Below are 69,668 nucleotides of genomic sequence, written 5' to 3'. Positions count from 1 at the left end.
TTCCAAAATACCTCTTTCCAGTTCCTTGGGGTGTATACCTAGGAATGGAATTTCTTCTGCTATTTTGGCAACTTTTTTTGTAAGGCTGACATTCTTTCCAAATGTTAGAAAAAAATAAATAATCAAAATCCAGGTAGGATTTGTGAATAAATTCACATTCGTGCAGCAAATTAGAAGGAAAGGGGAAATAAAAGAACTCTTTCTGAGACAACGTCTAATATCTGGGTACGGCGACAGATTTCCTGTACCCTCCTGTGGGTGTCATGCGCCAGAATGGGTAATGCAGTTCGAAGACCAACTGGTGAGAACCACAGGGACCCCAAGCCTTTCAGACACATGCAATCCGAAGCATCCGCCAGCGGAGTTCCAGGCAGCAGCGAAGCGAGCAAGTTGGAAGGACATAGCAGGAGAGTGCAAATGAAAAGCTGGATGAAGCGACTTACAACACAGTGTCCTTTACACCAATGATTTTGAGAGCCTCCGAGAAGCTGGAAATGTCCTACCTCTGGAAGCTAGTAGTGGTTACTTGGGTGTATACAAATGTAAAAATTCATCGAGCTGTATGCTTAAGATTTATCCATTTATGGATCTAAGTTTTAGCACCAGCACGCCTTTTCTACCACTGCAACTGTTCCCACCCCCAGCTAGCTGCTCTTCTTCAGTTTCCAAGGCTCTCTGTCCACACTTTAAATTTGCCATAATTATATATACCAAGGGTTGATGAGCCTTTTTTTTTCTTAAAGGACCAGGAAGTAAATATTTTCAGCTTTTCTGGTCAAATGGTCTCTTTCGAAAAGACTCAGCTCTGCCCTTGTAGCATGAAAGTAACCATAGACAATAGGTAAACAAATGGGTATGTCTGTGTTCCAATAAAACTTTACTTACAAACACAGGTGGAGGGCCAGATTTGGCCCTGGGGCTATAGTTTGTGAGCCTCTGATATTTGCCATGCCTGAATTGCTTCATCTCCTCTATCAAGTGTAACTACCTTGAGGCAAGGGCAAGTTTTTCCATCCCTGTAGCTTCACCATCTGGTCCAGCACCTGACACAATATAAATGATTGTCCACAAACAAATCAGTGAGTGATTTAATTAATTGTTTACTCAGCTTGCACCCAAATGAGAAGTGGGAAAAAAGCAAAGTTGAGTAATATAAGGGCATGACAAAGGATGCAGCCCACACAAGGCATAAAAAAACCTTCCAAGTAGCCCCAATACTATGGGGGTCTGGCTATTACATTCAATTCATGATTACTGAGTACAGAATTTCCTTTAGAGTGATGAAAATATTCTGGAATTAGATAGAGGTGATGGTTGCATTACCCAAAAACTGAGTTCGCCTCTTGGTGGATATTGAGCCAAAATGCACAACGAAGCCAAAGATCAGGAGAAGGAAGGATTTATTACCTGCAGCAAGTAAGGGGAACACCGGTGATATTTCCCAAAGCACTGTCTCCCCAAACAGCAATATTGGGGAAGTTTTAAGCTAAGGGTACCTGCATGTTTGTGAAGGGGCTTGAGCAGAGGAGAACTCAGCATAGAATTGGGGCAAAGGTTGACAGAGTCCAAGCTTTAGTTGACTGAGTCGCGAGGGTCAACATCATCATGCCATCCTCCACCTCGGTGGGAGCCTTAGTTCCTGCAGAACTCAAGACATGTATCAGGTTTTTGTTTTGTTTTGTTTTGTTTTGCGGTACGCGGGGCTCTCACTGTTGTGGCTTCTCCCATTGCGGAGCACAGGCTCCGGACGTGCAGGCTCAGCAGCCATGGCTCATGGGCCCAGCCGCTCCGCGGCATGTGGGATCTTCCCGGACCGGGGCACGAACCCGTGTCCCCTGCATCGGCAGGCAGACTCTCAACCACTGCGCCACCAGGCAAGCCCTCAGGTTTTTATGTATACCCTCGAGGAGGAACTAGGACTCTGTTTTATCACCGAACTGTTGTTTCTTGACTGCTTTTCCTATGTTCCTGCATTTCCTCACTTCCCTGAAGATCATTGATTACTGAGACTTGTTCAAGGGCAAGCACTGCATCCAGGTTTAGATCACAAAATGGCTTAGGCCAGAAATGGCTTCACTTATGTCAAGAAAGCCAGTCCTGGGCACTTCCCTGGTGGTCCAGTGGTTAAGACTCTGCACTCCCAATGCAGGGGGCCCAGGTTTGATCCCTGGCAAGGAACAGGATCCCACATGCCACAACTAAAGATCCCACAAGCCGCAATTAAGAACTGGCGCAGCCAAATAAATACATATTAAAAAAAAAAAAAAGCCATGACTGGGACTTTCCAGGAGGTCCAGTAGTTAAGACTCCGCATTTCCAATGCAGTGGGCACAGGTTCGATCCCTGGTTGGGGAACTAAGATCCCACATACCAGGAGGCACAACCAAGAAAGAAAAGAAAAGAAAAGAAAGCCATGTCTGGTTCTCTTTCTCTGGGGACCCCTACCTTATCTGCCTACAGTTGCACAACCCTGTGAATGTACTAAACGCCACTGAATTGTTCATATTTAAGAGGTTAACTTTATGTTTTGTGAACTTCGCTTCAATTTTTTAAAGCAAAAAAATAAGTGATATACAAATGTGAAAACTTTGTTAAAAGGAAAAACCAAGGCTCCCTCTGGCTGCTGTATGGAGAATAGACTTACTAGAAGGCAGGAGCAGAAGCTGAAGTTACCTAAGTCCTCCAGCTTCAGTCATTTTACTTTTGTTGGTTTCTGAAATATTTCTTGAGAGACACAAAATGTTTGGTCTCAGTGCTACTGGGTCTGCTTAGCTTCTTGGTCTTAGGAAATGCCAAGAAATAAAGGTGCTGCCCTGGGCAAGCTGATGGGGTCCCCAGTTTGACAGTCTCGGACAGATACTGCCCCAGAGTTGGCATCTTGTAGTAGTAGCTGACACCCTTGTTGAGCTTGCTATGTACCAAGCACCATATTAATCTATTTACTCTTGAGCAGATTCTTGGGAGCTGATGAGCTCATCCTTTCTGCAGTAGACCCTCTAGTGCTACATGTCCCTTTCTTTCAGTCCCTTCTGCTTTCAGCCTCAGGGGACAGTTCCTGCCAGCTTCACGTGACCTCTTGCTGATTGTGTCCCATCTCAAGACTATGCCACACATCTTTTCACTTAATCCAGACTTCTCCAACCCTGCAGGCTGGAGAAAAGTGTGGGGTTGAAGACCCCTGCGGTGCAGCTTGTCACGGTTATCATCAACATACCACATCTCATGTTCCCTAACAGGATATAATCAAAAGGACTGCCATAAACTTAAAGTCTGTGTCCTTCCAAATTTCATATTTTAAAAGTCTAAGTGCCCATGTAATGGTATTAAGAGGTGGGGCTTTGGGCTTCCCTGGTGGCGCAGTGGTTAAGAATCCGCCTGCCAATTCAGGACACACGGGTTCGAGCCGTGGTCTGGAAAGATCCCACGTGCCGCGAAGCAACTAAGCCCGTGTGCCACAACTACTGAGCCTGCACTCTAGAGCCTACGAGCCACAACTACTCAGCCGGCATGACACTACTGAAGCCCATGCACCTAGAGCCTGTGCTCCAGAATGAGAAGCCCACGCACCGCAACGAAGAGTAACCCCCGCTGGCTGCAACTAGAGAAAGACCACACACAACAATGAAGACCCAACGCAGCCAAAAATAAATAAATAAATAAATGTATTTTTAAAAAAAAAAGAGGTGGGGCCTTTCGGAGGTGATTAGGTCATGAGGATGGAGCCCTCATGAATGGAATTAATGCCTTTATAAAACAGACCCCAGATCATTCCCTCAACCCTTGTGATATGTGGAGACATAGCAAGAAGATGCCGTCTATGAACCAGGAAGCCCTCACCAGATGGCAAATCTGCCCGTCCCTTGTTCTTGGTCTTCCCAGCCTCCAGAACAGTAAGAAATAACTGTTGCTTAAGCCACCGCATCTATGGTGTTTTGTTATTGCAGTCCAAACGGACTTAAAACAAAGACAATACAACATCACTTCTATGAATTCCTGCCAGCAATGCATAACCTCATACCTAGAACAGTCAAATCCATAGAGACAAAAAGTAGATGATGGTTGCCAGAGGTTGTAGAAGAGGGGAATGGGCAGTTAGTATTTACTGGGGACAGAGTTTCAGTTTGTTGATGAAAAGAGCTCTGGAGATGGATGGTGATGATGCCTGCACAACAATGTGAGTGGGGTTTTTTGTTGTTGTTCTCTGAGGGTTTTTTGTTTGTTTGGTTTTTTGTTGTTTTTCAGCCGTGCTGCAGGCTTGCGGGATCTCAGTTCCCCGATCAGGGATTGAACCCGGGCCACAGCAGTGAAAGCAGCAAATCCGAACCACTAGATGACCAGGGAACTCCCAATGTGAGTGTATTTAATGCCACTAAACTGAGCCCTTAAAATGGTTAAAATGACAAATTTTATGCTATACCTATTTTACCACAGTGTTTTTTTAATTGAAGTATAGTTGATTTACATATAAATATATATAGGTATATATATTTATATATTCTTTTTCAGATTCTTTCAGATTCTTTTCCATTATAGGTTATTACAAGATATAGTTGTATATATAGATGAATATAGTTCCCTTCGCTATACAGTAGGTCCTTGTTGTTTATCTCTTTTACATATAGTAGTGTGTATATGTTAATCCAAAACTCTTAATTTATCCCTCCCTCCCCCCGCCTTCCCCCTTGGTAACTTAAGTTTGTTTTCTTTGCCTGTGAGTCTATTTCTGTTTTGTAATTAAGTTCATTTGTATCATTTTTTTAGATTCCACATATAAGTGATATTATATGACATTTGTCTTTCTCTGTCTGACTTACTTCACTTAGTATGATAATCTCTAGTTCCACCCATGTTGCTGCAAATGGCATTATTTCCTTCTTTTTTTGGCTGAGTAGTATTCCATTATGTATACATACCACATATTCTTTATCCATTCTTCTGTTGATGGACATTTAGGTTGCTTCCATGTCTTGGCTATTGTAAATAATGCTACTATGAACATTGGGGTGCATGTATCTTTTCAAATTAGAGTTTTCATCTTTTCGGGTATATGCCCAAGATTGCTGGATCATATGGTAACTCTAGGTTTAGTGGGGGGGGGTTGTTTTTTTGGTTTTTGGCTGCCCACAGGATCTTAGTTCCCAACCAAGGATTGCACTCGTGCCTCCTGCAGTGGAAGTGTGGAGTCTTAACCACTGGCCCACCACGGAAGCCCCTAGTTTTAGTTTTTTAAGGAACGTCCATACTTTTCTCCACAGTGGCTGCACCAGTTTACATCCTCACCAACAGTGCAAGAAGGTTCCCTTTTCTCCACATCCTCTCCAGCATTTATTATTGTAGATTTTTTTGGTGATGGCCATTCTTTACCATAACATTTTTAACTGATTTTCTGGGTGTAGAACTATAATCCTATTTCTACAAGCACTTGTAAAATAAAAATAAACAAAAAATGCATAACCTCATTCTGAGAAAACATCAGGAGGGAAGTTCTACAAAATACCTGGCCAGAATGCTTCAAAAATGTTAAGATCATGAAAGATAAGGAAAGACTGAGGAACTGTCACAGACTAGAAGAGACAAAGGAGATGCGACACTAAATGAAATGTGCTGTCCTGGATGGGTTCCTGGTCCAGATAAAGCTTTCACTAGTGGAAAACCTGGTGAATTCCTAAGAAAGACTATAGCTGAGTTAATAGTATTCTACTAATGTTGATTTCTTAGTTTTGATAAATCTCTGGTTATATAAGATGTTAACCTTCAGGGAAGCAGAGTTAAGTATGTAAGAACTCTCTGTACTCTCCTGGTAACTTTCCTGTAAATCCAAAATCATTTCAGGGCTTCTCTGGTGGCGTAGTGGTTAAGAATCCACCTGCCAATGCAGGGGACACGGTCTTCCTGGTCCAGGAAGATCCCACATGCCACGGAGCAACTAGGCCCGTGCGCCACAACTACTGAGCCTGCGCTCTAGAGCCCGCAAGCCGCAACTACTGAGCCCACGTGCCACAACTACTGAAACCCGCGCACCTAGAGCCTGTGCTCCGCAACAAGAGAAGCCACTGCAATGAGAAGCCCGCACACTGCAACGAAGAGTAGCCCCCATTCGCCCCAACTAGAGAAAGTCCTCACACAGTAACAAAGACCCAACGCAGCCAAAAATAAAAATAAATAAATTTTTTAAAATTTAAAAATAAAATCATTTCAAAATAATAAGTTTAAAAAGAAAGGCTTCAGGTTTTGACTTTCAACCGATGGAGAACCTGATCCAGTGGATAAATGTTCCTGCCTCCAGCTTGCAAACAGACATTGTTAGGAGGTATCTTTACCCTGTGGCCCACAGCAGTGACCGCAATAACACACCTTATCTTGGCTTTTCCTCCTTGTTGGTCATATTCTCCTCACTCATACTCCCTGGTGTCACCTCTGACAAGGGCCCCTCTCTTTGGCCAAACTTTAGTCAGGCTCCTCTGAGCTCTCTCTGGCCAGTCCTTGTCCTTCTGAGCCCAGTTGAGCAAGAATTTCCCCACACTTGACACATAACCAAGTTCCTCTTAGTAACTGTCCACCCACTGATTCCCCCACCCTACGCATTGGTTATAACCTCCCAGCTGCCCCTGCTCTATTAGGAGTTGAGGTCAGTCTCTCTCCCCTATTTCCATAGTCTTGAATGAAATCTTCCTTGCTTGTTTAACACTGTCCAGCGCAATTTTTCTTTGATGCCTCCCAAATAAACAACCTGATCCCAAGTCCTTGTCTCAAGGGGGCCCAAACTAGGACAATCCCCGTTTAACAGATGAGGAAAATGAGGCACAGAAATTAAGGTGTTCTCCCAAGTTCTAACAGTCAGGAAATGGTTGAGATAAGGCATCAACCAGACAGTCCAGCACCAGAGTCTGCCCTCTTGATGACTATACTATACTATACTCTAAGAATTAAAGTATTTTCCACTTTAAATTTCACTAAATTAAACCCAGGTTTGTATCCCCATGATTCCCTAACACAAACTCAAACACCATTCTCCTGCCAACTTATTCAAATAACATGTGTAGGGCAGAGAAAAGTGACAGCTTGAAACTACTCTAATTTTACTTACAAATAATTTGGTTGATTCATGCTGTTTTCTCCAAAACCTTCAAAAAAAAAAAAAACCTGGTAATCTGGTTGGTGTTACAGAATGCCAAGTTTGTCACATACATCTCTCACAACTTCTACAATTCTCCCTCGAAAGCAACACTCAAAAGCAGTCAGTCACAAAACTAGAGTAGTAAACAAGGGATATTCCAAGACAGGAAAAAGTTAGCTTTCTAAAACAGATGGAATGAGAAAAAAAGGAAGGAGGAGGAAAGTGAAAGAACAGCTTCTGGAAGAAAGAAACTTCAGTGTTCCATGTTGTAAAGATCATTAACAGGGTAAAAAAGAACTAAGTTGCTATAACAGACACTCAAAAATGTACCAGTATAAAGAATGCAGAAGTATGAACCTTATTCAGGTAACTGTCCTCAGGTAAGTGGTCCTGTTGTCCATGGCAGCTGCTCTCTGATCACTCGGGACCCAGGTACTTTCATTCCCTTGCTCTGCTATTGTATTAGTTTCCTAGGGCTGCTCTAACAAACTGCCACAAACTGGGTGGCTTAACACACCATTTATTCTCTCACAGTTCTGGTGGCCAAGAGTCCAAAATCAAGGTGTTGGCATGGCCATGCTTCCTTGGCCTGTGACAGCAACATTTCAATCTCTGCCTCTGTCTTCATGTGGCCTTCTTCTGTTTCTCTCTGCAGCGTTGTCTTCTTATAAGGGCACCAGTCATATTGGAATAGAGCCCCCATAATGACCTCTTCTTAACATGATTATATCTACACAGACCGCATTTCCAAATAAGGTCACTGCTGAGATGTTTTTACTTACACTTTTGACACCAAGTGTATTTTTTCCACACCAATGACCTACTTTCCAACTCTCTGGACACCAACTGGATGTCCAACAATTCAATTCAGTTCTGACACTAACTACTCAGAGTTCATGCCAGACGCCAAAAGTTAAGGGCTCAGTTCCACAAGACTGTCCCCCACCTCATATGCCAATCACAAATCCTGGGCCTCCTGTACTTACGACCAACCATCTATACATCAGGGGCTCGCATGATCCCCTCCCTGGGTTCAATAATTTGCTAGATCAGCTCACATAACTCAAGGAAAACAGTTTAGTTACTATTACTGGTTTATTATAAAGGATATTATAAAGGATACTTTATATACTTAGAATAACTGAGGCTAGGAAATGATATAGTTTGGTCAAGGTCATACAGTCAGTAAGAGACACAGGGAGGATTGGAATACCTGCTTCTCTAATATGCAATGCTGCTTATCAAATATAACAGGACCCTTCTTCATCAACCAAAACCAAAACATTTACCATATGTCTGCTTATTTATTCAAAAAATTTGATGAGCCAGTCCTTACCCTCAAGAGGTTCACAACTTAAAAAAAAAAAATCCCCAGCATCCACTCTCTCTTTATTCCGTTAAGTAATACAACCTCCTGAATTGTAGGGGTATATATGGCCCCCAGCTAGAAACTACATTCCCCAGGAACCCTTGCTGCCAGGTGTGGCCATGTGACTACGCTGAATCCCAATGGGATTCAAGCAAACATCAGAGCAATTTGGAGGTCATCTCCTTAAACACAAAACTACTCGCCTTAGACTTCCTCCTCCCCCTTCTACTGGGAACTTGGATATAGAGGCAAGCCAGCTCCTACTGTGTATCTGAGGACAGACCCTAGGAGCTGGAGAAGCAACAAGATGGAAGGAATCTGGGTTCCTGGATGACATGATGGAGCACAGAAAAGAATTAATACCCAATCCTACATGACCTTATTTGCCCCTGTTTAATTTTAATCAAAGACTTGAGTCCACACAAAGTCTGTGGCATGAATGAAATGGAATGACATACTATAAAAGCTTGTTATAAACATTCCATAAAGCTAAAAGCCATGCAACTAATTATGGTAAAATTATTATGTGCAGGAAGGTAGCTGGCGCGGATGCAAACTTCATGCAAAATTTCCATGAAAAAGGCATCCATTCTAACAGAATTAGAATAAGATGCACTGTCCTTCAACTTGGGGAACACAGCCCAGGCTGGATTTCAGCCCCCTTTCCAGCCTCTCAGCCAGGCACAACATGAACAGCCATACACAGCAGTTTATATCTATACGCAGAAAAAGGGGGGTGGGATCTTGTATTTAAATGAATTTTATATAAAGTGAATCATTTTGAGTGCACTGAGGAAGTTTTCTATTTAAAGAAATCCTGCTGCGAATTCCTTTGCAGAGAATGCTTTCCTGATGGAATTAGTCACCAATGAGTCATCTCTACAAAATTCAGATTCGTGATTTGGTCTTAGCAGGATCTGCCCGGAGAAGTCAGATGAATTATAGATATCGGTAATAAATTATAGAGTACTCAAAAGCAAAAGAGGAAAGAAAAAAATGGCACGTGGGTGTGAACCGGATGGACACAGGGAGATCTTCAAAGTGGTCCCCACCAGCACCCGATCTGGGCCGGGATCCGCCCGTCCGTGGTTGTCATTTAACGGTCATGGGGATAGAAAATCAGCTTCTGTCCAATCGGAAAGTAAATGAACGAAGGGACAACAAAGAACAACTCGGAGAAGCGTCAAGTTGAGGTAAAAGGCTGTGAACGAACAAAGGAAGCCTAGGCCTTCAAGTTCTCGGCCCGCCACGCCCCCGTTGCCCTGACAACCGAGCGGGCGTCAGAGCAGAGCCTGAGACCCGTGGCCAGCCTCCCAAAGGCCCCGGCGCACTGGCGCTCGCGCATGCGCCTGAGGACCGGTGTTGCGCTGCGGAGGCCGCACCTTCCTTGGGCTCCTCAGACCCTGGCTGGGCTCCTCAGACCCTGGCTAGGCTCCTGCTCATCTGTGAGAGCTTCGCCGAGCGGGGAAGCGGGATCACAGGGACCCAGCAGGGATAAGGAGCTCGTCTGGGCGCCCCCTTAGTGCTGAGGGCCCCCTGGGGGGACTCTGGAGAAGACACCCGCCTTCCAGGCCGGCACCTTCCTTCACAGCTGTGAGACCGCACTCCAGGTCCCTGGCTAGACTCAGTTTCCCCATCTGTAGAGTGGGGGTTCACAGTTCCTACCTCAGAGGCTGAAGAAAATTCATAAAACTGGAAACAGGGCGGGCTCCGTGGTGACCGCTCAGGGGCCTTCGTGGTGGGAGTGGTAGCGTGAAGGGGTGCCCTTCAACAACCCGAGGAGGTGGGCATATTATTCACTTTTTACAGGGAAGGAAACTGAAGCCAGAGAGTGAAGTGAGACCCACTCAAGGGGCTCAGCTAGTGCCTGGCAGAACGAGGAGGGGAAGCTGCCCACCCTGGGGTAACCCCCGTTGGAGGATCTAGGGGTGCGATGAGCCTTGTGCCTTGGCAGGAGTGAGCGGGTTGTGTTTAAATGGTGGGGGTGGGAAGAAGTAGTGAGGGCAAGAAATAGCAGCCCCAAATGCCCCGAATACCATCTGGATTATAAACGGGATGGGGAAAGTGATGGATTTAGGAGCCCAAAGATGCTTACCTTTTGAATCAATACCTTTGCTGGCAAATTCTTCAGCCCGCTTAGCATCTCCACCAGGGTCCAGATTCCAATCTGAGCTCCCATTTTGGCTCCTGTGCCTCTAGCGCAGGGTTTCTCTACATCAGCACGACTGACATTTGGGGCCGGATCATTCTTTGTGGTAGCGGGGACTGTCCTGTGCACTGTAAGATGTTTCTGTCTAGCAGCATAGCCAGCCTCTACCCGCTAGATCCCGTGAACATGACCCCCCCCAAGATGTCACAACCAAATGTCCCCTGGGGGACAACTCTCCCCAGTTGAGAACCACTGACCAGGGCTAAAAATTAAAAGACAGATAAATTTATTCCTTTTTCACTAAGTAAATTTTGAATTCATGAACCATGTTCGATGCCCCGAAGTATATATTATATTAATTCTCGCTCTCTCTGGAGACCCTAAAAATAGCCCAATTTTCTGGAAACTTGTTATCCCAATTGGATTATATGAAGTACAATGGATGATTGTAATGGACAGGTCAACTGTGGAATAAGCGTTGGGCAAAAACCAGGAGACCTGGGCTCTGTACCAAGTTCTGCCATTACAAACTCTGTGGCCTTTTCACTTAAGCTCTCTGGACTGATCTTCCCGTCTGTCAAATGAAGACAGTGAGATGATTTCTAAGGACATGGAAATGCTCAGATTCTGACAAGATACCTCCCCCAACCTTGAAGTTATTTAAGCCACCCAGCCTCCCTCCCAGTGCCTCCTTCACTCCCAAATGTCTTTTGTTACTTCTCTCAGCCTCCTGGCCTGGTCCCTTAAACACATCTTAAAGAGTCAGTTCGGGGCCTTCCCTGGTGGCGCAGTGGTTGAGAGTCTGCCTGCTGATGCAGCGGACACGGGTTCGTGCCCTGGTCCACGAAGATCCCACATGCTGCGGAGCGGCTGGGCCCGTGAGCCATGGCTGCTGAGCCTGCACGTCCGGAGCCTGTGCTCCGCAACGGGAGAGGCCACAACAGTGAGAGCCCCGCGTACCGCAAAAAAAAAAAAAGAAAGAAAGAAAGAAAAAAGGGAATTAGAAAAGAGTCAGTTCGTCCAGGCTTTTGTTACCACTCAGACAAACTCATTATTATTCCTGATTCTAACAAGTAAATTATGGTGGTGTTTAACACAGCAGTGGCAAGGGCTTGTTTGTGGGAAATTACGGTGTTTAAGCACAAGACACCCTGATGTTTGCGTGAGGAAAAATAAAATTAAATTAAAACTGGCCTTTTAAAATGCCCCATGATGTGGTGCTTAAATTATAGGAATGTCCCAAGCATCTAAATAAATTATTCTGACCTGGCTGGTCTTCATACAAAAGCCATAGATCATCCCTTTAATTAATTCTCTTCAGCATCCACCTGCCTTTCCACATACTCTGCAGTTGCCAGATTGGAGTAATGGGTCAGAAGATTCTATGACCTATCTTCAAAGAGCAGAAACTTGAAGGAATCAGGATCCTGCTCACAGAGAATGGTCTGCCCAGGATGATACAACCTGAACCCACCAGAATGTAAGCTCAAGAGGGCAAAGATTGCTGCTGAGGGCCCGGGTTCATTCCCCGGTAGGAGAACTAAGATCCTGCAAGTCGTGCGGTGCAGCCAAAAAAAAAAGAGGTGGCAAAGATTGCCCATCTTGTTTATCACTGCATCTTCAGTGCTTAGACCAAAGCTAGACACCTAGTAACACTGAATAAATGTGTCAAATGAATGACTGAACAAGGCATATTTGGGTAAGTCATAAATAAAGTCAATCTAAATATTTTGCTTGAGGTTTAAGATTATGTTTCAGCCTTCTAGGAAGTTTTGGTGTACTAGACAACATTTCCCTTTTTTCCCTCCTCCCTTTTTTCTGTAACCCTCACCAGTTCTCTCATCTGACAAAGCACCTCCTCCCTCATCTGGGTCGGCTCTGTGTAATCAGCACCCTTTTGGAGGGCGGCATTCACATGTGTTCCTGGTCGCAGGAGGTGAAGGAATTTATTACCTGGGGCTCATGGTGTGGGGGACGGGGGGCAGTTCTGTGGTCCCTAAGCCTGATTCCTGTGACCCGCCCCTGCTGTGTTGCATCCTGGTCTTATCCCAAAAGCTTGTTCCATATGCTTCTGGTTCGCTGTTTGAAAACATCACCTTAATGCAGGTGAGTCAGACGGTGGATGCCTGACTCACCTTTTTTTTTTTTTTAAGATTTTTGTTTTTATTCATTTATTTATTTTGGCTGCACCAGGTGTTAGTTGTGACACACAGGATCTTCTTTGTGGTAGGCGGGATCTTTTTGTTGTTGTTGTTGCAGCATGCGGGCTTCTTAGTTGCTGCATGCGGATTGCTGCATGCCCGCGGGATCTAGTTCCCTGACCAAGGATCGAACCCAGGCCCCCTGCATTGGCAGCACAGAGTCTTACCCACTGGACCACCAGGGAAGTCCCAAGGCTCCAAGTTCTGACTTTCTCTTAGCGTCTCCATGCTTTTATTAGATCCATCTCAGAAGCAACAAAAGGAGAGACTTCCTCTTAAAATTGTCAATAGTACTCATTTCTTTTGGACAACACACTCCTTAAGGAGGAGAACCATCTGTAGTAAAAGTCTCTATTGGGAATTCCCTGGCGGTCCAGTGGTTAGGACTCTGCTCTTCCACTGCAGGGGGCACGGGTTCGATCCCTGGCTGGGGAACTAAGATCCCGCAAGCCGCATGGCACAGCCAAATAAATAAATAAATAAATAAATAAATAAATAAATGTCTCCATTTGGCCAAGGGGGTGGTATGGGTAAAGGGGTCCATTCCATATCTTCCATATCTCAATTGTCTGTATATAGCAGTTACATCAAGCCTAACTCCCAAACATTCTTTTTTAAGATTTTAATTTGTTTTAAGGGTGATATTCTGGACACACTTCTTTTTTTTAGGACCATTTCTCCTATGGACAATGTTTATCATCATGAATTGATGTAGTGATTCAACGCAGATGTCCTAGATGCAGAAGACCAAAAGTTACAAATACTAGTTGTCTCATGTCCGTTTTGATAAACATCAATTCATTTATGCAGTGGAAAGGGGAAAACCTATTTCCTAAGCCAAAGGCTACAGAGTCAACATTGGTGGAATCTAGACTAAAGTACCAGGCATCATGCTAAGTGCCTTCTCAATGTTATCCCATGAAACCTCTTCCACAACTCTGAATTTTAAGGATCATTCTCCCGATCTTGGGGAGATGATGAAATTGAGCCATACACTAGTTAACAACTTTGCCCAGGTCACAGAATTAGGAAGTGATGGGGCCCGAATTCAAATCCCTAGATTTGAAGTTAAAATATTTGTAACAACCAGTAAGCAGATGATCATGGTCCAAACACAGGACCTCCCTGCATCCTATCCACAGCAGCTTTGCATCTGCTTTTATCAAAAAGACTTGTAGATCTGACTTTTAAATGCACTGAAGATAAAGATTTCACCTTTTTGATCCCTTGGACCATGGCTAAGCAAACCATCTGCCCTCTGACTGATTTTATTTATTTTATTTTTTTATTTTTGGCTGCGTTGGGTCTTCGTTGCTGCACGGGCTTTCTCTAGTTGTAGCAAGAGGTGGCTACTCTTCATTGTGGTGCGCGGGCTTCTCATTGTGGTGGCTCCTCTTGTTGCGGAGCACAGGCTCTAGCGCACGGGCTTCCATAGTTGCAGCATGTGGGCTCAGTAGTTGTGGCTCACGGGCTTAGTTGCTCCTCAGCATGTGGGATCTTCCCGGACCAGGGATTGAACCCATGTCCCCTGCAGTGGCAGGCGGATTCTTAACCACTGCGCCACCAGGCAAGTCCCCCCTCTGCCTGGTTTTAGGAATACAGTTGTATTGGCACACCTGTTCTTTTACATACTGTCTGTGGTTGCTTTCATTCAACACCCCCAGAGCTGAGCGGTTGCTATGGAGCTGTCTGGCCCACCAGTGTAAAATATTTACTATCTGGTTCTTTACAGAAAGTTTGCCGACGCTGCCTTAGACTCTAAGGCTTCAAGCCAGGACCAAAGCATGTGTTAGCCCAAATTCTGGCCCACCTGCCTGTGACTGATCACAGCACCCTTGTGCTTATTGCCCCCATGTCCTTCAGATTTGGTTGTCAGAAGGACATTATGAAGTAAACTGCATTTGTGGGCATTTAATGATAAATAAGGCACCACTGCAACAGGGCCACCAAGAGAACAGCAAATGCCTTCCTCATGCGCTCTGTTGGCACCGTTGATCATTCCTGGCCGCCTCCCCCCAGCGGCAAGCAAAAATGCATTGAGTTACTCCTTAGAAGACTTTTAGAAAACCAGAAATGCTATGAGTGTCTCTGCATCTCTGCTTCCTTGCTCTCTCCTTAAATTTCAAGAACAGTAGGCTCCAAGAGATTGTCAAACCCTTCCTATGGCACACCAGGTCAACTAAAATAGCAAGCAGCAGAGTCAAGAATAGAACCCACTGCTCCCGAGAATCCACTTTTCCTAAACCCATAAAGGTGCAGGCCTCCTTTAGAAGTCCTTTGAACCTGGTACGATAAAAGCAGTGCCTGAGTTAAGCATGTCATTCTTCTTGTTTGGAGGTAGTTTGCAGATGGCATTGAACTCTTCAAGGGCCAGACCTCCTCCATGTTCTCTCTTGCTGATTACAGAGCCACAGAGCGTGATGGGACCTCGTGGCTTCAAGGTGCCCTTCCACCACTGGGAAGGGAGGCTCCCTCTCTCATTTAATCCAATCCTGCCTTCTTCCTCTTTAGAGACAGCAGCCCAGTTAAGTAGCTCTCACTACCCTGCGTGGACTCAAAGCCCTTTGCATCGCCACACTCCCCTTTTCACACACAAAACGTATTTCTAATCAGATGTTCCTTTTCTTTTTTCTTATTGAAGTAAAGTTGATTGACAGTGTTGTGTTAATTTCTGCTGTACAGCAAAGTGATTCAGTTATACACATATATACATTCTTTTTTTATATTCTTTTCCATTATGGTTTATCCCACAATATTGAATATATATAGTTCCCTGTGCTATCCAGGAAGACCTTGTTTATCTGTCAGATGTTCCTTTTCAATATTTTTGTTTCCCCCAAAGAATTTAACTGCAGAATAAGCCAGGTGCAGTAGCTAACGATTGGAGGTGTGGCACTGAACTTGTTCATTTTGCAGGTCCTCTCCTGCCCCCTCCTCTGGAGTTACAGGGTCATGGCAAGGACACCAAGTTTCCCTGGGTGCCCTGTGTGCTCAGAGCCTGGCCACTGGAGGAGTGGCCCACGTAGGAGCTGTCCCTGTCCTCTCTATCTTCCAGCTGGCACCGGGAAGAGGATTTATCCGAGAAACTTGTCCTGATCTCATCAGGATCTGACAGAGGCAGATATATAGGCCTGTCATTGAGTTTTCTGTTTTGTCTGCAGTTGATTTGAAAATGTGTCAAGCTTCCTTTTGTCGAGTTCTTGATTCTACCTTTCATTTTCTCTCTGGACTCAGACCCCCTCAACCACCAAATCTGGAACTCTGATACTCCTGGGAAATGTGTTAAGTAACCTGCAAGCACAGCTTCATGTTAAGAGACCCAGATCAGTAGGATTGCACAAAGATCCATCGTCCTGGTTTTGTAGCCCCCTGAATTTCAAATCCTGTTACCTTGTTTTCCATAATCAGAGAGCTTGCATTATTGACCAGCCTCAGTGCTCACTTGTAAAAGATGATTAATTTGGTTTGGACTTCATTTTTACCATTCTATAGCGATTTCACACTTTGCAGTTCTACCTATAGAATGAATTGTTTGAGGCCCCCCAGTCTTGGTGTCAGTTTTCACAAAAAGTGAGGTGAATGATCTGGAGTTTATAAATTCCACATACCAACTCTGCACCTTAGACAGAGACATTGTTTTGTTTTTGTTTTTAAAATTTATTTATTTATATATTTTTGGCTGTTTTGGGTCTTCGTTGCTGCACGTGGGCTTTTCTCTAGTTGTAGTGAGCAGGGGCTACTCTTCGTTGCAGTGCGCGGGCTTCTCATTGCGGTGGCTTCTCTCATTGCGGAGCACAGTCTCTAGGTGCACGGCCTTCAGTAGTTGTGGCACGTGGGCTCAGTAGTTGTGGCATGCGGGCTCAGTAGTTGTGGCTCGCGGGCTCTAGAGCACAGGCTCAGTAGTTGTGGCACATGGGCTTAGTTGCTCCGCGGCATGTGGGATCTTCCTGAACCAGGGCTTGAACCCGTGTCCCCTGCATTGGCAGGCACTGCGCCACCAGGGAAGCCACCAGACATTGTTAAAGTTCTTTTGCTTGCAAGAAAGAGAACCTTGTTCAGATTAGCTTAGTCAAAGAGGAGAGTTTATTTTAGGGATACAGGGATATATCAAGCCACTTAAGAACTGAAAGGTCTCCAGGGATAAGGAGAGTTTTTCTGTCTATTTCTTTCTCTGCCTCTCTATTCCTTTCTCTTTCTCTCTCTTTCCCTCTTTATCTCTATTTCTTTATCTCTCTCTTTCTCACCACATGGTTTTCATCTCTGCTTTTCTCTGCACATGGCTAAAGATGGCTTCCCACTAAGTCCCAAAGTTCTACGTCCTCAGATTAAGCCACAAGCAGATTCCTGTGCATGTCTGGATCCCAGTTGTAAATTGCCAGGAGAAAACCCCATTGGCCCAGCTTGGGTTAAATCTATACCCCTGATCCAATCAGCTGTGGCCAAGGATGGGCCATAAATAGAAATGCTGCAGCACCCTCTGGAGGTTGGATGTTCTCACACAAAGGTAGGGATGGGGGCTGGACAGGCACCCCAAATAGTTTTGGTCACAGTCACAGATTAAATATAAAATGTCTAACCTATTGGGCCTGCTTTCTGACCTGGTTGGTGATTGGGGCATGAAGACAGAGGTAGGCTTGAACCACAGACCCTTAGAGGTGGGAGGGAGCTGGAGGGCTGGCATGTGGAAGAGGGGTCAGTCCTCTGTGGACCCCAGAGTTAGGAATAGGGCCACAGAGTGGGTGCCAATAGCAGGGAAGTGGGTTTCAGTTTTATGTAAAGAACTTCCTGGTGCTTAGAGGTCACCTCCTCCTCGGTCATTCTGCTCTTGTCCCCCAAAGACACACCATGATCTTGGAACGCCCTTCCCGGCCCACTGGCTTCTCTCTTCCTCTTCAAACTGTTTTACAAATGCATTGGTAGGCATTTACTGCATTTGTTCCCATGGGCAGGGCTGAGATATCCCACTTTACAGGTAAGCAGACAGAGGTGATGTGACTTGGTCAGGGTCCCCCAGAGCTAGAATCCAGGTCCCTTCCTATCACCCTGCCCGGCCTGGCTAATTGTCTTCCTCTCCCTGAGCCAGTTCCCTTGGTCCCACGGGAACTGCCTTGTGCTTGGCATCTTTATAGACAGCCTCTTCGTATCCCAGGCTGATGTCTGTTTCCATCACCTGAGCTGTGTGTGAGTAATAAGAGTGAGGCTCAGGACTTCCCTGGTGATGCAGTGGTTAAGAATCCACCTGCCAATGCAGGGGACACGGGTTCAAGCCCTGGTCCAGGAAGATCCCATATTCCGCGGAGCAACTAAGCTCACGAGCCACGACTACTGAGCCCACGCACCACAACTACTGAAGCCCGCGCGCCTAGAGCCCGTGCTCTGCAACAAGAGAAGCCACTGCCCTGAGAAGCCCATGCACCTCAACGAAGAGTAGCCTCCACTCGCTGCAATTAGAGAAAGCCCGTGCACAGCCACAAAGACCCAACACAGCCAAAAATAAATTAAAAATAAACAAATAAAGGATTTAAAAAAAAAAGAGTGAGGCTCTACACGTCCCTTGAAAGCCAAGGGCTCTCACACTTCTCACCAAAATATTACTCACAAGCGAGTATTTTGTGGCTTTTCAGTCACTAGCTCTTCTTTCAGGTGCAAGACAAGGACTCAACCAAAATCCAGAGGGAGAAAGCAAGATTACTGGGGTTTGAGTGCAGCTCCATCTTGTTCCTCAGGATCTGTGAGCATCCCTCTGCCCTGCCCCCCCCCTTCCTCTGCCTGGCTTCTCTTTATCCAGCTCCGGTGTCACCCATCACAGGGGTCTTGCTCACCCTCACTTCTGCCTGCTCCCGAACACCCCACCCTTGTTAAAGATTCCTCCTGGTTCCCACAGCCCTTATGTTTCATGCATACAACCCAAAGCAGTATAGCTCAGAGGTTAAAGGAACAAGGCTTAGTGTCAGCAGATGTAAGACAAATCCTCCACCTTTCACTAGCTGTGTGACCTTGGGCCAGTTGCTTAATCTCTCTGGGCCTGTCTCCTCATTTGTAAAATGAAAATGATAGAGTATCCATCTCCTGGAATCAGCATTCCCTGAGGTGATTCATGTGAATAGTGAGCACTGGTGACTGATGTCTGGTGAGTAGTGGGCACTCCATATGGAGCACTATGATTACACGAGATCTGACTTATGACAGCTTAAAACAGGGCCTGGCACCAAATAGTATAGTAATAGTAGCAATCATAGCAGTACTAGTGTCATCATTTTTCACACTGTCTTCGATAAATTGCCAGTTGACATGCCAGCCTCATCAGTGAGAAAAGGGTGTGTCCTTTGCTCCATAATCCCCATGGCCTGACATAGAGCAGGCACCTAGTAAACAGCTGTTGAGCGAACAAATGAACAAACAGATCTTGCTAAACTCTACAAGGCACAAAAGTACATTCAAAAGCCATTGCCCTGTGCAGAAGGCAAAATCAAGCTGGTCTGAAGGCTCTAAGACAAGGGCTGACCCACTTCTGTAAACGGCCAGACAGTACACTTTCAGGCTCCATGGGCCATAGGCGCTCAGTGACAACCATTCAATTCTGCCACTGTAGTGGGAAAGCAGCTACAGACAGGTAAATGAGTGGGCGCAGATGAATTCCAATAAAATTTTATACACGGACACTAAAATTTGAACTTCATTTGATTTTCACAAGTCATAAAATGTTATTCTTTTGATTCCCCCCCAACCATTTAAAACTTTAAAAACATTTGTTAACTCGCTAGCTAAACACAAGGGGCTGGTTTGATTTGGCCCAGGAGCTGGAGTTTGCCCACCATTGCTCCACCGCTTCAGCTGGCGAAATCCCGCTCTCTGGAGCGCATCATCAGAAAGGCGGCCCTCGGATTGGCTCAGGCAGAGTGGGCGGGGACGAGGGTGGGGCATCGTGTAGTGCGTGCAGTTGGGAAGGGCAGGCCCGGATTGGTCCACTCCGGCGGCTGTGAGCGAGCGGGGTGTTCGACATTCAGCCAGTCAGCGCTGCGCTGCCGCCTCGCCCCGCCTCGCGCAGGCGTCCCTGTCACGCGGGGAGTGCGCCACGCCCCCTTACGCGCCCAGCAGGGACTTCCGGGACGGGCGCGGAGTGACGTCAGGAGGAGGGCAGGTAAGTGCAGGCGGGCAGAGGGGCGGCCAGGCCCGATACGGCTGGGGGTCCGTCCACTGCTTCACCCGGCCTCGGAGCCGCCCGATGGGGACGAACGCGCCGGGGGCCGCGGGGCTCTAGGAACGTGGGCCCGATGCTCGGAGCCGCCCGCCCCCCAGCCGCGACCCCCGACCCAAAACCCCGGGCCCTGGCCGCGACCCCAGACCTGACCCTAGCCCATATTATACCTCTTCAGGTTTTCCTCATCTGGAAAATGGGACAGTAAGCCCCTATTTCTCTGGGTCTTGGTGAAGATTTTTTTTAATGACGCTTGTAAAACGGTTTGGCATGAGAAATAATCAAAACTACCAACGTTTAACTCAGCATCAGGCGCTCTTCCAGATACTTTAACTCACTGAGTCTTGACAGCAACCTCATCAGGTTGATACTTGTATAAACCCCATTTTACAAATGAAAAAACAGGCTCAGAGAGAGAAGCAGTTTGCCCAAAGTCAAGCCGCTAGCAAGCAAAGCAGAGTCGGGATCCAAGCCCGAGCATTATGCCCTGAGCCAGTGGGGTTTATCATTATTCTTGACACCAAGGACCAGAGATTTCTATACATCCACCTTGTAGCCCCACCTGTACCACTCACTGGGGTGATAAAACCACGGTAAGACCCCCAACTCCTGTAATGGAGTACTTACTCTGTGCAAGCATTACCCATGTTTGTATGTTATTTCATTTACAGCAATTCCAGAAAGTCAGTCCTCTTGCCATCATCCACTCTTTACAGGTGAGGAAATACAAGCTCAGGGAGGCTCAGACATTGGCCAAGGTTACCCAGCTAGTGAGGAATGGAGCAGGGATTCCAGCCCAGGGAACTGTGCCCCCAAAGCTTGGGTGGGCACTTAGCTGTTTTGTTGGCAAAAGCATTTTTAGTTTGGAAGTGACTTTAAGAAAATCTGGTCCAGGGACACACTTTACAGGTGGAGGATCCAAGGTGGAGAGGAGTTTGGGGGCATGGTGGAACACTTTATGTCTGGGGCTTTGCACCCTGGCTCTGCCTTCCTATCAGCTTCTGACCCCTGGCAAGTTACTTAAGCTCCCACATCCTCATTCGTCAACTGGAGATAATACTAACATAGTATAGAGTAAATGGGGCAATGATGTTGGACTCTGTGCAGCGGGTAGCACACAGTAGCTATTAGAGAACACACAGCTAAGTTTGCAGAAACAGTTAGAGACTTCCTGACTCAAGTGCAGGGAGCCAGCAGACTACAGACCACTGCCTGACTTTGTACAGCCCACCAGCAAAGAATGGATTTAACTTCTTAAATCGTCAGGAAAAAATCAAAAGGAGAATAATATTTTGTGACATGGGGCAATCATGTGAAATTGAAATTTCAGGGTCCACAAATAAAGTTTTGTTGGAATGCAGCCACACCCGTTCATTTACATATTGTCTATGGCTGCTTTCTAGCTGTGACAGCAGAGTTGAGCCGAGTTGAGCTGTTGGGACAGAAATTCTGGCCCTCAATCGAGAAAATCTGCCAATACCCATTCTGGACTACACTTTAGTCCCTTATAGTGTCTCTCTCTTTTTTTTTTAAATTTTTTTTATTGAAATACAGTTGATTTTAAATGTGTTAATTTCTGCTGTACAGCAAAGTGATTCAGTTGTACATATATATATGTTCTTTTTTTAATATTCTTTTCCATTAGTTTATCTTAGAAAATTGAATATAGTTCTCTGTGCTATACAATAGGACCTTGTTGTTTATCCATTCTCTATGTAATAGTTTGTATCTGCTAACCCCAAATTCCCGGTGTCTCCGTGTCACCCACACTGAGTCTTATGGAACCTCAGTCAGTTATCAGAGGTTCATGAAGTCAGCATTTATCCGGAGCTGTCCTGGGTGCCGGAGACGTAGCACAGTGGGACCTGGCGGAGGAGACAGACTGTAAACAAGTAAACAGACACAGGGTGATGTGGTAGAAGCTCCAGGGAAGAAGTGACTTTAGATCAGGTGATCAGATGAGGCCTCCCTCTGACAGAGGTGATGTTTGAGCTGAGACCTGTGACAAAGAACACTTGTGGTGGGTGTTACCCTGTGTATTGTGGGTGTTTGGCAGCATTCAAGCCAGTTGGCCTGCATCTGCTGAGCTTTCGAAGGCAGCCAGGAAGCCAGTGTGACTGGAACAGTGAGTGAGAGGGAGAGAGGTAAAAGGTGGGCTCGGAGAGGCAGGCAGGGGCCCCATAGGCCATGGGGAGGGGTTTGCCTTGATTCTCAAAGCGATGGGAATCGCTGGAGGGGTTTAAGCAGGAAAGCGATAGTTCAGATTTATATTTTAACAGATCCTTCTAGCCCTTACAAGGAGAACAGACTGTGAGAGTTAAGGGCAGAGCCAGGAGCCTAGGGAGGAGGTGACTGTACTCGTCCAGGCGAGCGATGATGGGGGCCGTGGAGGGATGAGAAGTGTCAGCTGGGAAATATATGTTGGATGGAGAGTGGACAGAACACTCCCTTTCCAGACAGACAAACGCCGCTCCTTGGATGCCTCCTACACCTGCGGGGAGGATCATCTGAGCCGCCACCACCACCACGCACAGCCCACCGCATCTTCACAGAGAAGCCGCGACTGTCTGCCAGGCTGTCCAGGAGGGTGGCACTGGGCAGTGAGTCGACAAAGCAGTGTCTCATCGTCTTTTCAGATTGGCTGAGTGGCGGGTGAGGACCAGTAGGCAGCTTCCAAGATGGTAAGTAGACAGGCTGAGCTCATTGGGTTTCTCTTCTGATCTTTAGGTGAAGGGACGGGGTCCCTTGAAAATCTCCTTCCTCACCCCTGACCCCAAGCTCTCAGGTATTTTCAAACTCTGGATCATGGTCTTCCGGTGCAGTGGTTTTCAAACTTTGCTGTGTACTAAAATCACCCAGGGAGCTTTTTTCTTTTTTTTTTCCTGTTTTTTTTTCTTAATGAGGTGAAATTCACATAACATAAAACTAACATTTTAAAACATATGATTCAGTGGCATTTAGTACATTCACAATATTTTGCAATGACCACCTCTATCTAGTTCCAAAACACTTCCGTCACCCCAAAAGGAAACCCTATACCCAACAGCAGTCACTCCCATTCCCCCACCCCAGCCCCTGGCAACCACCAGTCTGCTTTCTGCCTCTGTAGATTAGTCCGTTCTGGACATTTCATATCAATGGAATCATGTACCATGTGTCCCTTTGTATCTAGCTTCTTTCACTTAGCATGATTTTTTCAGGGTTTACCCACATTACAGCATATATCAGAGCTTCCTTCCTTTTTATGGCTGAATAATATCCCATTATATGGATGGACCACGTTTTGTTTATCCTTTCATCCACTGATGGACACTTGGGTTGTTTCCACCATTTGGCTATTGTGAATGGACCTGTATGTACAAGGATGTGTATACACACGTGTTTTCCAGGGTTGCTTTGGAAAAGCCCTGTGTCCAGGCACCATGCTCCAGAGCAGGTCCTCTGTCAGGAGAACCTCTGGGCGTGGGTCCCAGGCATCAGTATTTTAGAAACTCCTTGGGTAGTTGTAACATACAGCCAAGTTTGAGACCCACTGCTTCAGTGTATCATTAAGTCAATAAGTCAATTCAGCAGGTGGCTGCCAGCATTTAAAAGAGAGATTCACAGCTGGGTGAGCATTCTTTCCTGAAACCTGTGCTTGTGTATTTGGGGTTAAATATGTCTTACCTTAAGTCACGGTCCCAAAATAACTGTGAAAGCCATTGCTCTAGGAGAGTCTAACCCTTGTGGAATTTTCCACAGCGACGACAGTGGGTTTTGTTTTGTTTGCTTGTTTGTTTTTCTTTGGCTGAGCCGCTCAGCTTGCCGGATCTTAATTCCCTGACCAGGGATTGAACCCAGGCCACAGCAGTGAAAGTGCTGAGTCCTAACCAGTGGACTGCCGGGGAATTCCCAACAATGGGGCTTTTTCCCCCAAGTCACCAGTCCTCGATGGGACACGGAGCCCTGGGCCATCCTCCAGGATATCCCTGTCTTCCTTGTCCAGGTCTCGCCCCTCAAGGCTGCACAAGTAGGTCTCCTGTAGGACCCTCTCTGACTCACGTCTCTCTTCTGCTTTCCAGGGTGAAAGGAAAGGCGTAAACAAGTACTACCCTCCGGATTTCAACCCTACAAAGGTAAGGGGCAGGCTTCCTTCTCCGTGTCCACGATAGCATAGCGACCCCGCCGGGTAGGGGCCCCACACTCTTCATCCCCTCCTGGAGTCAGACCCACAGCTGCAGAAGCCTGTGCGGCCCCCAAGGTCTCCCTGCCTTGCACTTGTCACCTGAGTCTTGGGGCAGCCTTCCCTCCCAGGTGGTCAGTGTGACCCTCGTCAATGACCCATGTAAACACCAGCATGCCCAGTGTCAGGTGTGGTGTGTTTCCAGTGGAGTCCAGGATGAGGGCCCACACACGGCCTCTGGGTCAGATCCCCTCACCCTCCCAGCTCCAGCTTGTCTGGCCTCCTCATTGTTCCCTCTGCCTGGAACCTCTCCATCCCTCTGACCCCAAGACTCCTTTCCTTCCTTTAGGTCTCTCCTCACAGAGGGCCTCCCTGACCACCGTCTCATTCTCTGTCGCATGACCTAGTGCTTTATTTCTCTCTGTAGCCTTCTTAACTCCTTGGTGCACCACCCATTTATTTGCGTATTATCCATCTCCCCTTCTATTTATTTATTTTATTTATTTATTTTTGGCTGCATTGGGTCTCCGTTGCTGCACACGGGCTTTCCCTAGTTGCGGTAAGCAGGAGGTACTCTTCGTTGCAGCGTACGGGCCTCTCATTGCGGTGGCTTCTCTTGTTGCGGAGCATGGACTCTAGGCACGCAGGCCTCAGTAGTTGTGGCTCGCAGGCTCTAGAGTGCAGGCTCAGTAGTTGTGGCACACGGGCATAGTTGCTCTGTGGCATGTGGGATCTTCCCAGACCAGGGCCTGAACCCGTGTCCCCCGCATTGGCAGGTGGATTCCTAACCACTGGGCCACCAGGGAAGCCCCCCATCTCCCCCTCTAGAACGTCCGCGCCTCAAGGGCAGGGATGTTCATCTGTTTCATTTGCGTCTGTGTCCCCACACTGTGGGCGCTCAGTAAGGGGCTAGTAAATGAATCAGCATGTCCCAGCTATGTGGTCCCCTGCACATGACTCGGTCTTTCTACACCAGAGTCTCCCCATAGGTCCAAAGGGGAAACAAAACAACCTGACCTCCCAGAAACGTTGAGGGATTAAAGTGAGATGACACACATAAAGTACCCAGCAGAGGTTTGCTGGTCTTGTCATCTCACCTGATCCCACAACACCTGGAGGTAATTATGATCCTCGTCCCCAGTTGACTCATAGGGCTCAGGAAGGCAAAAGGTGAGGTCACTGCCCAGGGTCACACAGCTCTTTTAGCTCCTAAATGGGAGAGGTAAGATGCAGACTCCTGTTTTCCTGATTCCAAGCCCACTTGCTTCACCAAAGCCTAAATGCCTCCCATTTTGCTGTTAACACTCCCAGCAGGACATAAGAATGAGGCCTCGGCCTGTGGGAGAGGGCCTGAGCTCCCCCAGCTCAGCAGTGCTAATCTGCTCCCTCTTCCTTTCCACACAGCATGGCTCACTCAACAGATACCATAACAGCCATCCCCTTCGGGAGCGGGCTCGGAAGCTGTCCCAGGGCATCCTCATCATCAGGTAAGGCCCTGGCATCACCTGAGGACCCCTGCCCTTTGTGCCACCTGGTGTCAACCTCAAGGAGCGTTCAGCACCCCCTGATTTTGCCCAGTGCTGCAGGGTCTTAATTCCATAAAGCAGAAAGTTGCTGTATCAGTCAGCCATTGCTGCATAACAAAACGATAAGCACATGTTAAGCACTTGTTTTGCTCACGAGTATTCAGCTCAGCTGGATGCCTCTGCTGGCCTTGGCTGGGCTTGGCTGACCTGGGCTGGGCTGTCTCACATGTTTGGGGGTTGCCTGGGCTTGGTTGGTATGACTGGGCTGTGTTCCAAGTGTGTCTCATCCTCCAGCCAGCTAGCCTGGGCTTGTTCACACAGCAGCAGCCGGGTTCCAAAAGAGAGCCGGCAGAGGTATGCAAGGCTTCTTGAGGCAGAGACCCTGAGCGGTACCCTGTCACTTCTGTCTCATTGATTCCCCAAAGCAAGTCATGATACAGGGAAGGGGTGGGGCAACACACTCCACCTCTTGACAGGAATGGCTGCAGAGTCATCTTGCAAAGGGCACGGACATGGAGAGGATAAAGAATCACAGCCATTACTGCGGTCAAGCCAGGATGATGGCTATTCCGGGGTTCTCCTCTTATTTCTGGCCAGCACCCTGTGGGTCAGCCGTGGCAGGAAGCAGAAGCCAGCTTGTGTCACCCCAGAAGGAGCCCCTCTCTGCCTCCTTCTCTGCCTCATGAACTCTGCCCTCAGCCTCTGGGGTCCGCCCTGGGCCTGAGCAGAGCATCCAGTGACAAAACTGTCAGAGGCAGGAACATCTATGGAAAAGTAGTCAAGATGCAAATCTCAGCAGTGGCCCCAAGAGTCACAGAGCTGAAGGTCACCTCCAACTCCCGCCATGCCTCCACACTCCAGAGCCAACCACCCACCCTGCCTTCATCCAGTCTGTTTGCCAAGCCCTCATCTCATCTGTACAGTGTCTTAAATTCACCTCATTATTCATTACTTAATGGTTCTGTTTTAAAAGAGAAACTCCATTACTGCTGTTAATGGAAATGTACCAGAATTGCACGTTGCAAATAGAGCTGGGTAAAAGAAACCCAGGGACTTCCCTGGTGGCACAGTGCTTAAGAATCCACCTGACAATGCAGGGGACACGGGTTCAAGCCCTGGTCCGGGAAGATCCCACATGCCACAGAGCAGCTAAGCCCGCGAGCCATAACTACTGAGCCTGTGCTCTAGAGCCTGTGCTTGGCAACGAGAGAAGCCACCGCAATGAGAAGCCTGCGCACCACAATGAAGAGTAGCCCCCGCTCGCCGCAACTAGAGAAAGCTCATCCGCAGCAACGAAGACCCAATGCAGCTAAAAATAAATAAATAAATGTATTTAAAAAAAAAAATCCAGTGTCACTACAACAACTTAGCTAAACTGGAATCGAACACCAGTGCTCCCTGAAGCCTGCTTCCTCCTCTGCTTGGAAACTTGTGTAGCTGACGTGGTGGGATATGGAAGACAGGGCAGCACCCAGCGGAGACGCTCACCCAGACTGGGTCAGCTGGCCAGAGAGCCACGTGATGGGCCTGGCCTGGTTGCAGGAATGACCACCGTTCTTTACCCTCCCGCTTGCATGCCCTTTGCAATGTGACTGCAGCCAGAGTCGCTGACCTGGAGATCCTGGGAGAGCCCACGGGGACAGGGACAAATGAGCTGTTCTCTGTTTGTGTAGATTTGAGATGCCCTATAACATCTGGTGTGACGGCTGCAAGAACCACATCGGCATGGGTGAGCTTCCGCCCGCTCCCCTGACCCCCACCATTCAGCCCCGTGGCCAGCGAGCCCCTTAACTGCTGGGCGCCATGAGAGACCGTCTCCGCCAGGGTCCCGATCAGGAGTCGAGTAGGGGACAGTGGGCTCAAGTGCCTGGTGGGCTGTGGATGCCTCATGGCAGACCGGTTAGGAGGCTCTGGGTTCAAATCCCATCTCTGCCACTTCCTAGCTGGTGACCCTTGGCGGGCGACTGAGCCTCTGTGTGCCTTGATTTACCCATCTGTGAAATTCAGGTGGTATGAGTGCCCGCCTGTGTGGCATATAAAATGCTTAGTGCAAGGAATTCCCTGGCGGTCCAGTGGTTAGGCCTCTGCGCTTTCCACCGCAGGGGGCATGGGTTCGAACCCTGGTTGGGGAACTAAGATCCCACAAGCCATACAGCGCAACCAAAAATAAATAAAAAATAAAGTGCTTAGTGCACAGCATGTGGCATGTGCAAGGGCTCGTAAACTCAACCTGCTGCTGCCACTACCCTTACTGTTACCTTGAGCATTCAGACCCCTGATCGTGCCCACAGGTGCACAGTTGGATGGACAGACATGGGTCCGCGGCCCTGCTCAGCAGCCCTGAGGCCTGCGGCAGGTGACTCGACCCTCCTGGCTTCCGTTTCCTCCGCTATAGTACAGGGATCCTCAGCCCTTCCCACGGCGCCTGGCCCAGGGCAGCAGCTCGCTCTGTAAACAGGAGCCGGCAGCTCTCGGCAGGAGGGTCCAGTGCAAGAAAGAGGGGCCAGGCCACCCCACTGCTGAAGTGGAATGACTCCCCCCAACGCATCCCCCTGATCAGACCCAGCAAGGGGCATCTGCCCCAAAGGCCGCCAGGCGCTCAGGCGACACAGCCTGAGCACAGCCTGACACCACACATGGGTCAACCTCAGGGCCGTGAACAGAAGCAGCCCCCCAGAAAAGGAAAAGCTGGCCAGGCCACACCACCAACCGCCCCGCCAAGCTCTGTTTTTCTAGTTTAAGCTTTTTTCACTCAGTAAGCAAGATAAGAGTCAAGAATATACCATCTAATTAGTGAAAAAGGAACAAAAAACCTGGATATTCTCTAGAAAAATAATAAAAGCCAACCTTTTTTTTTTTTTTTTTTTTTGGCCGCACCGCACGGTTTGTGGGATTTTAGTTCCCTGACCAGGGATTGAACCTGGGCCCTGGCAGTGAAAGCACAGAGTCCTAACCACTGGACCGACAGGGAGGGAATTCCCAAAAGCCAACCCTTCTTGAATGCTTGCTGAGCACCTGGCCCAGTGTTAAGCGATCCGTGTGTATTACTAGCTTCTGCAGTTCTCACACCAGGCCTGTGCGGTAGGCGTCATAGCCACCCCTATCCAATCGATGGGGAACCTGAGGCCAGACGGCCAGGGCAGCTGGCCTAAGGTCACACAGCTGGTGGGGTGGAGCCAGGGTTTGAACCCGGCCCTCTGGCTCCATCCAGCCCACCCTCCTCTGTGGCCTGAGCACCCATCCCGCAGCCTAGACATGGCTCTTTTCTGCTTGAATTTCAGTGTCCTCCAGAGGTGTCTCCCCTGCAGGGGAGTAAAATACCACCCCCATCTGCTCCCCACCCCAGGAAAAGACACTGAGGGTGGCCTGAGCTCTAGCCTTGTTCTCTCCCTCTCCTCCTAGGTGTTCGTTACAATGCAGAAAAGAAGAAGGTTGGCAATTACTACACGACCCCGATCTACAGGTAGAGGCAGCCTGGTGGGCCGCAGGGTGAGGGCGCTACAAAGGAGTCTGAGTGGGAGGGAAGTTTCTACCCTCTGCCTGATGATTATTCCCTGGGGGTCTCTTGGAAACCATCATGGTCTGTCAGTCAGGGCACATCCTGCCTAGAACCCTTCATGGTTCCCACCTTCTTCAGAGTAAAAGCCTGAGTCCTCCCCATGGCCCACAAGGCCCCGCACGCTCAGCTCCGTCCCCTCAGGAGGGTTTGTTGAATGAATGAGCGAACGAACAAATGAATGGATGGATGAACAAGTGGCCATATGTGTCTCACCCACGGCCGTCCCCCGGACATGGAGCCCAGCATGTAGCAGGTGCTCCGTGAACACCAGTGGATGACACGCACGGATAGAAGGAAGCAGGCCACAGTGTCCTGACTCTAGCCCACCACCCCCGACCCTGCCAGGTTCCGGATGAAATGCCACCTCTGCGTCAACTACATCGAGATGCAGACAGACCCCGCCAACTGCGACTACGTGATCGTGAGCGGCGCCCAGCGCAAGGAGGAGCGCTGGGACATGGCGGACAACGAGCAGGTGCTGACGACAGGTGAGCGCCGAGGGTGGGCCCCGAGCCCGCTGCCAGCCCTGAGCCCAGCCCCGAGCCAGGGCCCTGAAGGCCCAGCCCCGCTCTCACCCTCGCAGAGCACGAGAAGAAGCAGAAGCTGGAGACGGATGCCATGTTCCGACTGGAGCACGGTGAGGCTGACCGGAGCACGCTCAAGAAGGCCCTGCCCACCCTGAGCCACATCCAGGAGGCCCAGAGCGCCTGGAAGGACGACTTCGCCCTCAACAGCATGCTGCGCAAAAGGTTCCGGGTGAGCAGGGCTCCGGCCCGGGATCAGGACCACAGGCAGGCGGGGGTGGCCCGGCATCACCAGCGGTGCAGCGGGGAGAACAAAAAGCAGGCTGAGACCCAGGTTCGGCCCACTCGCTACCACATCCTAGCTATAGGCAGGTCATTTCACCCGCGGTTTCCCCATTCGCCACCACATCCCTACATCACAGCACCCATGGGAGGCATCTAGCCCCGCAGCTGTTATTAAGCTTGCGGCCCCTTCCCCTGGGGACTCTGGCCCTCACAGCAGACTCTCAAAGAGAAGAAATCCTCAAGCTGGGGCACAAGTGAGTCCCGACACCCCACCCCGTGGCGGGGGCAGGCGGAGGCCCAGCAGGGCACTGATCAGCTCCTAACATATTTCATGGGCCCGCTCAGCTGTCCTGAAACAAAATCCATAGTTTGACAACCCGCCCCCACGTAATTTCCAAAATCACCCCTAGAGTCAAATCCCTACAGATAAAAAGGGAAATTACCTACAAAATGTATAATGCCTATCTCAACATGTAAATGCTTGGGCCAGACACCTGTACCTGCTTGTAGAGCCACTGAGGGCACAGGTGCAAACGCAGACTCCTGACCCCAGGGGGACAGGGTCGTAGCTGGAGGACACCCTAGGGCGTTGCTGTCAGTGACACAATGGCTACTACAATTGTGCCAAAAATACTCAGTGGAGCTAAGTCACAGGGAGTGGGGGTCTGGGGTCAGAGGAGTATAATAGAAATGGGCTTTTTACCCTCGCGGGCATCCGACAGGGCAGTGGAATGTCCTTTGGGAACACGAGAACTTTTGCCTCTTCCCTCGCTTTGTGGGGCAGCTTACACCCCTGGAGCCTGCAAACGGAGCCTGGGCAGGAGCATCCCGGGCGACCCCACAAGGCACAAGCTCCAGATTCATCATCTTGCCACTCCCGTTTTTTCACATCACCTTTTCTGATCATCCTGTGGTTTTTATTATTAGGAGTAAAATTGTGGGTTTTCTTACTAATTATTTGTTACTGAAAGTGTATCTCTCTGGCCAGGCCTGTGCCCAGAGCTGGTGTCCCCTGCCTTGTGGGCATCCCCACAAACGTAACATCCCAAGGAACCCCATCAGTCCCGAACCTGCCCTGCCTGCATCCTCCCCTTCTCAGTAATGGAAGCATCTCTGTCCTTCCGGACACTCAGCCCATAAAGCCCAGAGTCAGCCTTGGTTCCTCTTGTTATAACCACCACTCCCCTCTCCCCATCTGTCAGCAAATTCTGGCAGGCTCTGACCACTTCCTCAGCCTCCATCATCCCCTGCCTGAACCAGCACAGTCCCTCCACCCTGGTCCCCAGGGGCTCATGCCCTGTGTCCCAAGCCTGTTCCCCTCACAGCCACCAGGGGGCGCCAGTGAGCGCCTGAGTGGGATTACATCCCTGCTATGCTCAGAACCCTCCGTGGCTCCCAATGGCCAGAGTCCTCCCCATGGCCCACCAGGCCCAAATGATCTGCCCCTTCCCCTCCTTACCCCCATCTCCACCTTTCCCTTGCTCATTCTGCTCTAGCCACATTGGCCGCCTCACTGGCAAGCACACTTCTGCCTCAGGGCCTTTGCACAGGCTGTTCCCTCCACCTTGGAACACTTTTCCACCAGATACCCACATGGCTCCCTCACTCAGACACCTTTTCTCAAACATGATTTTCTCAGGAGACTGTCCCTAACCCTCCCCTCTACCATGCACGCCACATTTAAAGTTGAACCCCCTGCCTATTTCCTCCCCTCTTCCCAGCATTCTTTCTCTCCTCACCACTTTGTCTTGCTCGCCCACTAGAATGTCAGCTCCACCAGGGCAAAAGATTTTGTCTGCTCACTGCTGTGTCCCTAGTGTCTAAAACAAGGCCTAGCACCAGAAAGACGTTCTGTAAATATCTGTGGAAAGAATGAATGAGTGAAGAACCCAGTGGTACACATACTAATGATCGTGTCTCCTGCTGTTGAACAAATTATATGTCCCGAGCACTGTGTGAGGCCTTTTCCTCGCATAAGCTTGAAGAGAAGGAAACTGAGACCCTGAACACGGGAGGGATTCTCCCCTCCAGCTCAGAGGGCAAAGAGGCACGGCTTTGACACCCACCATCCCTCCCCAACCCCTTCTCCCCAACACAGGAAAAGAAAAAAGCCATGCAGGAGGAGGAAGAGAGGGACCAGGCCCTGCAGGCCAAGGCAAGCCTGGACATCCCGCTGGTGCCAGAGACGGAGGATGACCGCAGGCTGGCCGCCCTGCTCAAGTTCCACACCCTAGACTGTGCGTGGGGGGCCAGTGGGAGAGGGGTCAGGGTTGGGGGAGATGGGGGGCTGCTCGGGCAGAGGGCGGCTCTGGACCTCCTTCTCCCCCCCTCCCTCTCCTCATCCCAGCATATGAGGACAAGCAGAAACTCAAGCGGACAGAGATCATCAGCCGCTCCTGGTTCCCCTCCACCCCGGGACCTGGCGCCAGCAGCAGCAAAGCCAGCGGTGTCCTGAAGAAGCTGTCCCAGAGCCGCAGATCTGCTCCCACTGGCTCCCCCATCACCGTGGGGCACCTGGGCATTGTGCGGCGGCGGTCCCGGGAGGTCCCAGAGAGCCCTCAGCACACGGCTGAGACCCCCAAGTCTGGGGAGCCACGGGTGCCAGAGGGCACCGCCCAGGACAGGCCCACATCCCCCAGAGACTGTACTCAGGAGACAGCCAAGACCTGCAAGAACAGTAGGCCACCGGGGCAGGAGGAGAGCTGTCAGGACAGGCCCCAGCCCCTGCCGGGCTCCTCCCAGGAGGCAGCCAGTCCCCAGGACACACCCCAGCCCTGCAGCCTCAGCTCCTCCCTCGTGGCTGACTACTCTGGTTCGGAGAGTGAGTGATTCTGGGGGCCAGATTCACTCAGGAGGCCCCTCACAGGCTGCAGCCCCTTAACCCACCAGCCCTTGGAGAGCTCAGTGACCACCCTCCCCAGACCTCACCTCCTCACAGTAATGGAGTTGTTATTTATTTGGTCCTGGAGAGGGTGTCTGTGCCTTGTGGGACCCCCAACCTCCCAGCATTAAAACCCTGCTTCTTTGCCTCTGCCTCAGGTTACTAGATGGGCCCAGGAGCTATGCCTGCACCCCTCTCCGCCCTCCAACCCAACTAAGCTTGCCCAGTATCTCATCAGCCAATGCTGATGCTGTGACCACAGCCTGGGTCCCCACCCAGCTTGGTGAGGGTTGAAAGGTAGTAGCCCAGGCTGGCCTGTAATCGGGGCCAACTTCCTGGAGGAGGTGGCACAGGCTGAGTATGAAGGATGAAAATGGGACTGGACAGCAGGGGTGCTCAGGATCCAGGCCAGATGCAGGAGGGGATGGAGCACACAGGTGTGGGCTGTTCATTATCCCCCACCCATGGGGACACCCTGGAAGGGTCATGAAAGAGTCCCCAGCGTGTTGTTTCCTTTGAAGGAAACTAGTAAAGTGAGCAAAAAACAGCTGAGCATCCACCAGGTGACTCATGGCCCACCACCTCCCCCTAAATCCTGGAGAAGGATCATTTCACAAACATTAACGGAGCACTTGCAGCGCACCAGACGCTATCCTAGCCACTGGAGATACAGTGGTGAACAAACCAGACGTACGGAACTCTCGGGGCTGAGGTTCTGGCTGAATTCTGCTGAACTTGTAATGTGGCCTGTCCGGAGGTGGTGGTGGCCCCCAGCCCACAGGCCTTTACTCCCTGCGGGGATGGGAAGGTCTCAAGGCAGCAGTTAAGAGTCTGTTCGATCTCAGAACCCCCTTCTGGTGCCTTGCTCTATGTGAGGGCACAGGGAGCACTCGCACTGGCTGGAGATGTCAGGCCCCTGAGGGTACCCACCTGGCACTTAAGAGTCTTGCTATAGCCAGACGCCAAACACAGGACTTGGCATGCAATAGTTGCCCTATAAATAGTGGCACCTTTTTGGTTCCGAGGGTGCGGCTAACTGTCCAGGTTTGGCGGGGAAGGTGGAGTAGGACCCAGCGCCTGGATGGCGGGTCCTAGGAGCCAGCGAAGTTGATGTGCGCACGCTCCGCCTTCCGAGAGAGGTCCCACCCCTGGGGCCCTGGCCTCGCCCCCTGCGCCCTTTCCGGCGCCGCCTCCGGTGCGCGCGGCCAGCTGAGCCCCGGGAGCGGCGGTGATCGCGACTGCAATAGCATGACTTTGGAGGCGATCCGCTACTCGCGGGGCTCACTACAGATCCTCGACCAGCTGCTGCTGCCCCAGGAGAGCCGCTATGAAGCGGTGGGCTCGGTGCGCCAGGCCTGGGAGGCCATCCGCGCTATGAAGGTGGGGCCGCTCGGTGGGACCGGGGTGGGGGGCTTCCCGTGCCTGCAGTCCCTGACGCCCCCATTTCCCCACCAGGTGCGCGGTGCCCCAGCCATTGCGCTCGTGGGCTGCCTCAGCCTCGCCGTGGAGCTGCAGGCGGGCGCCGGGCGACCCGGACTTGCCGCGCTCGTGGCCTTCGTGCGCGACGCTCTGAACTTCCTTGTCACCGCCCGGCCCACCGCCGTCAACATGGCCCGCGCCGCCCGAGACCTGGCCGACCTCGCAGCCCAGGAAGCGGAGAGGGATGGCGCCACGGAGGAGGCGGTCCGAGAGAGGTAGAGGGGCCTTGTGCCAAGCGCTGCTCTAACTGGCGGCTGTTCATTCTTTTTTTTTTTTTTTTTTTTGCACAACGACCCATGTTACAGATGGGGAAACTGAGGCAATGTGCTCTTAGTCCAGTGCCACACAGGCAGGGCTGGGACTCACCACCGGGCAGCCTGGCCCCGAGATCCTTGAACTCAGTGCCCTGACTTTGACCTCCCTGAACGTCTGCAGCCCTATCTGCCCTTGGAGGCCCTTTTAAGTGCCACCTCATTTACCTAGTTTTTGCTTTTGAAGAATTTTGTTTCTAGCCCTGGTCCTCTCCCTGCTCTCTTCCCACTCTCTCCCTCCCCGTCTGCTGCACAGATACTTTCCATGTTCCTTAACCCCCACCAGGGTCCCTTCTGCCTCAGGGCCTTTGCACACACCATTTCTGCAAGCCAGGTATCCATCTACTTAATCTCCTCTCCTTCAAATTTCAGGTTTGTGCCTTCCCCACCCCCCATACAATACAGCTCATTCCTGTCCTCTGTCTCCTGACTCCGCTGCCTTTTCCTTCACTTTATTGTCTGTTCATCACCTGCCTCCCCCACCTCAGTGTCAGCTCCATAGGAGCAGAGATTTTTGTCTTGTTCACTGCTGTGTCCCCCAGCCCCTGACGCACAGGAGGTGCTTAGTAAATGTGTCTCCAGAGCAAATGGAGTTACAGTTAGGTGGCTGTGGCAGAAGGGTCCAGCCCCACAGCTGTGAGAGGCTTTCAGCAGGAGAGCTCCAGGAGAGCAGTGTTGGGCAGGGATGAGGGGCTGGTGTGGGCTCTGAAGCCTTGTGACCTGTGCTCAGAGTCCCTTGTCGGCCCCAGAGTGATCCGCTGGACCGAGGACATGCTGGCAAAAGACCTCCGGGACAATCGGAGCATCGGGGACCTGGGAGCCCACCACCTCCTAGAGCGGGCAGCACCCCAGGGCGGCAAGGTGATAGTGCTGACCCACTGCAACACTGGTGCACTGGCCACTGCTGGCTATGGCACAGCCCTAGGTGAGCGGGCATCCACAGAGATAGGGGAGGGCCCTTTTTGGATGCAAGAGAAAGAAACCCAAACCACTTTATATACCCCCCAAAATGTGAATTTATTAGTTTTTGTACAGAAACACTCAGGGGGTTGGCTTCAGTTATGACTGGATCCAGAGGCTCAAATAATAGCATCAGGGTCCATCTATCTGTATCCCTAAGATCTGCCCTCCTCCATGGTGGCCTCATCCTCATGCTCCACTGGTCGGCCAGGGTTCAGATCACAAGGAAAAGAGCCTAGGGTCTCTATTCCGACAGTGTTAGAAAAGCCTCTTTGTATCTCGGGGGCTCTGATGGAGTCATCTGTCCATCTAGGATCAGTCACTCGATAGGCCTGGCCTGTGCCATGTGCCTAGAAAATGGGTGGGGGGAGTTCCCTGGCAGTCCAGTGGTTAGGTCTCGACACTTTCACTGCTGTGGCCCAGGTTCATTATCTGGATGGGGAAGTGAGATCCCACAAGCCATGCGGTGCAGCCAAAAAAAAAACTTAAATATTTTTTAAATAAAAATAAAGTTAAATTAAAATTTTAAAAAAAGAAAGTGGGTGGGATGTGGACTCCAAGAGGACTGAGGGGTAGGGCGTAGGCCCCTAAAGAAAGATTAGGGTAGCTGTGACCAGGACCAGGGGGACTGGGTCCTGGGGTTCAAGGCAGCAGATTCCACTTGATCCTAAATTCTCCAGGAGGTTTCCCTACCTGCCTAGGTGCCACCCTTGTGCCTGGGGACTGAGGCTCTGATGGCAAGACATTCATTCATTCATTCACTCAACAAATATCTATGCTTAATAAATGCTTATCTGCTGTGTACCCCATCATTCATACATGCATCCATTCCTTCAGTCACTCAGCATTTATTAAGCACCTACTGTGTGCCAAGCACAGTTCTAGGAGTTAGGGACCCAGCAGTGGAGAAAGTAGATCAAATCTCTGCCATCAGGAGCAGGAAAATAAGAGGAACAGACACAGGAACAGAACAAATACGTATGATGCATTTGAAGGTGGTAAGTGCTAAAGAGAAAGAGTAGGAGTTGGCGGTGTGAGGGTTGCTATGTGAGATGGAGGAATCCCGCAAGACCTCACGGAGAAGGCATTCTCTAAACACATTTGTACCAGGCAGAGAGAACAGCCACTGCAAGGGTCTGGGAGTGGGACTGCATGGTTTGGAGAACCATGCTGCTAACCAGTGGGCTGCCCTGCCCATCTGTCCCTTTGCATCTCATCCTCCTGGTGGGCTGGGCCCCACAGGTGTGATCCGCTCGCTGCACAGCCTGGGCCGTCTGGAGTATGCCTTCTGCACGGAGACCCGGCCCTACAACCAGGGAGCCCGGCTGACGGCCTTTGAGTTCGTCTACGAGCAGATCCCCGCCACCCTCATCGCCGACAGCATGGCGGCAGCCGCCATGGCCCACTATGGAGTGTCAGGTCAGCAGGTGGGGGGTGCCCGTGGGCAGGGCTCCAGGCATCCAGGACCCGGTGGTGACTCCCGGCATCTCATTCCCCAGCTGTCGTCGTGGGAGCCGACCGCGTGGTTGCCAATGGCGACACGGCCAACAAGGTGGGCACCTACCAGCTAGCCATCGCCGCCAAGCACCATGGCATCCCCTTCTATGTGGCTGCCCCCAGCTCCTCGTGTGACCTCCACCTGAAGACGGGCCGGGAGATCATCATTGAGGAACGTCCTGGCCAGGAGCTGACCCATGTCAATGGGGTCAGGATTGCGGCACCCGGTAAGCCATCTGCTCAGAGGGGGGCACCATAGGCCTGGGCACCTCTGTTGAGGCACCCTGACCCCTTCACAGGCAGCAGGTGGTATTTGGGGTGTCATCAGCCTTCTGGGGCATAAGCTGCTCCTTCAAGCCATATTTTAGAGCAGACACGTCTTAGAGGTCAGATTCAAGGTCAGAAAATACAACTCATGAGTTGGGAAGCCTTGAGCGAATTGTCTTGCTCTTCTCCAGCTCTGTTTTCTCACCTGAATAAGAAATAAGAGTACCACCTGGCCGAGTGCTTATGAAGAGACAGATATTCCTCAGCTTCCGCACACTTCCTGGCTGTGTAGCCTGGTTGCCTAAAATTCATCCCTAAGAGCCCCATGAGCTGTTTTCATGACCTACCTCATATACCCCAGGCAGTTCAGTGTAATTAACCCATGTGAAGTGGAGAACAGTGCCTGGACCTTAGTGCTCGTTAAATAATAACAAGTATGATCGAAAACCTTTTATAAAAAGGACCAGTTAGGGATAGGGAGTTTGGGACTGACGTGTACACACTGCTATATTTAAAATGGATAACCAACAAGGAGCTACTGTATAGCACAGGGAACTGTATTCAATATCCTGTGATAAACCATAATGGAAAAGTAGATAGATAGATAGATAAATAATAAAAATAGATAAATTAATTCTGAAAAAAAAAATATTTTCTCGTTATTTGTTTGGTGCCCCTGCTTTCCTGGAGGCTTAATTATTTAACACTGATCAAAACCCATAAGACCATGGAAAGCAGAGTTGACAACCCACCGTGCCCCTCCCCCCAGGAAAGCTGGGTAACACGGGCCAGGTGCAGTCTGGGGACCCCAATACTCTGTTCTGGCCAAGGATCACAGGAATGCAGACCCCAGGAGAACATGTCTTTCTTCTGATTTTTCCAAGAGAAGCCTTACGTCTGTTATATGTTTGAAAGCTCCCATGCTTTGAAAGCTGGCAGCTAATTCAGTGGTCTTAAAAAACTGTGAACCAGAGAAAACAGAGTTTCCAGCCTCTTGTGTAAGATTGTTATTCATTCAGCAAATATTTTTGAGCACCTGGCCAGTGCCAGGTGACATGATAGGGCCGGGGAAACAGGAGTGAAAAAAGACATAAAAGTCCCTGCCCTCACAGAGCTGACAGTCCGGTGGGGAGACAGACAACAAACGAGATAAATAACAAAATTCCAGTGTATGTTAGAAGGGGGTAAAGGCTGAGGAGAAATAAATGAGGCACAGAAGGATATGGGAAGTGTCTGTGCAGGGGGTGGATTAGACAGGATTATCAGAGAAGTTCTCACTGAGAAGGTGATATTTGAGAAAAAACCTGAGGCCAGTGAAACATCAAGTCATGTGCGAATCTGAGGGAAAGCATCCAGGCAGAGGGCACAGCCCCTGCAAAGGCCCTGGGGTGGATTCTTGGAGTTTCCTAAAGAGATTCTTGGAGCAGGCACAAGTGGGTGGATGTATATAAGATTTTGAAGGCTTCTTCTTAGACAGTGACAATCCAGGAATGTAGGGGGTCTAAATTCATTACTGGTATCAAAAGCCATGCCTTCATGCACTTTTGGGGTGAGGATCTCTAGATTCTCAAGGATTGCCCAATCCCAAAAACCACTGTGCGTGAGACAGGTGACAATAGCTTGAGAACTTTCACTGAGCCTAATACCTGCCTTTCTTGCCTCCCCCCTCTCCCCTGAAGGAATTGGGGTTTGGAATCCTGCCTTTGATGTCACCCCCCACGACCTCATCACTGGCGGCATCATCACAGAGCTGGGTGTCTTTGCCCCTGAGGAGCTCCAGGCAGCCCTAGGTGCCACGGTCACCCTAGATGGACCCCAGAAGTAACCAACCTAGCTGTCCATATCCTGCCCCCATTATTTTTATAATAAACTTATTGAATGGCCTGCCCCAAAGCTGACCTTTTTCCCCCAACCACAATTCTTCCCAGAACAGAGAAAGCAGACAGGGCCTTTGCATGGCTCTTAAGATCCCAGCAGCTGAAGTCAAGCTGCCTGAGTTCATATCACAGTTCCACCGCCTTTTCTTTTTCTTCCTTTTTTTTTTTTAATTTATTTATGTATTTTGGGCTGTGTTGGGTCTTCGTTGCTGCGTACAAGCTTTCTCTAGTTGTGGCGAGCGGGGGCTCTTTGTTGCAGTGCGCAGGCTTCTTGCTGCAGTGGCTTCTCTTGTTGCGGAGCATGGGCTCTAGGCTCTCAGGCTTCAGTAGTTGTGGCATGCGGGCTCAGTAGTTGTGGCTCGTGGGCTCTAGTGCGCAGGCTCAGTAGTTGTGGCGCACGGGCTTAGTTGCTCTGCAGCATGTGGGATCTTCCCAGACCAGGGCTCGAACCCATGTCTCCTGCACTGGCAGGCAGATTCTTAACCACTGCGCCACCATGGAAGTCCTCCACTGCTTTTTCTGTTGTGTGATCTTGGCCAAATCACTTTACCTCTCCATGCTTTGTTTTCCTCATTTACAAAATGGAGACAATACTAGTACCTCCCTCTTTGGTTGCTCTCAGGGCTGGAATTAGGGTGACACCTCAGGTGCAAAATTTTAGAGGAGGCCCTGAGAACCTCAGTAGTCAAGATGAAGAATAGCTTCATGCATTATTTTTGAAAAATCAAAACTAATGCAAAAACAATCCATGGTGAACAAAATATAAAGATATTTTTAAATAGAATGAAACCCTGACCTTGCATATCCTGACCCTACTCCCTTCACTCCTGATACCAGCCCTCATTCCAACAAAACTATTTACAACATCAAGCAGCCAGTCCACAGGCTGTAGTTGGACGATTTGATTTTCTTTGTATTAAAGTATTATTTTTTGAATGTTGAATATATTTTTATCTTGATAACTGAAGTTCGGGGCACCCCTTACTTATTTATTTTATTTTGGGCTGTGTTGGGTCTTCGTTTCTGTGCGAGGGCTTTCTCTAGTTGCGGAGAGCGGGGGCCACTTTTCATCGCGGTGCACGGGCCTCTCACTGTCGCGGCCTCTCTTGTTGCGGAGCACAAGCTCCAGACGCGCAGGCTCAGTAGTTGTGGCTCACGGGCTTAGTTGCTCCGCGGCATGTGGGATCTTTCCAAACCAGGGCCCGAACCCGTGTCCCTGCGTTGTCAGGCAGATTCTCAACCACCGCGCCACCAGGGAAGCCTGGGGCACCTCTTAAATTTTGCACCAGAGTGCCTCACTTGCCTGACCGTAAGTCCTAGACTTGAAGTTTATGTATAAAGAGCATAAAACAGCATAAGTTTTACAAAGCAGATAAGCACCCAGTAAGTGTTAGCTTATCATTATAACCTTTACTTCGAAATTTTTGCGAAAGGCTGGCTATCATCGACCGTCGTGGGTAGTGGTCACTTTAACTCTTTGCCACATTGTATCCCGTGAGCCATTGCGCCCTCCGGCCCCACTGTATCCCATCGTGCCCTGCGTTTTTCGTCTGCGACCTCCCACAGCCCCGCCTCTTCCGGTGCATGACTGATCATGGCGCAGGGGCAGCGCAAGTTCCAGGCGCGGAAGCCGGCGAAGAGCAAGACAGCGGCGACAGCCTCGGAGCGGAACCGGGGCCCGAGGAAGGGCGGTGAGGAGCGGGCCGGGGACTGGGGGGCGAGGTGGACCCGAGGTTCTCCGGCCTCACGAGAGCGCATCTCTCCCCAGGTCTCGTTATCGCACCCAAGAAGGCTCGCATCGTGCAACAGCAAAAGCTCAAGAAGGTGAGTTCGAGCGTGTGAGAGGCCCGGGATGGAGAACTCCCAGTGCTGTGAGCTTCAGTTTCCTCCCTTGTGCAGTGGGTACGGAAACATTACCTCCCAATCAGTGAGCTTCCTAAAGCCACGAGTGGCGCGCAAAATGTGTTCAGCACACACTAGCTGCTTTCGCTGAAATTGTCCTCGTTAATAGACCTCGAGAGGGAAGGCAGCCTGGGAAAGGGGTTGAAAACCCCAGCTTTGCAAGAAGACGTGCTGGGAGCAAAGCGCAGTTCCATCGACAGCTAGTATATCTTCACCCTGAGCTTCTTTTTTTTTTTTTTTTGCGGTAGGCGGGCCTCTCACTGTTGTGGCCTCTCCCCTTGCGGAGCACAGGCTCCGGAGCACAGGCTCAGTGGCCATGGCTCACGGGCCCAGCCGCTCCGCGGCACGTGGGATCTTCCCAGACCGGGGCACGAACCCGTGTCCCCTGCATCGGCAGGCGGACTCTCAACCACTGCGCCACCAGGGAAGCCCTGAGCTTCTTTTTTTTTTTTAATATATTTTCTTTTTTTTTTAATTTATTTATTTATTTTTGGCTGTGTTGGGTCTTTGTTGCCGCGCATGGTCTTTGTTGCGGCGAGCGAGGGCTATTCTTTGTTGCGGTGTGCGGGCTTCTCATCGTAGTGGCTTCTCTTGTTGTGGAGCACGTCTAGGCGTGCGGGCTTCAATAGTTGCAGCACGGGGGCTCAGTAGTTGTGGCTCGCAGGCTCTACAGCGCGGGCTCAGTAGTTGTGGCACACGGGCTTAGTTGCTCCGCGGCATGTGGGATCTTCCCAGACCAGGGCTCGAACCCGTGTCCCCTGCATTGACAGGCGGATTCTTACCACTGTGCTAGCAAGGAAGTCCCACCCTGAGCTTCTTAAAGAAGAAATGGTTGTAGTGATAGCACTTTTCTCCTAGAGTTGAAAGGATTCAATGCCATAGGACACCTGTAAAGCCCTGAAAACAGCACAGGGCTGAAATAAACGTTTTTGTGGTTGTTTTTAAGTGTAGCTTTTTGGTGTGCAGGTGAATAGGGGTGATCTTATAAAGAAGTTGCAAAGAGATTTTTGTTAAGGTTGCAAAGAGAAGTTACAAAGAGATCTGGTGGAGTCAGACCTGAATTCTAATTGTACAACACACACTAACTCACCCTATGATCTTGAGAAAATTGTCCAGAGCCTCAGTTTTTTGTTTTCTGTTTTTTGTTTTGGCTGCACTACACAGCTTTCAGTAGTTCCCCGACCAAGGATTGAACCCCGTGCCCCCTGCAGTGGAAGACGGTATCTTAACCACTGGATCGCCAGAGCCTCAGTCTTTTTCGACCTGGGTACCCAGCAACCTGCTTACCTCCATGTCTCAGCCGGAGGGGGAAAGTGTCTTATGGGCATCTCAAGCTCAGTATGTCCCCCCACTGTGCTCCCTGACTCCACCATGATTCTGCCACAGTCTCTCCTTCCAGATACTCGGGATTCCCCCTTTCTCTCACATCCAGGTTGGATCTCGTCCTTTTTGCCTTCAGGATTAATCTAGAATCCACCCACTTCCCACCTCTCTGACCCCCCAACCTGGTCCCGTCCCATCATCTCCCACCTGGACCAGGGCAGTCACATCCTCCCAGATCTCCTGGCCCTGCCATTCCCCATAGCAGCCAGAGGGCACCTGTGAGCACCTGAGTCAGGGCACTTCCCTCTGCTCAGGACTTTCGGTGGCTCCCACCTCACTCAAGAAGAGCCCAGGTTCTCCCCACAGCCCACAGGACCCGGCACACTCTACTCCTGTCTTTTCCCTGCCCTCACCTCCTCCCTCTCTCCCTCCAGCCTCACTGGCCCCTTAACTGCTCCTTGCCCCACCTCAGAACTTCTGCACTAGCTGTTTCCTCCGCCTGAATTCTTCTCCCAGAAATCTACACGGCTTCCTTCCTCCAAGTCAAGTCTGGCAGCAAGCGTTGCTTCTGAGCAGCTATCCATGCTGGCAACCCCACCCCATCCCTTACTCATCATCCCTTGTATTCTTTTCTCCATAGCAGCACTTGTCATCTGTCACCCTTCAACAGTTTACCAGAGGGACTTCACTGGCGGTCCAGTGGTTAAGACTGCACTTCCACTGCAGGGGGCGCCGGGTCCGGTTTGATCCCTGGTTGGGGAACGAAGATCCCACATGCCACTAGGCGTGGCCAAAAAAAAAAAAAAAAACTGTTTGCCAGAGTTTGTCACTGACAGCTGTGTTGTCCACACACTCTGAATGTCAGCTTCATGAGGGCAGAGGTTTTTCTGTGTCTTTACTGTTGTTTCCCTTGTGCCCAGGCGTGTGGTGACGGTCATGGTTGTCATGGTCATTGGAACTCATAGGGCAAGGGAGCAGTTTAGGTAATATGATTCAACTACCAGTTTTGGACCCAAACACTTGGGTTCTGATTCCTGTGCCTTTACTTGCCTGCACCCCTATTTCTGAGAGCCCCAGTTCACCATTAGCAAAGCAGAGACAAGGGGAGGCTGCCCGCCTGGAGGCTGAGGCTGGAGACTCTTGGGCGTGCTGGCTTCCAATCTCCCATCACTCACATGATTTGGGAATCCTGGCCAAGTGCCTCCTCACTGCATGTGCCTCAGTTTCCCCAGCTGTAAAATGGAATTTGGCGGAGGTTTAGAAGCTGAGATCCAGAGATGAGAAGGGGTTTTTCGGTGTGCAGTGCTCCCAGAGTATGGGGCAGAAGCAGGCCTTAACCCCCAGCCACCAGACTCTCAGGTGTTGTTTCGGGGGGAGTTGCTGATCCAGCCCCTTGTGAGCTCACAGGAGAAAGGGCAGCAGACCAGGCCCTCCCTCCCGCCTCAGGTCCCAGTCTGATTGTGCCATGGTTGCTCCCTCAGAACCTGGAGGTCGGGATCCGGAAGAAGATCGAACATGATGTGCTGATGAAAGCCAGCACCAGTCTGCCCAAGAAGCTGGCACTGTTGAAGGCCCCCACCAAAAAGAAGGCAGCAGCCCCCTCCACCAAGACGCCTTCCTAAGGATGCACCCCAGCAGAGGCCATCACCGCAACCCTGTCTGTGCTCAGACCTGTGCAGGGAGGAGAGGCCGTGCTCCCCAGAGCCTTGAGTTGCGCCTCAAACTTTACTGGGGTCCTGGCCCGTGAGCACGTGATGAGGTCAGAAGTGCACTGGCTGGCTTCCCAGGGTGCCATGGCCAGGCCAAGCGCAGGCCAAGGCCAGGAGGATGCCTTCACCAACTTCCTATGTCCCCCTCCCCGCTCCCCACAGCCTGTCTCCACTGGTTTAACCCGGAGCAATAAACCTGACTTTGTCCTTCCTCCCACGGTCACATGCTTCTGTGAGCGGGACGTGCTGGGGCCTGGGGCCCGGTGCCCCGACCAGGTCATCCCCAGCAGTTTCCACAGGAGACTAGCCACATGCCACGGAAGGACGAATGGGCTTCTGCACCTCCAGCCTGGGAACCAGGGGAGAGTGTTCTTTCCTCCTGCCTTGGGTGACTCACCTACATACCCTCCACGGACATGCCTGTGTCACCCCCTCTGCCGGGGACCGGCCAGGCAGCCTAGGGAGTCACTTTCCCATCTGCAGGACAGGTACTGACACCACCTTGTAGAGTCAAAACGCCGATTAAACCAGAATGTGCTTATAAACTTCTCAGTGCCACCTCGATCTTTAAAAAAAGTCATAAGTCATAACAGCAAGTATGAAGCACTGCCTGTGGCCCAGGCGCTGCTCTGCTGCTTTCTACACATCACCTCAGTCCTCATGATGCCCAGGTCAGGTCACGTTAACATTCCAGAACAGGGACTTGAACCCGGCACTGGCAGAGCCCCAGTACGTGCTCTCAGCTGGCCATCTGCTGCCTCTCTTAACAGACAAAGTTTCTGTTCTGTTCCATCCTGGGCTCCCCTCCCCTAAAACATCAGCTGTGCCTGTGGGGTTGGCCAGGAGCTTTGGTCTGAGGTCCTTCCTCCCTCCCTCTGATGGGGGGTGGGGAGCAGGTTACAGCTCAGGGACCAGGCAGGCAACAGTCTGGGTGGTGCTGAGTCGCTGTCTTTGGAGGGAGGTGGGAGTGCGGTGGCTGTTCCCCCGAGGTGGGTGACTGAACTCCCAACATTTTTTAAAAAGCAAGGGACAACCACTGTGGAAAACAGTTTGGTGGCTCCTCAGTAAGTTCAGGCTGGAGTTACCACGTGACCCAGCCGTTGCCCACCAGGCACACACCCCAGGGATTGAACACAGACTCAGCATCTCGTACACATACGTTCACAGCAGCACCAGTCACGGTCACCCAAAGGTGGTAGCAACCCAAATGCTGCCAAAAGATGACTGGATAAGCAAAGTGTAGTTTATCCACAGGATGGAATATTATTCAGCCATAAAACAGAAGGACACAGTTCACCATGGGTGAACTTGGAAAACATTCTGAAAGAAGCCAGACACAAAAGGCCACATAATGTGTGATTCCATTCATGTGATGTCCGGAAGAGGCAAATCCATAGCGACGGTGGTTCTCTATGGGGTGCCAGGGACTGGGGGAAGGGGCAATGGGGAGTGACAGCAAATGGGTATGGGGTCATCTTTGGGAGGTGATGAGGTTTTGAAACTAGATAAAGTTGGTTGCAAATGTTGTGAATGTGCTAAATGCCACTGAATTATACCCTTCTAAATGGTGAATTTTCCATGTGAGTTTTAATCCCCGGAAGAGGCAGGAAGGGTAATTTCACATGCAAAAAAAAAAAAAAAAATCCTGATTTACATCTCAAAAACACAGGAATTGTGGCAGCAGAGCCCTAATTTGATGGCGAGACTTCACAGTTTGGAGTTGTCTGGGGCCCAGGGCTCAGGGTTTCTGTTAGGGGGAGGAGAGGGGTAGGGGATGGGGCCCAGACCCGGGACTGGAGGGCAGGGCTGCCGCTTGGCTCTGTGATGCCCAGAGTATACCGCTCCTTGAGCCCCACCTACGGGACCTGGACCCTCCTGCCATCTGCCCACCTCACAGCAGTCTCTCCCCTAAGCAGACAGCGAGTGACTTCTGCCCTTTGATATGGAGTCGCTTTGCACGTTGGGCATTTATTGTGCGCGTACTGCATGCCAACCTCTGGGCTAGGTCGAGCTGAGAACTGACATTCTAGTGGGGAGAACAGAAAACAAGGAAGCCCCAGGCCGCCCCCTCCAGACCCCCGCCTCCACCCAGTCCCACCCCCTGGCCTTTTGCACCTCCTGTTCCTTCCCCCTCCCAGGTGTCACCTCAGAGAATCGTTCTCTGTCCCCTGCTCCTGGAAGGGGTCACTCTGTGCCACTCTCATCCGTTTTCTACTTTGCATCTTTGTTGTGTCTCCAGCACCTGGAACAGCGCACAATAGTTGCTCCACGAACAGGTGTTTGTTGAGTGAAGGAAGGAAGGAATTGTTTCTTTCTGCAAGGAACATTTTGCGTCTCAGTAAATCAGTTCTGACCATTCAAAGCACCATCTCTATACAACACGCCCTTCCCTTCCGGGTTAGCTGGTTCATAACAGCGTCTTTGAACTATTTCACAGCTCCATCCATGAATTGTAAGCAACTGATAGCAATACAGAACCACTCTTATCTGCTCATTCTGGCTCATGCAGCTGAGGTTCCATTGACAGCTCTCCTCCCCTGTGGAAAAACCAATTTGCCTCCATTCGCACGTTTATTTACTCAAATAGTCTGATCTGTTGTAAAAGTGTCCATTTTCCGGACTCTCTTTTGAACCTCGTATAACATCTGCCTGGTTCCCACAGGAGTTCAAGAAAAAAAAATCTTAACACGTGTTCGTCTTTATTTGTCGGTGAGAACCTTGATTGCACCCGCTTTTGAAAATTATCTTTTAACCTTTCTGGAATCTCGAAAGGGTGAGGGGTGGGACTGGCTGGGCTCTGAGTGCCATCTGGTGCTTCCCTCAGCCACCAGGAGGCGCCTCCAGCCCGGGCCAAGCCCACTGCCGCTGGCGGCGCCCGGGCTGGCCAAGGACTCCTGTAAACTGGCTCCCTTTGTCCCTCTGACGCCAGCCCCTTTGAGGGGGACCCCAGGGGTGAGAAAAGGCATTCAGGTGTGACAGGTTTCGGATCTGGAATGTCAATCCACCTGTTCCCTCTTCACCCCACTCCCTCGCCTCCCCAAACAGCCTCACTTTCCCACCACCCCCGCCCTCCACCCCATCGCTGACCTGGGTGACTTTTCCCTCCCACGCTAGGTCCTTCCTAGCATGTGGGTCCAGCCCACAAATCCCCCATTAGTGTCGCAGCCAAGAGCCCCAGACTTTGGGAAATCCCTACACCTCTTGCTCTCTTCAGCAAGTCCCTTTCTGAGCCTCAGTTTCTTCATCTGTTAAATGGAGACCCTAACACCCCTCCCAGAGTGTGGAAATGTGGGGAGCCTGAAGACTGTGACAGCTGCCTTTGTGTCCTGGACGGGGAGGGAAGCCCAGTTCCAGCCTGTCTACTCCCTGCCTTTTCCCCTGCCCCTCCCCCCTCCCCAGGGCCAGGGCAGTCATTAAATGTTGCTTTTCAGACAATTATTCCTGTTCAAGCCTTTTCCTCTCCTGCCTCCACCTTCCCCCTCTGCCTGGAATGCCCATTTTTCCTGGCAGGGCCCTGACTCTCTGCCCATGAACTTGTGCTCCAAAAGGGAAGAGAAGAAATGTAAGAAGCAAATCTTGCCAGCTGGGCAGCCCAGAGGGGCTGCATTGGGACCAGGAAGTAAAACTGCCCTGGCTGGTTTCCTGCCTGAGTCAACAGGGACATTGGGGTGCTGCAGGGGGGTTGGCAGAGGGAGGGACCCTCAGAATGTTAGGATGGGGTGGCACAGAGCTGGGGGGTGGGGGGTCCATGGCCCCCCTCATCCGAGCCTTCAGAGTCACCCTGTTTCTCATGGGTCTTGATGTCAGTACACATGTGGGTTTGGGGTCAGGAGCTGTGGATGCCTAGACAGTGAGCTCACAGCAGCAGGCGGGATAAATGTGGTTCCATTTTCCTGAGGCCCAAACTCGCTGGCTACACTGAGAAGGGAGGACTTGCGGGTAGCTAGAACACCCTTTGCAACGTCGCCTTTCCTAAAAGTGTTGCTAGGAAGAGGGTAGGCGCGAAACAGTCTTGGAGACTTCATCCTGGAGGCAACCCCCATTTTCCCAAGGGCCCTTCTGACTTCTCACATTCTCCAGGGATTGCTGTGTGGCCTTGGGCAACTTTCTGACCCTCTCTGGGCCTCATTGCCCTCATCTGTAAAATCAGAGGAATGGAATGGAATGTTGGTGTTTCCCAAACTGTGCATTTGATCCCCAGCCAATGTGACAAGACCAGCCCACCTGCCAGGGCTTGCATGCTGGCCCTACCCTTTCCTGCTGTGGACCTAGGTTAAGTCACCTGACCTTTCTGTGCCTCAGTTTTCTCATCCATGAGATGGGGATGATGAAAATATTAGTATCTCTTGTGAGAGAATAAAATAAAACATCCTCACCCTGTGATGTCCCATTCTCTATTCCTCCTATACATCCTGTTCCACTGGCCTGGAGTGCCTTTTCTGATTCAGCATCTCAGGACATCCACTGAAGCATCCTCAGGGACAAGGGCCAGCCACATACTAAATGCTGAAGGGGGCTGCTTGGAAAAGCTGGACCCTGGGTCCTGTTTGCTAGAGGAGCACCTGAAAGACTTGTTTCACTGAGGTTCTCCCTGCTTTTCTCCCCACCCATTTCTCCTTCCCCATAAGTCTATCTTTGCCTCAAATCCTTGCAAGAAATGCATGCTCTAATAAGTCTAAGGCTTCCTCGTCAGGCAAGAACTCCACCTCTCTAAGCCTCAGTTTCCTCATATGAGAAATGGAGATGACATCCCCATTTTGCAGCACTGTTGGAAGGCTTACATTTGATAATGTGTCTGAACAGCTAGAGCACCACATAAGCAATCAGTACATTATTATTGTTGTTGTTTCGTTGTTGTCATTGTGGTCAGCTGTGGTTTCTCAAGACCACTGCTGTCCCATAGAAATTACAATCCAAATTGCATATGTAACTTTAAACGCCCTGATACCGCATAGAATAAAATAAAATAAATACACAATGAAACAGGTGGAATTAATTTTAATAATGTATTTTACTTAACACAAACATCTAAAATAGTATTATTTCAACATGTAATCAATATAAAAAATTCTTAGTGACATATTTTGCCTTTTTTTTTTTTTTTCTATTAAGTCTCCAAAATCCAATGTGTTTTACATTGACAGCACAGCCCAGTTCAGCTTGGTCCCATTTCAAGGACTCAAAGGCCACTTGTGGCCAGTGGTGACCATACTGGACAGTGCAGGTCGGAGGGAGTTTTCTGAAGGGTGGGTTGGGGACTGGCCAGAAAATGCAGCTGTGAAACTGGAAATTCCTGGAAGGAAAAAGGCAGAGTTTCCATGTGGGGAGAGGCAGGGGGCAGCAATCAGGCCACTTAGGGGCCAGCTTCGGTTTTCCTGCTCTGTAGATCATTTCAGTGGAATGGGAGCAAACCAATGAGCTGGTTCATTCAACAAGTTATATATAGATTGAGTGACTGCTGTATGTCCAGAGGTGTTCAGATGCTGGCGGTAAAGCAGTGCATCAGTTAGACAATTAGACTGCCCCTTGGAGCTCACCGTGGAGCAGGAGAGACAGAAATTAAACAACTGCTGAAATAGATAAAGAAACGTAATGATAACGGAGAGAAGTGTGGCGAGGGGGAAATGCAGGGTTCTCTAGCAACATGGAGATGGCAGGGGTGGTGGCGTCGGGGACCGGAGATGAGGACCACCGCCTGCTTCAAGGTCACATCAAGAGATGTGACCTAGACAAGCTGAACCAGAAAAAATAATCAGAGGTGGTCGGATTTGACATCTGTTACGTTGAACCTTATGAAATTGCCATTTAGTGTATCAAAAATTGTTGAAAATCAGTAATTTCATAGGACTTAACGTAATATATAGGGCATAGAATGGATTGGAGATTCTTAGCTTGGGGCTCAAGAATGGGCTTGGATTGGGCTCTATTTCTAGCGAGGGTGTCCGCAGCCCCCATAAACTCTACCAAGGGACCTGTGATCCCTTCATCCCGCAAAGCATCAAAACTTGACCCGCCGCCCAAAGAGGCTGAATTTCTCGTCACACAGCCCAGAGGGAGGAGGGGCTGAGGGGCTGCCCCGGGATCCCGCCGCTCTGTCTCGCTCCCGGGCCGAGCCGTGTTGATTGTCCCCTCGCGGCGCCCGGAAGCGACCCTCAGTAAACAAAGCCTTGTGTGGGCGCAGCCCCAGCTGCCCGGGGAGCGCTGTCCAGCCCTAGTGGGGCGGGGGAGGAATGTTGTGAATGAACCCAGGACCCGCCCCGAAACTCCGCTTAAGGCCGGCACCGGGGGGTTTCCTCCCACTGTGATTGGTCTCCGGCGTCCCGTGATTGACAGCGCTGCTCGCTGAGCGCCCTGATTGAGTAGTCCCGGAAAGACAGGCAGTGCACACAACGAATGAACAGCGGCGACTTGGAGACGGATCTGGCGGTGCAGCCAATGGCGGAGGAGGGCCTCGGAGGCCGAAGGGGGGCCAATGGGGACGGGCGGTGGGGGCGGGACGACGGCGGAGGATAAAGCGGAGGCCGAGGCAGCTTCATTGTTGTGAAGGGTCTTAAAGGGGCCGCATCACCCCGCCGGCCCGGGGGTGGGTGCGGAGCGAGTCCCGGGGCGGCCGAGCGCGGACGAAAGACAGGAAGCCGGGCAGGGGTCGCGGGAGCCGGTGAAGCGGAGTAGGCGTCGGACCGACCCCCCTCTACACACAGGCCCCGCCCCGGCCCCGGCCCGGCCGGATGGACCCCCCCGCGGCCAAGCGGAGCCGGGACTGCCCCGCGGGACCGGAGGAGCGGGACGCCGGGGCCGGGGCAGTGCGCGGCCGGGGCCGACCCGAAGCGCTGCTGGACCTCAGCGCCAAGCGAGTAGCCGAGAGCTGGGCCTTCGAGCAGGTGACCGAGGAGTGCGGTGGGGAGGGACCCACTCCCAGCCCCGTCCCCGACACACCTTCTCCCCCTGTCCAGATTCCAGCCTCCGGACATGCCTCCATCGGAGACACCCCCAGGGATCTCCTCCAAGATCCTTAACTCTGCCCGAGACATCCCTTCATCCTCCCATTTCACTCCTTCAAACCCTATGACCCACCCCCATCCCTTCCCCAGCAGCTCTGCCCTTCAGCCCACAAGACCCAGGGGTTCCCTCAGTGCCCCAGATCCCAACACGGGACACTTTTTCTCCTCCTGCCCCATGGTCCTCTCACAACCGTGGGTACCTCTCTTTTCCCACCTTATCCTCATCCCCCAATTAGGGCACCCCATTCAATCCTCACTCCTCTCTCCAGCTCCTACAACCCGCCCCCACTTGGGAACAGAGCAGATCTCAGCACCTAGAGACTCCAGATCTCTGTCCTACACCCCCAGTAGAGGACTCCCCCACTTATATAGATCCCAGCCCCAAGACACCCCTTTCTGTCTCCAATCCCTGCCTCCAGCCTCCAGAAGCTACCTGTCCCATGGGGACCCCCTTCTTCTCCTGCATATCCTTCCCTCAGGCACTAACACTCACACACCCCTCAGTAATTCTGGGACTACCTCCCACCTGGGGCTGCCCAGCCCCTCCTGGCTGGCTGCAGAGATCACTCCATCGTCAGAGTCCCCCCTCCCCATTACCCCATGCTCACTCTCCCCTTGCCCCCCAGCCATCTCAGTCCTTCCAGAGTTTGGCAGCAGGTGTGGGGCCTGGGTTTCGGTACCTGGACAGGTGCACCTGGAATCCTGCCCCTATAACTTCTGAGGGGCCCTGCCAGGATGCCCCAGGGCTGGGCAAAGTCCCCTTTCCCAGCCTCAGTGTGGGTCCCCAGGGAGCTGGGTTGTGGCCAGGACCTAAGCAAGCCTACCTTAGCCCCCACAGGCTCTGTCCTCTGTTTGGTTTTGGGGGGCTTTCTTTGCTCCCTGGCCTCTCCAGAGTGAGTCTGCTGCGACTGATGGGTCTGGGCCAAGTGTGGATGGGGCGGGCTCTGATTCATGGCCTGGAAAATCCCTCCTTAGTCATCTGCCAACTGTCCCCGAGGCCTGGGCCAGTCACTGGTCCTCCCACTTCCCTTTGAAACCTAGGACTGGGGGCTCTGAAAGGTCCCTGCCCCTTCATTGTGTGTGAGACCCCCACAGAGTAATCCTAAAGCCTTCTCCAGGGCTCCCATGTACCTGCCCTGGGCAGGTCTGGCCCTAGGAAAGCTCTTGCCCCGCAGAAACTCATGGAATCCTCTGCAGCCTTTTGGGAGTTGTTCTCCTTCTTTGAGGAAACTGGGGCACAGAGAGGTTGAGAAACTTGCCCAAGGACACTCAGCCAGTGAATAGCAAGCCTGGATTGGAACGCAGGCTCAACCAGATCAGTTCATTGCCCAGAGCCCCCAGGGGTGGGCAGGACACCCCTCCCTTCCTGAGAGCCCTTAGCAGCTGGAACAGAGAGCCTGTCCTGGGAGCTGGAGCTCACCAGCTGTGGGATCCTGAACAAGTGAATTCACTCTGCCTCTGAGCCTCAGATTCCCCAGGCTGCAAAAATACTGGGTTGTTGCTATGAGAATTAAGGGAAATCGCACACATAAAGCATTTAGCACAACGTAGGCTAAGAACATGTAGTCCTGATCACTGGTCTTCTTATCACTTTTGTCTTCCTTCCTCGTCACCCCTCAAAGCCTGAGAGGTGAGACTACCTTACATTAGGACCCTGAGACCAGACATCCAGGAGGGAAGCAGCAGAAAGTTCCAGAACACTAACAATAGGCCAGATGTTATTGTAAGCGGTGTACGTATATTAGTGCATATGTAATACTCATGACACCCAGAAGGCGGGTGCTCTTAACATCTTCTTACACTTGAGAAAAACCGAAGCTCAGAGAGGCAAAGTGACTTGCCCAAGGTCATACTACTTGTAAGCAGCAAAGCCAGGATTCAAGCGCCAGGGTTTCTAACACACCGGGCCTTCCCACAGGTTGAGGAGCGGTTCTCCCGGGTGCCAGAGCCGGTCCAGAAGCGCATCGTGTTCTGGTCGTTTCCACGCAGTGAGCGGGAGATATGCATGTACTCATCTCTGGGCTACCAGCCCCCGGAGGGCGAGCACGATGCCCGGGTGCCCTTCACCCGTGGACTGCACCTGCTACAGAGCGGGGCCGTAGATCGTGTGCTGCAAGTGGGTGAGTGCCTGTCCCCTACCCCTGCCAGGGAGGCCAGGGGGTCCAAAGCAGACGTGGAGGGCTGGGGGAGGTTCCAAATGTCAGGCTTTGATGCCCAGGGAGGGTTGTACAAGACATTATGAGCTCAAGATCAGAGATCTGCCTCAACCTCAGTCAGCTTAGTTGGGGCATAGAGGTAGAGGTGGTAGGATAGGGGGGAGAGCAGGGAAGAAGGCAGGCCCGAGGCAGTGGTTTTGAGGAGTGACTGTAAACCAGAAGTGAGAGGAGGTTCCAGACCTCAGACAGAGGGACCCAGGGATGCTCTGGGCCCAAGGTTTAGAGCCAGAGGTAAGAATGATCCTAGACCTCAGGCTGCAGCGTCCTCGGTGAGAGTGGCAAAGTTTTAGAGCCAGTGATGAGCGACGGTCTTGGACGTCAGGCAGAAAGACTCAGGTGGAGGTTGGGTTCAGAGGTTTAGGAATGGTCTCAGACCTAAGGCAACGAGGCCTTCCTTGGGGTCTAGGGTGGAAGCTGGGGATCATCTGTGAGGAGTGGTCTTAAACCCCAGGCAGCAGGGTCCAGGTGAGGGGAAGGGGTGGAAGTTTTGAGTTAGCGATGAAAGATGATTCTAGACCTCAGGCAGCAGGGCTCAGAAGGGAACCAGTAGAGGTTGAGTCAGAAGGCAGGTAAGCCCTGGAATGCCATACCTCCCATGGGGGCAGGTCATGTCTCCCAGCTGGAGGCAGGGGCTCAGCCAAGATGACCCTCTCTGAACCCTGTCAGCCTGGGGGCCCCCTTGCCTGGACATGACCCAGCTGCCCATAGGCTCGGCCACCTCCAGCCGGTATGAGGAAGCCGCCGTCTCCCTGCATGACGCAGCCAGGGCCAGCTGGGGCCTGAGCTGCCCAACCAGTCGGATGAGCCTGGCATCTGGGCTCCCCAGGGGCCAGGGAGGGGTGGGGGGTGATGGGGTGACCTGGCCCCTGGCCGCCCACATCAATCCCTCGCCCCCCAAGTATCTTTGGTATCTTTGCAGGAAGTGACAGGGCGCCTGGAGCCTGGGCTGTATCCATGATTACCCAAGGGCTAAGAAAATCATCTTCAACAGCATTGCTGTAATAATATTATTCAGAATTAGAAGAACAAACATTTATTTAGCACTTACTATTCTACCAACAGTGTTCTAAGCACTTGCCAATATTAACCCATTTCATCCTCATTACAAACGCATGAGGAGGATGTTACTCTTTGTTCCCATTTCACAGATGTGGACACTGAGGCACAGCAAGGTTAAGTGACTTGTGCTAGGTTACTCAGCTGGGATTTGCACCTGGTCTTGCTGTGCACCGTGGAAAAGACTACCCATCTCTGGGGTGACACAGCAGTGACAATTTGGTTTTGGTCTTAGGGTTCCACCTGAGCGGAAATATCCGGGAGCCAGGGGGCCCTGGAGAGCCCGAGCGCCTTTACCATGTCTCCATCAGCTTTGACCGCTGTAAGATCACATCCGTGAGCTGCGGCTGCGACAACCGAGACCTCTTCTACTGTGCTCATGTGGTGGCCCTGTCGCTGTATCGCATTCGGCATGCCCGCCAGGTGGAGCTGCGGCTACCCATCTCCGAGACACTCTCCCAGATGAACCGGGATCAGCTGCAGAAGTTCGTGCAGTACCTCATCAGTGCCCACCACACTGAGGTGCTGCCCACTGCTCAGCGCTTGGCGGACGAGATCCTCCTCCTGGGCTCCGAGATCAACCTGGTGCATGGTAAGGGCGCCGCAAGGTCTGATGGGGCAGCGAGGCCCCAGCTCACAGCCATCTCGCTTTCTGTGCCACAGGCATTTGTCACAGCATCCAAAGGTACCCCTGACCGTGGAATTCCCTTGTGGTCCAGTGGTTAGCACTCAGTGCTTTCACTGCTGCGGCCCAGGTTCAATCCCTGGTTGGGGAACTAAGATCCCCTAAGCCACGTGGTGTGGCCAAAAAAGAAACCAAAGATACCCTTGATCCATGAGCAGGGGTAGGGGAGCACCACTTAACGAGGTCAAGATCACACACCTCAGCACTTATACTCCGATAAAGGTGTTATAAAAAAAAAAAAAGGATCACACACCTCAGTAAGTGGCAGATCCTGGATTTGATCTGGCCCTGGGCAGATGAATGGTCAAGAAATCAGCCAGTGGGAAGATCCAGCCCCAGGATGGGGGTGTCTCAAGATCACAGGAGCAGGCCTGAGTATGGGTGTGTGGAGGTCATAAGGAGTATGTGTGGACATTAGTGGGTGTCAGAGGTGGGATAGGGTAGTAGATAGACCAGGAGGTGTTATGAGTTCTGGGGTGGTTTGGAGCTACAAGTGTTGTTTAACTATAATGACTGAAGGATGGAGTAGGATGGTGGGTGAGTAAACGGATGCATAGTGGGTGGAGGCATGAACGGATATTTGAGGGTGGCGATGGGTGGATATAGAAGGTGTTCATGATCGGGTGTTGGGGTGAACTGTTGGTGTGGAAAAATGGATGGAATGAGTGGATGGGTGATTTACTAGGATGGTAGGTGAATAGGGAGTTGGTGGTAATTGGTGGTAGGGTTGGATGGGATGGGCTTTGATTGGGGAGTTTGAGGTAGTGGACAGATGGGGTTGGTGGAAGACTGGAAGGACCAAGGGGTGCATGGATTGAGGGTGAGTTGATGCGTGCATGAATGTTCTTATGTGAGGACTAACATGGTGGATGGGTCGAGTAGGTGGGTGTTTTGTGTAGGGTGTGTGGATGGACCAATGGGCTGGTGGGTGTTTGGGGAGATACATATGAAGGGTGGTTGGTGGGGAAAGAATAGATGGACAGTTTGGGTTAATTGGATGGATGGATAGCAGAGTTGTGTAGGTCAGTGGATGAATAGGTCAGTGGGTATTTTGAGTGGTTAGTACAGATGAGTTGGAAAGACAAATAGGGGTGGGTAGGTGGATGGATGGACTGGTGGGATGGGTATATAGATGTGAGTAGGTGGGAGTTATGGGCAGGGTGGATAATGGACTAATGGGGTAGGTAGGTGTGCTAAGGGTTATGATGTGTGGATGGAAAGATGCATGGCATGGCATGGGGGTGTGGACAGATGGTTGAGTGGTTTAAATGGATGGGTAGGTGATGTTTGGGGTAAGATGATGGGTGGATGGATGGATGGATGGATGGGTTTTCAGGTGGGATGGATGGAATTCTGGGATGGGTTGGGTGATTTGAAGGACTGGATGACAGACACCCCCTCCCCCAAGCCCCAGCCTCAGCTTTCCCTCCCTACCCACAGGTGCCCCAGACCCCACGGCAGGTGCGGGCATCGAGGACGCCAACTGCTGGCACCTGGACGAGGAGCAGATCCAGGAGCAGGTGAAGCAGCTGCTTTCCAACGGCGGCTATTATGGCGCCAGCCAGCAGCTGCGCTCCATGTTCTGCAAGGTGCTGGCTGGGCGGGTACATGGGGGGCGGGACTAGACGGCCGGGTGCCGGAGCCCCGCCCCTCCTCACCGTTTGGTGCGGCGCAGGTGCGGGAGATGCTGCGAATGCGGGACTCCAATGGCGCACGCATGCTGATCCTCATGACCGAGCAATTCCTGCAGGATCCGCGCCTGGCCCTGTGGCGGCAACAGGGCGCCGGCATGACGGACAAGTGCCGCCAGCTGTGGGATGAGCTGGGTAAGTCCCAGAACCCGGAGCGCGGCAGGCACCCAGGCTTTCCCACCTGAGATTAGGGTCTTGCCCGTGAATCCTTCCTCATTCATTAGCACCGCCAATGTACGAGGCACTGTACTGAGCGCTGGGACTACAGCAAGAAATAAGAGAGATTAAATACCAGTCCTCAGAGAGCTGACACCTAGTAGGGCAGACGGACAAGAAAATCCCAAAAGCCCATTAGACCAGGGGTCAACACGTTTTCCATAGGGCCAGATAGTTAATAGTTTTGGCTTTTCAGGCCATTTGGTTTTTGTCACTGTTACTCGATTTTATCTGTTGTAGCAGAAAAGCAGCCACAGACACACATAACAAAGTGGGTGTGGTAGCATTCCAATAAAACTGTATTTACAGACACTATTTATTTATTTGAATTTCATATCATTTTCACAAGTCACAAAATGTTCTTTTTATTTATTCCCCACCCCCTCCACCATTTAAAAGTGTAAAAATAAATCTTAGCTTACGGGCCATTCAAAAACACGCAGCGGGTTCGATTTTCTCCACGGGTGGTAGTTTGCTGACCCCTGTGATAGATGGTGATAAGTGCTACAGAAAAAAAATTTTTTTGCAAAAGGAGTCCAGTAGTCTGGGTTTGAGTCCTAACTTCTGGCTTCCCAGCTGTGTGACTTTGAGCAAGTGATTTTACCTCTCTGGACTGTAAAGTGAAGAGATGATGAATTGCACCCTCAGAGGCCAGAGGTGAGGGTTGAGCAGAGACCAGTGCCCAGCACACAGCGGGCACTCCATAAGTGCGTGCTGCGCCTGTTGCATGAATGTTGAGCCTCCCCCGTGCCCACATTTGCTGCCCTCTCTCCCCAGGGGCCCTGTGGGTGTGCATCGTCCTGAGCCCCCACTGCAAACCAGAGGAGCGGACGAGCTGGCTCCAGCTGCTTAGCAAGTGGGACAAGCTGGACGTGTGCCCGCTGGAAGAAGGCAACTACTCTTTTGATGGGCCCAGCCTGCAGCCCACCGTAGCCCTCAGCCCAGGTAGGAGAGGGGTCCCCGCCACTCCCCCCAACAAACCATCACTACTGCCTGTGGCCCAGCCACCCCATCATGGCACTCTGGGGGAAAATGGAGGCAAGGCAGGGGGGACCAGCCGTTGCCTGCCTCCCAGCCAGGAGGGAGTACCCAGGGCAGGGGCAGCAGGCAGCCCGAGGGACAGCGATGTGAAATACTTAAGATGCCTATAGTTCTGGGCTGGTCTCCTGACTCAGTCTCCTTCTGGCCATGGAGGCAGGAATCGGGCAGGGGGTAGGGGAAACAAATAGAAAAGGAAACAGGTATTGAGAAGAGAGAGACAAGTAAAGAGAGGCAGAGATGGAGGGAGAGAGGGAGAGGGAAAGACAGAGAAGGAGAGGAATAAATGGAGTGTGGAGGGAGAAAGATGGACAGACAGTCACAGTTGTTCAAGATCAGTTGTCCATTCATATGAAGGAATATCTGCACTGACACACACACACACACACACACCCCTTGAAAAGGCTGCTGGAAGGATTTGGGGAGATAACACACACTCATCGCTGCACCCAGAGCCTAGCACCAAGCTGGCACTCAGTGGGGCAGAGCTGACCAGCGCCTGACCGTTAGGGCCCCCCTCATGGGGCTGCATTTGGGCGCCTCTCCCACAGGCCCAGAGGAGGAGGAGGAGGAGGAGGAGGTGGAGGCTGCAGGTTCCCGCCACACCGTGTTTGGCCGCGCCCTGCAGGCTGGGTTGCTGCACTGGAGTGACGCCCACCTGCAGAGGATCCTGGCCAGTGACTCCTACGGCCCCAGCCTCACAAGCAACGGGAGTGGTGACAAGCCAACCTTTGACCCCCAGGGCCGCCCACTCTGGCTGGGCGAGCCCTTCCCCACTGCCTGTGCCCGTGTGGACACCCTGAGGGCCCACGGATACCCCCGCCAGGCCCTGCGACTGGCAGGCGCTATAGTCAACACACTCCGGCTGCAGCGGCGACATCAGCTTGAGACCTACAAGCAGCAGAAAAAAGGTGGGCACCAATATTATCATCATGTCCTGGGGCTGCAGACACAAATGCCAACAGCTGGGGGCTGTGGCAACCTGGAGAGTCTGTGGGTACAACAAGAAAACAGACCACTCTAGGTGTCTTGAGCAGAAAAGAATTTAATGCAGGGGATTGAGGATTCGCAAAACCACTGGAAGGGCCGCAGGATTGAAAGTCAGGGAAGCCCCTGCTTGGCTTCACACACTTGAACTTCAGAAGCACAGGAGGTTCAGCAGGCTGTAGCCCTCACATGGTGGCAGGGCAGTTCCCAAGAGGACAACCCAGAACCTGCTGGCAAACCTCATGTCTGTGCCCTGCAGACAGCTACACGCCTGCTCACAGCCACTGCAAGAGAGTAATGGCCTCATTCTCTCCCACCTTCCACACCTCACACGAAGAAGCCTGGGAAATGTAGTTTCTATAGATCTAGCCACGTGCCTTTCAGGAACATGGACCCCGTGTGGCCAGATCTTCTGATTTTTCAAGAGAAGCCAGAAGTCCAGATTATCTAATGTGGAATTTACTGATTTTTTTCAATATGGGCAACAATTTGAAAATTGTATTAGGAAAAACAGAAACTTACACTGTGTTGGCCCCAAAAAGGACACATTTGTGGACTAGATATGGGGGGACAGGAGAGAGGCTACCAGTTGTGTTCTCTGGGTGATGAAGTTGAGTTGATGGGTCAGTTACCAGGAAATTGAATACAGGGTGTAATGGGGGAGAAATGGGGGCACTGGGATCTGAGCAGACCCCTGACCAGTTTCTCAAGGTGTAGGGTTAGCCCCCCAGAGGAGGTGAGAGCTAAGCTGAGATCTTAAGGATGTTTAGGAGTTTCCCGGGAGAAGGGGAGGGAGCAACAGTGTTCCAGTTAGAAGGAACAGCATGGGCAGGAGCCCAGAGGCAAGGGAGAGCACGGCTTGTGGGAGGAGATTGGAGGATGGGCTTCCAGGTGGGGTGGGTGACCACTTCAGGGAAACTTTCATATCCGTCCTTGGGAGCCCTGAAAGCAGGCTGGGCCTGAGAGAGGTGGGAAGGATCAAGGGTTATAAGGAGGGGAATGACACTGGTTGGATGTTTTAGAAAGCACCCAGTTTAGCCAGGCCTGGGTCTGGGTGTGGGACAGGAGGCCAGGTCCGTGGAGGTGAGAGCTGCTGCAGAGCTCAAGGGGCAGAGAAAAGGGTGCTGGGTGGGCAGATGGTGAGTGGGCACTGGGAGGTTGGGCTTGGGGTTCAGGGAGAGGAAGCCCCCCCCCGGGGGCTTGGTGGAGGGGGGCTGGGCATTGAACCCTCTCTTCCTACCTGCAGAGCTACTGCAGAAAGGCTCCACCTGCATCACCAACATGGAAGGATGGGTGGGCCACCCCCTGGACCCCATTGGCTGCCTCTGCAGGGCACTCTTGGAGGCCTGTCACCTAGAGGAGGAGACCCTTGCCATTTACCCAGGTACCCACACTGGGGACCCCTTGAGGAGGTGGGGAAATCACCACCTCTTGGCCATGCCCTCTTGCCCAGTACCCCTAGAAAGTGAGGCCACGCCCTTACACTTGGCCATGCCCCTACACTTGGCCACGCCCTTCGGCCAGTGCCAGGTGCCAAGAGGCTTAGCTTCTCCTGAAAGTGAGGCCACCGTAGGCCTATCTGCTGTTGGAAGGTGGGCGCCACCCCCTGGTGTGTGTGCGGAAGCAGCTGGGCTCTCCCTAAACCTCCCCCCCACCCCACACACAGTGTCCATATTTAAAGTCAAGGACCACTGGAGTCCCAGGAAAAGGGGTTCCCCTCTAGCCGCCCTGGTGTCCTTCTCCCACAGACTCAGGCCCTGAGAGGCGGAAGGTGGCCTACCAGCACGTCCCGGTGCCCGGGAGCCCTGGGGAGTCCTACTTGGCAATGGCGCTAGAGGTGGCACTGCTGGGCCTGGGACAGCAGCGGGCCCTGCCCGAGGGGCTGTATGCCCAGGACAAGGTGGTACGCAACGAGGAGCAGCTGCTGGCCCTGTTGGAGGAGGTGGAGCTGGACGAACGGCTGGTGCAGGTGCTACGCAAGCAGGCGGGACAGCTGCTGGAAGGTGAAGCCCCACTGCTAGCCTGGCCGTTCCTGAAAGATAGGGTCCTGCCTCTCTACTGTAGTGGCCTGGTTATTGCTGGATCGGGAGACCCCGCCCCTAACTCCACCTCCTTGTCCTTACTGCCTTTCCATACCTTGGCAGTTCCTAAAAGGTGAGCACCAGACCTTGGCCCCGCCCCCAGCAGTGCTGGCAGCCAATAATGGCTTCGAGTGATGAGGCCCCACCCCTTTCCCACTTTGGAGCCAATGAGCCTAGTCGCTGATGCCCAGCTAGACTTTGATTGGCTCTGCCCACGGTCCTACCTTGTGAGGCCCCTCCCCTACTGCAAAGGGAAGCTGGCTTGGCCACACCACTGGAGCAGGTGCAGCCCCACCTCCACCCTCTGGCCCCACCCTGCATCTGAGTCCTGACCCTTATCCAGGGGTGCCCAGCGTCTCTTTTCTGTGGATTTTCCAGTGCTTGTCTCAGTCTTAGCCCTGTGCTCCCACCCCCCGGGACCTCTCTAGCCCCAGCCACTCTATCCTGAGTCCGCCCATCCCACACTCAGAGCCTGGGGTGTGGGGAGACCTGGGGAGGGGCCATGCAAGCCCACACCCGTAGGCTGAGCTCAGGCTGCCCCTGCAGGGGGTCCTTTCAGCGGCTTTGGAGAAGTGCTTTTCCGGGAGAGCGTGCCCATGCACACCTGTGCCCGCTACCTGTTTACTGCACTGCTGCCCCACGACCCCGACCTGGCCTACCGCCTCGCGCTGCGAGCCATGAGGTGAGGAGAGGCAGCTGGGGACTCCCACTGGGCCGGGCAGGATTGGGGGATGGGAGGCTACTGGGAGCCCCATCCTTCTGCCTGAACTCACAGCTTGGTTCATTCAGCCTCCCTCATCCGGCCATTCCAGACTGCCCGGTGCTCTTGATTACACATTAGAAATGTCATATTATTTTGAATTTGAGAAACATCCACATGACACAGAATTCAGAGTCCTTTTCTAGGCAGGTTTGTCCCAACTTACCCAAAGCTCTCTGGAGGCAAGCAGTGATACCACTTTCTTATCTATACTGCAAGAGTCCATATTTCTGCAAACCCATAATCTGAAAATTAAAAGTTGGTTCTCCTTTACGCCATGACACATCCTGCACCTATTCTTTGCACCTTGTTTTCACTGAACATTTGCATCTTAAAAGCTATATCCTGTCACATAGCATGTGAACCACTGTAGGGATACACCAGGAATAAACCAATCTGGAGCTGATAGACATTTACATTGTTTCCAAAAAGATGTTGCAATGAATAACCGGGTTATTTCCCATGTGCAACAGCAAATCATAGAAGCAGAATTTTAAAAGGCCCTGTCTATAGTGAACCACGTCCAACAAATAAAGTGAAATCTGTCCCCCATCCTCTGATCCTATTCTCCAGAGGCACCTATTAACAATTTGGAGTGCATTTTCCCAGAATATTTGGAAAGAATAATCTGTTAAGAGCCATGATTTAGAGAACACTCTTTCACGTGCTGGACTTTTTTCTAAGCCAGTGCCAGCAAATTACAGCCCACGGGCCAAATTTGGCCCGCTGCCTGTTTTTGTACAGCCCATGAGATAAGAATGGTTTTTGTATTTTTAGATGGTTGGAAAAAAATCAAAACAATATTCTGTGACACATGAAAAGTATGTGAAACTCAAATTTCAGCATCCAGAAATAAAGTTTTATAGGCACAGAGCACCATTCACTCATTTCCTTATTGTCTGTGGCTGCTTTTACACAACAGTGACAATTGTGACAGAGACCAAATGGCCCACAAAGCTGAAAATATTGGCTGTCCAGCCCTGTGCAGAAAACGGTGCTGACCCCCCGATCTAAATCTGTGACTCACATAGTGAAATAAATATGTTTACCCCCATTTTACACATAAACAGGCTTAAGGTGTGTCCCGAATTATGTAGCAAAGTCATTTAGATATTTGGAATCAGGACAGTCTTGACTCCTATTCTATGCTATTGATTACATTTAACAGCTTTGAAAAGCTTTCTTAGCACAGAATGCATGTAAACAGTGAGCTGCTGAACAAAATATCTTAGGGGGGACGTTGAGTCATTCAACAAACAATTTGTTGTTTACCTGCTGTGTGTCAGGCATTGTCCTGGTGCTGGAGAGGCAGTGTCGGTGAACCAAATAGTCAAAAATTCCTGCCCTCGTGGAGCTGACCTTGTAGTTAGGGAGAGACAGTAAATAAATTTATAGGTAAACTATGTTGTATGTCAGATAGTGACATGCAAGAAAGGGGTGGAAGGAGTTGGGAGTAGGAAGCTGCACTCTCCCATGTGTTGGGCATGTCAGGGAAGAGCTTATTGAAAAATATTTGAGCAAAGACCTGAAAGAGGTGAGGGGGAGTCACAAGGATGTCTAGGGGAGAGTGTTCCAGGCAGAGGGAACAGTTCGTGCAAAAGCCCTGAGGTAGGGCTGTGCCTGGTGGTATGTGAGGGATGTCAAGGGGAACAGTGACTGGAGCAGAGTGAGCAAGGGGGGTGGGACCACATCAGGACACAAATAATCCCCTTACCTCTTTATCAGCCCTTGGTGAGTGAACAGAGCATCATTTATTTAATCGACCCCACAGTGATGGGTATAAACAACACTGCAATGAACATCTTTTTTTTTTTTTTTGGAATATAGTTGATTTACAATGTTGTGTTAGTTTCAGGTGTACAGCAAAGTGAATCAGTTATACATATATCCACTCCTTTTTAGATTCTTTTCCCATATAGGTCATTACGGAGTACTGAGTAGAGTTCCCTGTGCTATATGGCAGGTCCTCATTTATCTGTTTTATATATGCAGTGAACATCTTGAACATACATCCTCCATCTTTTTGGATGCCCAGAGATTTGCTGGCCTAGGAGGGTAGGCTCTGGCTGAGGCAGGAGGCCTTTCTCTCCTAGAGAGGATGGAGACTCCAGCCTTGTCTCAGGGCAGGGCTGCTTCTCTTCTCACCCCAGGCTGCCCATACTGGAGACAGCGTTTCCAGCTGGAGAACCTCATGGCAACCCACTGGATTCCATCGTGAGCAACCGCTTCCCCCGCTGGTTCATCCTCGGCCACCTGGAGACCCGCCAGTGTGAACTGGCCTCCGCCATGCTGACCGCCGCCAAGGGTGAGGACAGCGACTGCCCCCCACCCCCGTCCCCCTGTCCTCCTTTACCTTACTCCCCTCCCTCCTTTCCCTCATTCCTTCCTGCCTACTTTTTATCCTTTTACCATACCCCACCCACAGTTTTCCTTAAGTGCATTCTTTTTTTGGCCACCCCACACAACATGCGGGATCTTAGTTCCCCAACCAGGGATCAAACCCGCACCCCCTGCAGTGGAAGCGTGGAGTCTTAACCGTGGACTGCCAAGGAAGTCCCTCCTTGAGCACTTTCTATATGTACCAGGCACTGTCCCAGGTGCTGAGCTTGCAGCAGCGAACAAAACCGTCCCAAATCCTGTGCTCTGTAGTGTTAATTCTAGTGAGGGCAGACAGACAATAAATAAGGTAAAGAAGATAGTTATGTAGTGAGAGGTAATAAGTGGTAAGGAAGGGAATAAAGCAGGTTGACACTTAAGCCAAGACATGAAGGTGAAGGTGGAGTCATGCCAGTATCTGATGTCTTAGCTCAGCTGCCGTAACAAAATACCATAGACTTGGTAGTTTAAACAACAGGAATTTATTTTCTCACAGTTCCAGAGACTGGAAGTTCAAGATCAGGGTGCCAGCATGGTCAGTTCCTGGTGAGGGCTCTCTTCCTGGCTTACAGACAGCTGCCTTCTCACTGCATCCTCACATGGCAGAGAAAGGGAGAGCTCTGGTCTTCTCCTCTACTTATAAGGACACTAATCCCATCCTGGGGGTCCTAGCCACATGGCCTCATCTAAACAAAATTGCCTCCCAAAGGTACTATCACGCTGGAGGGTTAGAGCTTCAATATATGAATTCTGGGGAGGACACAGTTCAGTCCATAGCATCTGGGAAGAGCCTTCCAGGCAGAGGGAACAGCCAGTGCAAAGACCCTGATGCTGGACTGTGCCTGGTTATGTTTGAGGAACAGAGAGGAGGCTGATGTGGCTGGAGCAGAGTAACAGAATTGTAGGATCTGGGCCAATGATAATAATAGTAATAAAAGCTCACGTTTGTGTAACTCTTGCCATGTTAAGGCCTTTACAAGTACAGGCTCACTGCAGCCCTGTGAGACACGTACCATTGCATTAGTATTACCCTTTGTACAGATGGGGCAGCCAAGGCACAGAGAGGTGAAGCGACTTGCTCAAGGTCACACAGCTTGTGAGTGGCAGGGATTTGAACCCAGGCATCTGGGTCCAGAATTGGTGCCCTTGACAGTTAGGGGTCCAGTGGGCCCCTGGGTGGCTTCCTCCCACTGGAAAGGGAGGGGCAGAGGAGAGAAAAAGGGGAGTGCCAAGAGTGGTCTAGGTCTTCATAGAACCATTGCCAGGTGCCTCACTGTCCACATTCACACATTTGCACATTTGTAGAGGAACCAGTGTGAGCAGGTCAGGCAGCAGCAGGGGCTGGTGCTGGGTATGCCCACAATATCCTCTGTCCCTCCCCCCACCCCAGGAGACCCCAAGTGGCTGCACGCAGTGCTGGGCTCCATCCAGCAGAACATCCACTCTCCAGCCTTGCTCTTCAAGCTGGCACAGGACGCCTGCAAGACTGCCACGCCGGCCAGTGCACCACCAGACACCACACTGCTGGGCATTGCGCTGGAGCTTGGCCTGCAGGTGACTGGCCGCAGGGAGGATGGGGGCAGGGGGCTGCTGCCTGAGGGCTGGCCAGGTGAGGGCCACTTGGAGGTGGGACCTGAGTGTGAGGTCTGCCTGTAGGGGCGGGGCCTGAGGGTAAGCATCGCCCCTGGGGCCAGGGCCTGGATGTGAGCAGCACCTCTTGGGCAGGTCTACAGGGGAGCAGGGTCGGTGAGTAAGAGTCCTGAGAGTGAGGGACTGGAGTCACCAGTGAGGGTGGGGCCTATGAATGAGTGACTCGGTAGCAGAGCCTGAAGGTGAGAATCTCCTTCTGGGGGTGTGGCTGAGGACAAGGAAGGGGGTCACGGAGCATGCAGGTGAGTGGACTGGCCACAAGAGAGAGCAGAACCTAAGGGTGCTGGCCTTGGGAGTGGGGCCTGGGGCTGGTGGGCCATAAGAACCACAGGTGGGCGGAGCTGAAACTGAAGGGGCACAACCTGCCTGCAAGGAGCTTTCTTGGGAAAGGGCCTGTAGGGGACTGCAGCCTAGAAGGAGGGGTCACCACTGAGGGGAGGGGCTTGGGGAGAGTCCTGTGAGTGAAGAGCCACCCCCGGAGGGTGGGGTCTGTGCTTAAAAGTCATGGAGGCAGGGCCTGCAGGTGAGTGTCCAGGCCATCCTCAGGGGCCGGACAAGGGACAGTGCTGCAAGGGCAAGGCAGAGTCACGGTTGCAGCCTGAAGGGATAGACAGGTATGGGGCTCATGGGGGCGGGGCCTCAGACGGTGGCCAAAGTAAAATAACAGAATAAGGTACAGATTCGGGTGATACCTTCCCAGGTAGAACTGGCCAGCAAAGGGCTGGCAGGAGGCAGAATTGGCCTCTGAACAACCCCCTGAGGGGGGCGGAGCCATTGTGGGGGATATGTGGTAGTTGAGATAAGGGTGGTGCTTTAGGCAGGTGACCCACTATTTAGAAGCTTCCAGACAGGGCCTGGGGATGGGGCCTCAGAAGAGAGGCCAGCAAGGAAGGTGCTTATTGGGGGTGGGACCTGAAGAAGGTGGGACCTGTAGGGCAGGTGCTTTGTTTGGGGCTGCAGGGGGAAATCTGTTGACAGGAGGCATGGAACTTTCCAGAGAGAAGGGACAGGTTGGTTTGTCATCCCAGGTAGGATCCACGGGGCCTCAGAATAACACCAACACTAACAGTAATGGCTGGCATCAGCTGAGCACTTTGAAGAAGTAGGCACCATGCAAAGAGTTTACCTACATACTTTCACTTAATTCTCACAACTCGATGAGGTAGATACTATTTTTATCTCCATTTTACAGATGGGGAAGCTGAGGTCCAGAGAGGTGAAGCCCCTTGCCCAGATTGTATGGCTCATTGATTCAGCCCTTAACTTCCAAGTTTCCCGGGGCCCTTAAGGATCCCCCGCCCCCCTTCCACACGCCAGCCCTGGTTTGGGTGACCCCCTTCTCTACCCCTCCCCATCCCATGCTGCAGGTGATGCAGATGACCCTGAACACCATGACCTGGCGTCGGAGGGAGATGGTGCGCTGGCTGGTCAGCTGTGCCACGGAAGTCGGTGAGAGTCCCCAAGGGGACCCGCCACCCACCTCCCTGTGGAACTGGGCAGGCATGAGGGAGAAGCAGAGCCATTTCCCCGACTCCAGCCTGTGCTCAGGGCTAGGCCAAGAGGGAATGTTGGGAGGGGGGACCGAGCTGGACAAAGACCTGGAGGCTGGCTAGGCTAAAGTGGCTTGGAGAAGGGACAATCCATCCAATGCTTAGCCCCCACCCCACCAGATCCCACCCAGCCCAGCTGCCCTCTCCTCCCTTGGAAAAGTAAAGTGAAGTTTCTGTCAAGCCAAGAGTAGCGGTAGAGGGGGTGCAGCTTTAGCCTTGGCTGGTGGGGATAGTAGGTCAGGGTAAACCCATGCACACAGGGTAAACCCCTGTCCCATTCCTGACCAGTGTCACCCTGTCATCTCCCACAGGCCTGCAAGCCCTGATGAACATCATGCAAAACTGGTACTCCTTATTCACACCGGTGGAGGCAGCCACCATCGTGGCAGTGACGGGCACCACCCATGCCACGCTGTTGCGGCTGCAGCTGGATGCGCCCCGGCGGGAGGAGCTCTGGGCATGCGCCCGCACCCTGGCCTTGCAGTGCGCCATGAAGGACCCGCAGAACTGCGCCCTGCCCGCCCTCACCCTGTGCGAGAAGAACCACGCGGCCTTCGAGGCGGCCTACCAGATCGTGCTGGATGCCGCAGCCGGAGGCCTGGGCCACGCCCACCTCTTCACCGTGGCCCGCTACATGGAGCACCGTGGCCTGCCGCTGCGGGCCTACAAGCTGGCGACGCTGGCCCTGGCGCAGCTCAGCATCGCCTTCAACCAGGACAGCCACCCGGCCGTCAATGACGTGCTCTGGGCCTGCTCGCTCAGCCACTCGCTGGGCCGGCACGAGCTCTCTGCCATCGTTCCCCTCATCATCCGCAGCATCCACTGCGCCCCCATGCTCTCCGATATCCTGCGCCGCTGGACCCTCTCAGCGCCCGGCCTGGGGCCCCTCGGGGCTCGCCGGGCTGCCAAGCCGCTGGGCGCCGACCGGGCACCGCTGTGCCAGCTGCTGGATGCGGCGGTAGCCGCCTACATCACCACCAGCCACTCCCGCTTGACGCACATCAGCCCGCGGCACTACGGCGACTTCATCGAGTTCCTGGGCAAGGCCCGCGAGACCTTCCTGCTGGCGCCCGATGGGCACCTGCAGTTCGCCCAGTTCCTGGAGAACCTCAAACAGACCTACAAGGGCAAGAAGAAGCTCATGCTCCTGGTGCGGGAGCGTTTCGGCTGAGGGGCAGCAGGCAGGCGGTGGGGACATCCGCCTTCGCCCCTGATTCTGTGGCACCCGCCCTCCATCACGGGCCTCAACGCTGGAGGCCTATGTGGCATTTCAGTATTAAGTCAGGGAAGGAGCCCGGCTGGAGCTGGGTGGTCTTGCCTGCCATCCCCTCCAAGCCCAGAAAGAGGTGGGAAGCAGGGGGTCGCATCCTGCCACATGCGTGCCTAGGGCACATGCGTGCCTAGCGAGTGTGCAAGACGCAAGGATCAGAAGCCATACCACCACCCAGAGGCCTGGAAGGGGGTGTGTGCTTGTGCAGCCGGTATGACCTTACCTTGAGCACCCCAAAAGCAATAGGCAAGCTCTCCCTCCCCAAACCCACAGGTCTCCCTTGGGCTGGGGTGGAGGAGCTGGGAGGCAGGACTTTCCAGAAACTGGCTCTCAAAATCAATGTAGCAGACCCTCCCTGCAACCAACTCTGGGTGCCCGGAGGGCTTGCGTTAGGGCATCTAAACTCCTTTTGTACCCTCCCCTCACTGCCTCAGGGGCCCCACCTGCAGGCCTGTGCCCCCTCCAGGCTACAGAGCTGGGACCAATGGCTCACCCCCACTGAAGGATTTGAAGAGGCTTCAGGCCTCGGCCACATACCTCACCACCCATCCCGCCAGGACTCCCATTCCCTTGGGTGCCAGGGTCCCAGGGTGGGCTGGGGGCTCATTACTGTCCCTCCCCCTACCTGCTAGTCACTGGACATACAACTCAGGAACCGAGCCAGGCTCACACTGTCCTCCAAACCTGGTGTGTGTGTGGGGGGGGATACAAGCGCAGGCAAGCCAGGGACCCCCCCCACCCCCGATCTAGAAAGGAAAGAGGCCAACATCTTAGCATTTTGGGGCCCTCTGTCTG

At 51.7% G+C, this 69,668-nt stretch overlaps 4 protein-coding genes across 6 annotated transcripts; all 4 read left to right on the top strand.

The window, feature by feature from the left end:
- Positions 1–27,402: 27,402 nt before the first annotated feature.
- YJU2B (YJU2 splicing factor homolog B) lies at positions 27,403–33,117 on the top strand (the record flags this gene model as incomplete). The annotated part of the gene is made up of 6 exons (XM_079702975.1): positions 27,403–27,451; positions 29,125–29,185; positions 29,627–29,769; positions 29,865–30,037; positions 32,189–32,327; positions 32,438–33,117. The coding sequence occupies 6 exons, from the start codon at positions 27,403–27,405 to the stop codon at positions 32,917–32,919; spliced, it is 1,047 nt and encodes a 348-aa protein (XP_079559101.1). The 3' UTR covers positions 32,920–33,117.
- A 1,087-nt stretch (positions 33,118–34,204) lies between these two features.
- On the top strand, positions 34,205–39,333 carry MRI1 (methylthioribose-1-phosphate isomerase 1; the record flags this gene model as incomplete). Of its 2 annotated transcripts, XM_079702268.1 has the most annotated exons (6): positions 34,205–34,351; positions 34,427–34,665; positions 35,511–35,686; positions 36,964–37,140; positions 37,221–37,445; positions 39,165–39,333. In XM_079702268.1, 6 exons carry the CDS (start codon positions 34,220–34,222, stop codon positions 39,308–39,310), a joined length of 1,095 nt encoding a protein of 364 aa, XP_079558394.1. In that variant the 3' UTR covers positions 39,311–39,333. The 2 variants fall into 2 exon arrangements, with proteins under 2 accessions (XP_079558394.1, XP_079558395.1); XM_079702269.1 differs by lacking the exon at positions 35,511–35,686 and having other exon boundaries at positions 34,220–34,351; positions 36,845–37,140.
- Positions 39,334–40,804: 1,471 nt separating this feature from the next.
- Positions 40,805–44,507, top strand: LOC307052831 (leydig cell tumor 10 kDa protein homolog). The gene is made up of 3 exons (XM_079703974.1): positions 40,805–41,053; positions 41,131–41,186; positions 44,069–44,507. Exons 1-3 carry the CDS (start codon positions 40,957–40,959, stop codon positions 44,207–44,209), a joined length of 294 nt encoding a protein of 97 aa, XP_079560100.1. The 5' UTR covers positions 40,805–40,956; the 3' UTR covers positions 44,210–44,507.
- A 6,517-nt stretch (positions 44,508–51,024) lies between these two features.
- On the top strand, positions 51,025–68,774 carry ZSWIM4 (zinc finger SWIM-type containing 4; the record flags this gene model as incomplete). Of its 2 annotated transcripts, XM_079702508.1 has the most annotated exons (14): positions 51,025–51,177; positions 53,216–53,417; positions 54,805–55,161; positions 56,695–56,843; positions 56,930–57,080; positions 57,939–58,106; positions 58,757–59,110; positions 60,433–60,570; positions 60,935–61,189; positions 61,814–61,949; positions 64,178–64,332; positions 65,794–65,957; positions 67,421–67,502; positions 67,915–68,774. In XM_079702508.1, 14 exons carry the CDS (start codon positions 51,025–51,027, stop codon positions 68,772–68,774), a joined length of 3,324 nt encoding a protein of 1,107 aa, XP_079558634.1. The 2 variants fall into 2 exon arrangements, with proteins under 2 accessions (XP_079558634.1, XP_079558635.1); XM_079702509.1 differs by lacking the exon at positions 58,757–59,110.
- Positions 68,775–69,668: the final 894 nt, after the last annotated feature.

This window comes from Hyperoodon ampullatus (genome assembly GCF_949752795.1).
Source record: "Hyperoodon ampullatus genome assembly, chromosome: 4".
NCBI lineage: Eukaryota > Metazoa > Chordata > Mammalia > Artiodactyla > Ziphiidae > Hyperoodon > Hyperoodon ampullatus.
This window is presented reverse-complemented; position numbering and strand designations above follow the sequence as displayed.

Excerpts from the sequence above, each read along its gene's own strand:
- LOC307052831 (XM_079703974.1), top strand. The coding sequence starts at position 40,957 with ATGGCGCAGGGGCAGCGCAAGTTCCAGGCGCGGAAGCCGGCGAAGAGC. Across the intron at positions 41,054-41,130 it reads CCGGGGCCCGAGGAAGGGCG|GTCTCGTTATCGCACCCAAG; the intron begins GTGAGGAGCGGG and ends ATCTCTCCCCAG. Across the intron at positions 41,187-44,068 it reads AACAGCAAAAGCTCAAGAAG|AACCTGGAGGTCGGGATCCG; the intron begins GTGAGTTCGAGC and ends TTGCTCCCTCAG.